Raw genomic sequence first — 72,089 nt, forward strand, 5'->3', positions numbered from 1 at the left:
CGACCGTTCACCGTGACAGCTCGTCAATATATATATATATATATATATATATATATATTTATATATATATATATTTATATATATATATATTTATATATATATATATATTTATATATATATATATTTATATATATATATATTTATATATATATATTTATATATATATTTATATATATATATATAAATTTATATATATATATATATATTTATATATATATATTTATATATATATATTTATATATATATATTTATATATATATATATTTATATATATATATATATTTATATAGAATAGAATAGAATAGAATTTTATTGTTCACCAACACAGTACAAGTTTTGCACCAACAAGTTGGTGAACGTGTATTCAGTCGCATAAAAGAAAAAATTACAAAACAATACAATATAGCGAAATAAATAGCACTGATATTGTCAAATTGGAATATCTATTGTGTCAAGGTTATATAAATAAGACTAAAATACCAAATATAGTATAACCCTTGCGAGTCCTTTTGCATCATAGTCCTTTTTATATAGTAAGGTTGACCGTCGAAATTGATATAAACAATAAACAATTTAAATATAAAGGGGACAGAACATTAAGTTTAAAATTAAATTAAATATAAAACAACTATTAATTATCGACAGTTTTAGAAAGGGCTATATGTTTATTACTAAGTTTAAGTTGGGAGAACAAGTTGACATTTGAACCATGGGTATTAAAGTTATTCATTATACGGTTGATAATTTTACTATTAAATTTAGAAGTGTAGAATAGATTATGCTGTCTGGAAGATCTTTTAGGACAATTAAAATTTATAAACTGTAATATTTCGGAACAATCTATTCTCTGATTTAAAATTCGGTGTAGAAATTTTATATCCATTTTTAATAGCATAGAAGATATAGTTTCAATTTGTAAGGTTTACAGGGGTTTTGTTGAAGGTTTTATAAAAATAAATAAATTTCTTTGTACAGAGTTTAGAAGTGATATAGTAGACGGGCATGCACAGATATAAATTAATGAACCATACAAAATTGTTGGGACTACTAAGCTTTTATATAATTTAAAAAAACATAGTGGATAATTTAATTGCTTAGAAGTGCGATAGGACGCGCATAATAGTTGGTTCCCTTTAATCTTGGATTGCCGGATTTGATTATTGAAAAGCAATTTACTGTCAAAGTGAATACCAAGATCTTTAACATTTGACTCTCTTTTCAGTGTTATACCATTTAGAGTATAAGGAAAAATTATTGGGTTTGTTTTTTGGGTGAAAGTGAGTACTACGGTTTTCTCTTCATTAATTGGTATATTGTTTTCGATACACCAAGAGTTTAAATTTAAGAGGTCATTCTGTTAAGCTAGACAATCGGAAATATATTTAATTTTGTTCGCCAATTTGTGGTCGTCAGCCAATTGAAAGACCTTGGAAAGCTTTATAAGGGGCGGTATATCAGAGGTATATACATTAAACAGTAGTGGACCTAACGAAGATCCCTGGGGAATACCACAGTTCACGCTATATGACACATCCGTAACCTCTCCATTAACTTTAATATAGTTTGTTCTATTAGTTAAATAATCGAGAAACCAATCTATTAGTGAGCCGGAGAGTCCATGTTTTTTTAGTTTATTTATTAGATGAGGGTGAGAAACCCTATCGAAGGCTTTCGATAAGTCTATGTAAATAGTATCCACTTGTCCGCGATTGTTTACCACCGGGTCAATATAGTTCACAAAAGAAACCAGATTAGTGTCGACGGCGCGACCTTTCACGAAACCGTGTTGTGTTTCGGGAATATGTATTTTGTACCAATTATAAAAATATTTTTGGGTAGTAAAATCAAACACCATAGCGCAAGCGTTTAGGACGGTAATGGGATGGTAATGGGACGGTAATGGGACGGTAATGGGACGGTAATTGCTCGGGTCTCCTCCGAAACCCTTTTTATAAATTGGGGAGATAATACCGATTTTCCAATCGTTGGGGAATATTCCATATTTTAAAGATATGTTAAAAATATACTTTAAAGGTGCTATGAGTAGGTCTTTACAGCCCTTGAGTAAAAAGTTCGGTATACCGTCGCTTCCTGACGTTGTCGTCGGCTTCAGTTTCCTTATAGCTTCGGGTATATCGTCCTCAGTAGTTACCAATTTAAAAAAATTGTTGATCAACGCGCTTTCTTGTTTGACCGTAACTGTAGGATCCGAATTGTCGCTAGCAACGTTAGAAAAATGAGTAGAGAATTCTTGCGCAATCGCTCTACTTTCGGTGATAAAATTGTTATTATTTACAAGAGTAATCGAAGTACGCTTTCCCTATTGTTTCTCGTTAACGAAGGACCAGAATTTTTTACTATCGCTACATATAGACGAGCTAATTGATTTCGTGTAAGCTGCCTTATCTCTTCTAAGCAAACTTTTAGTAAAGGTACGCTGAGCATTGTAGTTATCGTAATTTAATGGAGAAGGAATTCTCTTATATTTTCGATATAGATATTTCTTGCGTTTAAGCGCTTCCTGTGCTCAAGAGCAAACCAATTTGGATGCTTTGCTTTGTTACAGTAACTATTTCTCTTATTCTGAGGTCTCTTCGGTATAGCCAACTCCATAGCGTTCTTAATGCAATCGGTAAAATATTGTACGGCGGTATTGACGTCATCTATTTCGTAAAGCCTGGTCCAGTCGCAAGACTCGATATGACGATAGAGAGATAAAAAATCGCCTTCCTTATACAAATAGGTATTTTTCACGTTCCTTGTAATATATTCCAGCGAACCAAGATAAGTAACGGTGAAAGCAGGGTGGAACGGATCTATTTCGACCACTGGGGAGTGATTATTTACCATGACGTTTTGGCAGTTCGTAAGACACAAGTCTAAAGTATTACCTTGATGATTTGGGATATTATTCCTCTGAGAAAAATTGCACAAGTTTGCCAAATCGAAAATAATTTCACTTTTTTTTATTACGTAGTAAGAGCAGTTCGCAACATCCCAATTAGACCAAGATACTTTGGGAAGGTTGAAATCTCCAAGAAAGATTATATCTCCTTGGTAAGATAAAAGAGTGTCTTTAATAAGACTAAAGAGATGGGAGTATCGCTCGACCGACAATGAAGGCGGCAAATAAATATTACCAATTAATAATTTGCGTTTGTTTACAATGCTTGTATCTAGCCAGACAGCTTCAAAACCTAACTCCAGGTCTGGTCTACGAATACAGTGGATATCTTCCGATATCGCTATAAGCGCTCCGCCACCGTGAGTAACACGATCTGATCTATGGACATCATAGCTTAGGGGAAAAATCGCTGCTAGATCTATCAGGCAATAAAAAGGTTTCAGTCAAACAGTAAATTGGTAGATTGTCGGAAACAACGTTTTCAAAAATTTCGTCGGCCTTTGTCAATAGCCCCTGTACATTTTGATATAAAATTGTTAGAGTGTCGCTATTCATACTCCATTTGCATCAGAATTTTTCGAATCTTTAACGGCTAGTTCTTTAGATGCGTTAACATCAGTTGCATAGTCAAATTTCCGATCATTTTTTAAATCGCCAAAAAATTCGGTTATTAGACAATTAAGAGGGAAATTATCTTGGTTGATAAGTTTATCGAATTCGTCGCTGTTGCATGTAACATAAAAAGAGGAGTAGGCGGGGTATTTGGTTTTTAACCGTATACAGTTCACCGTTGTCATTTCGCTATCTGACTGAATATAGTTTTTTAAATCAACGTCAGTTATAGTAGGAGGTAATCTTGTAACGAAGAGGGCTTTTTTTCTCAATTTGGCTTGTTTTGGTTGCCTTTCAACTGCTTTTATAGCATCCGACGATTTCCCACCAGTCAAAAATATCTTTTTCCTCCCTTTTATTTCTACTGGTTGATCTTGCTTCGACTTTGGCTGTGAATGTCGCAGGAATCTCCGGCTAGAGGACTGCGCAGTGGTATTCTGAGATAAAGCGTTTGCAAACGAGCTTGATTTAGTATGACTCTTAACCTTGAAATTATTGTTGGTCCCTACATTAGGAAGCGTATCGATTTTAGCTAATTCGTCCACGTTCTCATCATTAAACATACTGACATTTATAGGTATATCACTTCCCCCTTGTTTAACAAGAGTAGCTACGTCACATTTTAAAGCAATATTTTGACGGCTTATTTCTTCGACTTGGGTTTTCAGTTCATTATTTTCAGTTTTATAATCACATAGTTCCATTTATATAGCTTTAAGCATATCAGTAATTGATTGGAGGGTAATGTACAACTTGTCAATGAGGCTATCGTTTGAGCGAACGTTACTATTAGGCATAAAAAATGAATTTAAGATATCAGGCAAATTTAAACAAGATGAGTGGTTCTGGGTAGACGACGCCTCATTTGCATATTCAGTATCCTCCACGTCTGAGCTGTCGTCGTAAGCCAAGGCTTTAATGTCTTTTAAGCGAAGCCTATTCATTCCGGGCGTATTTATGAGTGAATCGTCAGCCTTCTTTAATTTACAGAGGTCACACTTAAATATTGACTCACCGTTATCATTGAAATAAATCGTATAGTCATCGTTCAAAATATCGTAGCACGAAGCGTGAGAATGAAGTCCACATGCCTTGCAAGGCAAAAATTTTTGACTACCATAAACGCCGAAATCGCACTTGCTACACAAACCACAAGGGCCAGGAATTCCTTTAGCTTTCGGTTTCTTTTACCAATTCCTTAACTCTGGTGTGGGCAGATTTAGAACTCATAATTGTCAACGGCGTAGGCTTAGGCCTAAGCCTCTGTCGCTATATATATATATCTATAAATAAGAAACTGAACTAGAAAAAGTTATAAATGAAAGATATTAGCAATAATTTTAATCAAGACTGTGTTCAAGTTAAAAAAAAAGAAATTTTGGATGTAATTATAGTTTCTATTTTCACGATCAACAGATGACGTTATCTTCCTATAGAGAGAGCCTGAAGGTGCAAAGAGAGCCCTGTGGCTTAGAAAATATAGTCATGGGTTTTCCTCCAATAACAATACTAATATAAATAAACATGGCGTTTTAAGTCTCTTTTTTACTACCAACGCTTACTCGACTTGTGTGGAGCTTGAGATTTTAATTAGGCATGATATGTGTAATTCTATCATGGATTAATGAGGTTAATTATTTAATGATTCTACTTAAATTGAAAAGTTTATTGACTTATATAACATCAATTAAATTCATATAATTAGCTTACATAGAACGTTGCCAGCTCCTTTAACCACTTAATTTCTTTTATAATCATACAACATTTTTAATTTAACATCAAAAAATCAAATTAATTAGGTTATAACTCATTTCGATTACTAATGTGCAAAATAAATATGTACGTAGTTATTTTATCTTTGCAACAACGAAGCTGACGTCTATCGGATTGAAAATCAACGCCAGAAGCCTAAAATAAGCTTTTCATTTGAAAAATATTGTGCCGTATCAAGCAATGAAGGCTACCTCTCTTTCTAGATTTTGATCATACCACCCTATTAATTTATCCCTGGCTAACTACCCGAGATTTCAAAAATTGGTTTAAATATTTCGATTAGAATAGTAATAATTCAGAACTAAACACGCGTACTCATTTACAATTTAAAATTTTCTTAGTTTACTGTTACAGTTTTAAGGCTGAAATTTAAGGGAAGAGTTTATAATATATAAAAGGTGAGGAAAACCGATTTAAATTATTTTAAAAATATATTTCGCTTTTAAAAATTCCAAAAACAAGTCTTTCAACCTTAAACATTTTCAATATCTGCGCCTTCATAAATCTCAACTACTCCCCCTTTATTCAACCTTTCAATTGCTTTTTTTTAAATTCTTATTGGCCTGAAAGCCATATTTGTTTTTGATATAATTTTATATTTTTCTAAAAAATGCTATAATCCTATTTCATAGCTTTTTCAAACAATTTTGAAAAATGGCTGAGTAATGAAGTCGGTCTGTAAGTCGACATTTTTTAAATGTTTCTGGAAAAATACCCGTCTGGAAACTCAAGTAATAATATGAGTTAATGGTTTAGTTATAAAGGCATTAACTGCTTTTAATGTTTGAACGTTCAGTTCGCTGTCTCCCGACGAAGAATGTTTTAGGCTGTTTATGCAATTTAAGATTTCATTTTCACTCACTGGTTTAAGGTAGTCACTATTTGTTTTAGAATTTAGGGGTGCATCAAATGTAACAGAGTTTTGGTGTACTATTCTTTCTATAGTCTCGGCTATTTGGTCGCAAATTTCTGAGAAATACTCGTTTAAAGCATCCGACACTGCTTGAGGTTAACTTTTCGAATTCAGTAAATTGGTTTTTTATTTTTATCTCAAATTCATCACTGACTGTTTTACTTTTTTATCAGGACATATTTCTTTTATTACTTGGCATATTTTTAATGGGTCATTTTTGCGTTATCTATTTTAATTTTATAGAATTTATCTCTAGTCAAACGGAGGAGTTACAAATTGTAATATCGCATAAAAGGGTTCCTTTTTGGGCATTGTTTTAATTTATCTCGTTTTCGTATACTTATAATTAAACTATTAGTGATCCATTGTTTTAATGGTTTGGTTTAACTCCCTTTATTAATAATCACATTTGGTCTTATTTTGGCTAATCTAACATAAAATTTTTATGTATCAATAAAAAGATAAGTCTTGATTTTTATAATTTTAAGAGGGATATACGTTTTTGCCTTTTTAATATTTAAATTCAATAGTACCATTCGGTGATCAGTGAGACAGATATCGTTAATTAATGAGGAGGAATCATTATCAGCCTTAGACACGTTAGATTTAATGAAATAATGGTCTATACACGTATAAGTATTACTTGTAGAGCTTGTATAGTTAGACACATAAGACAAGAAGCCATTTGAATTAAACATTTCTAAATACTCCTCGTTAATTGAACCCACAACCGTATCCATGATATATTATGTTTATAGTTATAATTTTGTAACTCGGCTTCTAAATCAGTTATGAAATTATTGATATTAGAATTTGGGGATCTATAAATGGCTAAAATTCTACATTCTACAATATCGGGAGGGTAATTTTTATAGTTGCTTATTAATTTCTTCTTTAATGTACGCTACTATACCATCATTTTGATTGTAGAATGTAGTTGTTGGAATAGTTTTATAGCCCTTAATCTTATAGAGCTTATTTGGAACATTACTAAGCCAAAACTCGGGTAGAATTCATTTATATACACACAAAATTCATCAAAATTTTTTTCTTAACTTTTAATATTTTGCTGAATAATTTTCAACCCATTTTTCAAAAGAAATGTATTACAAGTATTTAGGTCATTAGCAGTTGAATTAGTATAACTTAAATTATGAAGGTTTAGTTCCATTTTTTTGTTAATAACATATAAAGTTAAATAAATAGAATAAATCAGTGCAAGTCGTTGTGGTTTTTAATACGGGATATTTTTGTACTTTCATCTTTGTGCATGAATATATCTCCTGCTGAGGCCCAGACATTCTTATGGCCATTAACTTTAGCATGTTGTTTGGTGTCGTATAACAATTTTTTATTGTAAGCTGTTAATTGATCAATTAAATAAACTGGGTTATTTGGGAGATTTATTTAGCAGAAAAACCCTCTTTCCTTTTTCCTTTATACACTTTCATCTAGGTTTTTTTAATTTTATCATTTGCGGACTCAAAAATTATTGTCGTTGGTATTATTTTACCTTGGCTTATTTTTATTTTCGGGAGTCTATAACAAACGATAATGTCGTCGGTATCGCATTCGTTTTTAGTTTCATCAATGCCTATAATTTCAAAGTTCCGACGCATCAAAAACCTATGAAGACTGAATTCTTGACTGTCTGGTTGTGATACGTGACGCTCAACAGTGATATGTTGAATAGTTAGTAATTCCTCCCGAAATGATGTCCATTTGCTTTCCAGACTGCTGCATGATACGGGTCCATCCCAATCCAGAGTTGCTGTAGGACTACGACAATAGGTGCTAAAATTCCTAGTGGGTCAACAACCTTTGCTGTGTCTGATAGAATAGTTCTCCTCGTCACAATTCTTCAAGACTTGTGTAGTGTTACCCTGAATATGAATTGATCTGCAGCTGGTTGCCAAGAGTCCCAATGTTTTAATTGCTTCATCGTTATCGATTCGAAGAGGACTTTGAATTTCCCTCAACTTGGAAGGTATCGAATGTAGGAAAACCGGGTTGTTTGCGGCCCACTTTCTCAACACAAATCCTCCATTTTTGTTAAGTTCATCAGCTCCGTTTAAATTTGGAATAGTTTTGACAGGGACTCCCCTTTAGTCATAAGATTGTCTACGTAGAAATCTTTGGCGAGTACCGAGAAAGCCATCGGAAAGTTTTCCTTTTCGTCGAGTGCTACTTCTTTGTGTACCTTAACTGCAAGGTATGGTGCTGATGCTGTACCATATGTCACAGTAAGCGGGCGGTAGTCTTCAATGGGTACCCGTTTATTTGGTGTCCAAACGATTCGTTGAAAATAGATATCTTCGCGATGTATCAAGAACTGTCTAAACATTTTTGCTACGTATGAAACCATCACGAAGGTGTGGAAACGATATCGTAAAATTTGGTTTACGAGATCAGCTTGGATCTTAGGGTTTAACCAGGAGAATGTCATTTAGTATTTAAAATGATGTAGAATAAATTATAGTACCTAACGTTATAGCTTTGTAAAGGACATTCGCCAAAACTGTTTTTTTTTAGAAAAACACCGTTAATTAACAAGCGTTGGTGACTGAGTAGTTAGAGTACATGTCCTGCACGAGGCAGACCGTGGATCGATTCCCGGTCGGCACCAAAAAATCGCAAATTGATAGTAAGACGAATACCGTGTACAATTGGTGGAAAACCTGCCATTGGACGTTGAGAGGTTGCATAAAACTCAGCACTCGGTCCGTCCCAAAGTTATTAAGAAGGAGAGAAAACGCCCATACAAACACAACAGATTCAACATCCACAACAATATGTTTGATCAAAGTCTATTTTGACTCGTTACCTTTATGGAGTATTCATCTTCACTCTCACTGAATGGTGGACTTATAGCTCAAATGTGTTCCGTGAATAATTTAGTGAATTTGTATTTCCAAAAGTACGATTTGCGTTGAATTCTCCGAAAGTTCAGGAAGTTTCGCTGTTTTTAAAGTTCATTTTGGACCTGTACATGTTTCAATTTAACTTTTTAAGTTTATTATTCATTACTCTCACTGAACGGTTCACCTAAAGCTTTATTTCATACTGTTATATGTTATATATTGAATTTGGAATTCCAAAAGTAAGATTTGCGTTGAATTCTCCGAAAGTTAGGGAAGGTTCGCTGTTTTTAAAGTTTTGGACCTGTACATGTTTCAATTTAACTTTTTAAGTTTATTATTCATTACTCTCACTGAACGGTTCTCCTAAAGCTTTATTTCATACTGTTATATTTTATATATTGAATTTGGAATTCCAAAAGTACGATTTGCGTTGAATTCTCCGAAAGTTAAGGAAGGTTCGCTGTTTTTAAAGTTCATTTTGGACCTGTACATGTTTCAATTTAACTTTTTAAGTTGATTATTAATTACTGTAACTGAACGGTTCGGCTAAAGCTTTATTTCTTACTGTTATATTTATATAGTGAATTTATTATTCCAAAACTAAGATTTGGAGTGGATTCTCTTTTTAATTTTATTATTCAATACTGTCACTGAACGGTTCGCTTAAAGCTTTATGGGGTAGATTTTAAAATGAAGCTTCGAGAAACAGCAATTTCTAGAGTAAATTTCCATCCGATAGTCTAAATTATTTACTTTTAAGGAAAAGTATTAAATGGCTAAGTTTTATTTTGTTTCTAAATTAAAAATTAATTTTATTGAACTTATACATTTTTATAGTTTAGTTCTAAGTTTTGTAATTTATATGTTAACTACTAATACTTTTCCATCTTTCGAAAACTTATCGTAAAAGTTTAATAACCTAATATAATAAATTAAATTTTTTAAATTTTAATACAGTGTTCGTGTTATTTCAATCAAATTGTACACTTGTTGCTAGATTTTTCCATTATCTTGTATTATTAACGTTTTAAAAGAAATTTTAACATAAAGTTTGGCTTTTTGTATATTTGTTCATAATACGATATCCAATGAACGTCCTAGTTTCATCCTTATTGAGCCATGATTGAACCAAATTAAAGGCCCAAAGACATATCTAGGTTTATAGAAAGACATCCAGGGGACGACCGCAGTCAGACGTCCGAAAACTCGTCCCCGGAATGTACTACGGCTCTAGACAAACCGGACATTTGGTCGTCCTTTAACGTCCAACCGACGTCAACCCCGGATTTTGGGATGTCTTACGGACTAAGGCAAGATCCGAGTGTGACGTCGATCGGATGTCCAAAGGAAGTTTTTGTGTTTGCTGGGATAGGGTATTATTCTTTGGGAACCAAATCCCTCTGGACGAGACAATGAAAGCCCATGTAGTTACTTTCTTGTTAGGAAAAGCTAATTAATTTTTCTATTAACTTTGCGCGAGACTAGATTTGGACTTTGTGGTCTTACGCAGCAACTAATGACCTCGGGTTCTCCCAGGGGACAGCAACATCGCAAATCACAACATAATCAGTCTTCGAAGATTAAATCTGGCTTGTATAGCCTACCATCGCGGTCCGTGATCCACGGTTCCACCATTGCTTTTGTCTGCTTATACCCTTTAGTTGTGACCAATAGGTCGACTACCTTATGGCGTTTAATTATAGCAGCTTTAGCAATGGTACAATCATTTAAAATATGGGATAGAAACTCAATTCTGTTTGGACAGAAGTGGCAGTGGCGGTCCACTCTGTAACTAGGGGCACCTTTGAAAGGCAGCAAGTTCAGACGGGTCTTGATCTTCCGAATTAATTATCTTGAATTAATTGATTAATCAAGGTTTGTAAACATACCGTTAGATTTGTTTCAATTATTGCCTTAATCCAGTCCTGCACCATACGCGGTATTTAATAATCATTCGCTCCAGTAAAATTTGACCGCCGACTTAGTCCATTCGATTAGACCTAATATGTTTTAGTATTGATTTATCAATTTAGAAAAGTATGGCGTGGTAATAACCTCAAGGATTACTGGATCAGAATTTGTGTCTATCAATGCCATAGACTGGTATATTAGTTCGGAAGGAAATCAGACCAAGTCCGCCATCCGGGGCTGGTGCATAAAATAAGGTCATTTCAACACACGCCTAGTAACGCCTTTAATTTTATTATCCTGAGTAGTTAAGTCCCAGAAGGAAGAGGTTAGTACGGCGTGCCAATTTCCCCGAAAGGAAAGGTTGGTCACGTTTTATCGTAATTAACATTCAACCGTTAGGTCTTTGCTTCGTAGGGAACATTAGCCCGTAGAACCCAATCATATATTCTAGGTAAAAAAACGTATTTAGGTAATTTAGTAGTACCACAAAGAATTTTGTGGGAAATGAAATTTAATTTAAATTAATTTTGTTTTATATCTTCCATAATTTTTTAAACAAGCCAATTTTTTACAGAGTTAAAAAAATTAATCTATGAATTTTAATTTAGGTGTATCCATCTAGCATTGTGTAGATAATTTTGGGAATTATATTTACAGTAATAAAGTATGGTAAATGTTTAAATAATTGGCATAAAAATAAACATTCTGAGCATTCAAACTTAATCCTCTATATAAAGGCGTCTTAATTATTCAAAAGCTTAACAAGTGAGTAGACTGAAATTATTTTTATTTAAGGATCAGTTATCATCAGTACTGAACGAGTCATACAGCCAGCATAGGGCTGGAGACCCACCATTCAAGTACTGTTGATTAATGTTTGCCTTTGTTTCTTTAAATTACACTTTGCCTCGGTGAATAAAAATAACAAATGGTTGGTTTTTAATTTGAAAGCTCGGCAGAGTTGAAAACTCTTGATACATGATTGAGATAAAAGTAAACGATGAAAAGCTCTTCACAAAGTATGCTATTCTTCCCCATAAACACTCAAAGGTCTGTGTTTTACTGAAAGTTTTACCAGAATTAGCATATTTCTTTTTCTAACTAAAACCAGTTGAATACCTTTTATCTTGTTATCTAAGAACTTAATTTGACCAAACCAATGTTAAGTAAAATATTTAACATAACATTCAATATGTTTAATATATTAAATTACATTCAATAATATAAAAACTTCTGTTCAAAATATTTAAAATGAAACCTATTAGTTTTAGGAAAAATATGCCCTGTGAGGCAGAACAAAGGGACAGCTATTAAATAAAAAATGCTTTATTCAAAGCAGTTGGAAGGTTGATTTAAGGGGTAGTTGGGATCTATGAAGGCACAGATATTGGGAATGTTTCAGAATTAAAGAGATATTTTCTTGAAATTATTTTAAAAAGCAAAGTACAGGGTGTCTCAATTTGCTCGATCAGGCCATTTTCCTCAAAATGTAATTATTCTAGGCTTCTGAAAATTTCAGGGTTTATTTGCTAGGTATGAAAGGCTTGGGTTACTTAATTTCAGAAAAATCGAATTATTTTGTGCCGTTTGGGAAAATTTATTTTTTTCACCGGTAGGTGTCACGCAAAATGTTTCAATAGAAAACTTGTAGGGTATAGTCGAAAGTGTAAAAATAATTTTGGTTCGGTTGAAAAAGACCTATTTTTCACTGAGTTTGGAGGTCTGGGGAAAAACAAGGTGTACTGGCAGGCAATAGCCTTTAACGAATTGTAGGTTTCAATTATAAGATTTCGAAAAATAAACAAATACTAATTAGCCCAAGTGACAAATGTTTTTTAATGACTTCTACAAAATGTTTTCAAAAATGCCACCTTCTGATGCAATGCACAAATATGCACGATGTTGCACATTGCGAAATGCTCCCCGAACCATTTCTGGAGTCACCCGGAGACATTCTTCGATGATTCTTTGACGTAAATCTTCAACGCTCGTCACAGGTGTTTGGTATACTAAGTCCTTTACGAATCGCAAAAGAAAAAAGTCGAGAGGTGTTAGATCAGGGGATCTTGCAGGCCAACGAACAGGACCAGTTCTTCCGATCCATCTTCCAGGAAACTCGTCGGTTAGATATGCAACCACGTCACGATAATTGTGAGGTGGCGCCCCATCTTGCTGGAACCAGATGCGTCTGTACTCGGCCAGAGAAATGTCGTCCAACACGTTGGATATTTCATTTTGAAGGAGCTCCAAGTAGTTTTGACCGTTCAGACTATTTGGCAGGAAGAACGGGCCAATAATTCTGTCACCTAACAGACCAGCCCACAAATTTAAGTGAAACTTTACTTGGTGGCGGTGAGGAAATCCCCAGTGTGGATTCTCGTAGTCCCACATATGTTGGTTTTGACAGTTGAAAGGCCCATCTCTTCCGAATGAACATTCGTCGGACATCAGTAGTTGATCGTGAAAATCCTGGTGTGCGTCAGCCATGAGACAAAACCAATTGCAGAAGTTGAGTCGGCGTTGTCTATCACCGTCATGCAGTCCTTGGTGAAGTGTCGCTCGATAAGGATGAAAATGGTGTCTTTTGAGTGTTCTCCAAACGTAGGTTCGATCCAACCCTAAGTCAAAGCTGGCAGTCCTGACGCCCGCTCGAGGATAGGCGACGAAGTAGGCAAGTATGGTATTTTCCATGTCGATGTCCTGGAGACCACGACCCCGAAAACTCGGATTGATATTACCCCAGTTGTCAAAGTCGCGGACCACTCTAAGAACCGTTGTATGACTTGGTCTGCAATTGGGAAATCTTCGTCTAAATAACTGACTTACTAGAGTAGCATTACGACGACCTTCTCCGTAAAATAATTCTAGCATGTGGGCGCGCTGATCTCGAGTGTAAAAAGGCATACTGGACAACAATCGGCCAAGCTGAGATAATGTTCAACTTTGAAATGTAAACGCTTTAAATACTACTCGGACAATTGACATTTCACTTTAAAAAACAAAAATTAAAAATAAACGTAATTTTTGGTCTACAAATCTTTGTTTGATGATCTTACTCGTAAACACGTCAAGATGGATAACGTGGTCTTTGTCTACTTTGTCTAATTAGGTGTTGAACGTAATAATTCTCTTTAACAATAACTTTTTGCAGATCTGATTATTAACTACATAGCTGACAGCATAAGTTCCCTAAAATAAATGTACATATGTGTTGTGATTATGTACGATTGTTTACGTTGAAGGCTATTCCCTGCTAGTACAACTTGTTTTGTCCCCCGTACTCCAAACTCAGTGAAAAATAGGTCTTTTTCAACCGAACCAAAATTATTTTTACACTTTCGACTATGCCCTACAATTTTTCTATTGAAACATTTTGCATGACACCTACCGGTGACAAAATAAATATACCAAAACGGCACACAATCTTTCGATTTAGAGTTTTTTAAAGTCTTTTTGCCCCGCTTTATACGTGGGGGATAGGCAGCGGTGGGGGCTCATCGGTGGCGATTGTTCCGCCGTCGGCGGGATGACGTCCACATCGTCGTCGTCGACGTCTTCCCGACTTTTTTCTACCTCCGCTGTGGCGCTGCTGCTGCTGCTGCTGGTGGTGGTGGTGGCGGCGGCGCTGGTGGTGGCGGCAAGTGCGGGACTAGCATTTGGCGAAAATGGGTCGAAAGAGACGAGCACGTCCACCCCTCCAGCCACCCTCGTCCGCCGGCCCTCAATGGGTCGGAGTGTGCAATAACTGGTGGCTTTACCGGGGAGTCGGGGTCTGGCTCTTGTAACCCGTAAGGGCGGTGGCGCACTGGGAGATGTTAGCTCCGTCCAAAGGGTCCTATCTCCAATCTCTGACTTCGGTAAGGTGTGGGCTGGATACTGGGCTTCGGCCCAGGCTAATGGAGAGGGGCCGGGAAAACTGGCCACCTTGGCGGATTGGGTTGCCTGCTGTGGGGCGGCGGGCCTCCGTACGAGGGCATGGCGGTCCCATCTCCCGGCCTTTTGGATCACACCGGGATCTCCGGTGCCAGCTGTGCCGGGTTATGCGGACTGCTGTGTGCCTGTCATTCCCCTTTAGGCGCTCTCTCCAAAGGGCTTGGCTCCCTGCCTCTATAGGTGGGGTGTCGGCCGGAGTTGCTAGAGCATCCGTTATCTATCCCACTGCTGTGTGCGAAGTGGTAGGCTGGTCGTCCCATTGTTGCACCTTTTGCTGGTATTAAGCGGGGCAAAAAACTTTTAAAAAACTCTAAAAACTTTATTAATAATTATTATTATTTTCATCATCATAAATTTTTTTTTGTTTTTTCCCTCTCTCTTTTTGGTGTTTTTGCGCGAAACTTGGCCCGCGAACAGAAAACACTTTTTGTGTTTTTTTTTGATTTTTTAGGGCTTGCGCTCTCCATTTTTTATTTTGTTGGATTTTGGTGGCGCAATAAAAACCGTCATTTTGGAAAAACATTGTTATTCGTAATTCGTCGTCGAAACAGTCCTGGGGCGAGCAAATATTTATTTTGCGCGGGGGTTTTGTTTTTGGTCACGTTGGACCGTGGATGTTTCTGAGCCTTGTTCTCTCTCTCTTTTGCTGTCTTGGTCGCTCTTTAGTTCTATTCTCGCCGCTCCCGCCGTTTACATGCGCTTGCACTCCCGAGTCGTTTAGTCGCGCTCTTTTAGTACCGCCGTTTACGCGCGCTTGTACTCACGAGACGTTTAACACCTTAAATGGCTTGTTTCTTGCAATATCTCAGTCCCTTAATTGGGCTTATTACCTCTAGTATTTTCCCCCACCCTAAACCCCAACTTTCCCACCTTGGTCCCGAAAGTATCTTTGATAGACCTTAAATGGCTTGTCTTAAGAGGGTTTTAACACCTTAAATGGCTCGGTTCTCGGTGATATTGGCCCTTTTTTGGGCTAATTACCTCTAGTATATTCCCCCACCCTAAACCCCAACTTTCCCACCTTAGTCCCGAAAGTAACTATGTTGGAATCAAACTATTTCGGAACAAACTATGTTGGAATAAAAATTTGTTGCTAATATTGCGTCGCATGTAATTACCCACGGCCGTTGCTTCCCTAATCCTAACCTAACCTAACCTGGTTGTTATTGTTGCCGCGGGCGTGCCAGCAGCTCCACCACATTCCTCCCTTTGGACCATCCGTGGTACGTTTTTGCTCTCGCTAACTTGGGGTTTTGCGGGGGGGGGGTTTCGTGTTCATCAACCCGTTTTTAATTTTGTCTCTGCCGTCTCGCAGCTTCGACCTCAACCTGGGTACAGGCTTAGCGCCGGCCGGCATCCTCGACACCTCTTTACCTTCCGCTTCTCCTGCCACCCGCCGTCAATCCTGTTGCCGTTTCTCCTGATCCAGCGGCGCACCTTTTCGACGATTTGTTGGGACGACGACTGTTGCTTTTCACCACCGCCGCCTCAAGAATTTAGAGGATGATGATTATGAACTTAATAAGAATTTAGAGGATAACGATTGACGACGGGAGGACATTGATGATAACGCGAAATATTTTATATATTAACGTAACTCGTACAGTCTCGCACGTATGCCAAATATAGAGTTATAAGCGTAACTCGTCTCTTTGCCAAGAAACAGCGCTCACGGCCGAAAACCTGTAACGTCGGGGGTTGCGGGAACGCCTGAGAGCGGGGAATAACGAGATTAGGAGAGGATTTACCATAAGCCAGAATCCCCCAGGAGAGGATTTACCGTTAGGCGCAAGAAACCCCAGAAGAGATGCGGACGCAGATAAAAAACAAAATATATGTTACACGAAATTTATCAAGACGACGTTATTAATACGGACATTGATCAGTCGTGCCAAAAAAAACCATCAATCATCTGGGAAAAGGGGCGGAGACATCTCCGGGTCGGCGGAAACGACGACGACGGCAGGCGGAGCAACGGGATCGTCGGCGACATATTATTATTTATTTATATTCCCCCGTTCCGCTAGGCACTACGGGGGATTTTACTTAATTATACAAATTATTTTGTAAAGATAGAGATGTAAGAAATGTCAGAAAAGTCCCACTTTTTTGTCTTCATATAGTTAAAACCTTAACAGGGCAAGCCTCGACAAGACTTTTAAAAGCCCGATGAAAGGGAAAAAGAAAGGCGATAAAACGGACAAGGTGTAGAATTAAAAGACAATAAAAATCAGCCATCAACCAGGACATAAGTCTCCGAAGTGACTGATTATGAAACGCATTAGTTTATCGAAAACAATCATCTTGTCTATGAGTTCCATATCTCCGAAGTTGGCTCTAGGGACCAGATGGAGAGTGAGAGGACAATTAACTAAGAAGTGCTCAGAATCACCTGTGTCTGACCCACAAACACAGGCAGGACTGAGCACATGACCTAAACTATGCAGGTAGCTAGGGAACTTACCGTGACCACTGAGAACCTGCGTTGAGAAGTGGTTAGGGTTGACCCTATCGTCGCCTACCCTAGAAATGAAATTCCTAGTAATAATACACTTAGTGCTGTCGCTCCAACTGCTCTGTCAATACCTCTTGGTAATGCCCCTTAAAATAATTTTAATACTACCCTTTTCGGGTTTATTCGAGTGGACCACCTGATTTAGTAATGCACCCTTGGCTAAAGCATCCGCTCTCTCGTTACCCAAAATACCACTGTGTGCTTTAACCCAGTTAAGGGTGATTTTGGCACCATGATTAAGAATCAAATCCCTTTTGTTTGCACACATACCATTAGGGTTGGAAGAATTTCCAATGGCCCGTAGAGAAGATAGACTATCAGAAAAGATAACTACCTCTTCATCATGGGGTCGCTCCCTAGCGAACCACTGAATGCTCTCCAAAATGGAGTAAAGTTCAATATAGAAGATACTAGGTTTATAACAAGTGTCTAGACGAAAAGTCTTCGACACCAGTTCCAAACCATTAAAGAAGCCAACGAATGCCGCTGCTGTGGCATTTTCCGATAGCGAACCATCGGAAAAGATATCTAAGCCTGCATTAGTGGGAATAGCGTCTCCATGTGAAATCTCTACACGAGAGGCCGGATGGCGAAGCCAAGGGTCATTCGGGTAAAGAAAATTTCCACCTACCACATCGTAATCACAGTGTTTAGCTGCCATCTGTTGGTGAAAAGACCTAAAGATGGTTGCTTCCTCACTTACAATGTATTCTATCGGGGTTAAGTTGGTAATTACCAATAACGCATCAGTAGAGATAGTACGATAAACACAGCAGACTCTTAGAGCTGCTATTCGTTGGATTGACCTGAGCTTTCGAATCATTAATGAATTATCCGTCTCGCGCCAGCACCGTAGGTGACAATACGCTCAATACAACCTTTATATACCACCCTCAAGGCTCTATAATCCAGACCCCACTCGACCTTAGCAAAGCAGGCAATGAACTGAACGAGACGAGTGACCTTATTCTTAACCTCCTCCAAGTGAGGCAAGAAACACAAAGTTTGATCCAAGGTAACGCCCAGGACTCTAACAGTCTTGACATTAAGGATCCTCTCGTTGTTGAGAGAAAAAATTGGAAGCCGATTCATCACCTTTGATTTAGCAAAGGTGATTGCAACGGTCTTCTTTGCACAAAACTTCAACTTGTAAAGTGTACTCCAACTATTGAGAGTATCCAGAACTTCGTTACCAAGGACCTTAAGACCCCGTCTCGAAGAACTCCAGACCATCGCCTGTAGGTCATCTGCAAAGGCCTGGATAGCACTCGCAGTCGGGTAAACCCGACTCAGAGCACCATCCATCACTATATTAAAAAGTAGAGGTCCGCTACAGGAACCCTGTGGGCACCCCTTGGTGAGTGACTTACGAAGAACACTACCGCCTATATCAATGGAAGCTACTCTGTTGCTGAGAAAACTCTTGTACAAATAGTACAAGTTTCTAGGACAAGCAACCTGCTGAAGTCTCGACAGAACACCGGGTACCCAGACATTGTCAAAGGCCCCTTCTATGTCAAGGGAGATAAGACTGGTGTGCAGACCACTCTCTTTATTATGCCTAACGTTCTCGACGATGTTATATAAAGCATGCGTCGTAGAGCGGGCACGTTTAAACCCATATTGGGCTGGGTTCATAAGACCTCTATTATAAAGAGAGTAGTACAGTATTCTTGATAAAAGCTTATCAAGAACCTTGCCCACTACTGATAGTAGAGATATCGGACGGTATGATCTAGCATTCCGCCTATCTCTCCCTTCCTTATATATCAATGCAATCCTAGCCACCTTCCAAATTTTTGGGAAGTGACCAAGAGTCACACATGCATTGTAGAGGCGCACGAAAACCAAGGGACAGACCAAGAACATAATCTTAAAAAATTCGATAGTGATGCCATCGAAACCCGGAGCTTTGCCCCTTTTGAAGGAATCGATGACATCTAGTACTTCCTCTTCTTTAAACTCTACATCGTCCGACTCGATGTAAGGAGTTTGGACTGACTCTCGGATTCCCTTGTGTACTTCAAGGTCATCCTCCTGCGAGTCGTCCTTAAAAAGATAATTAAGAATAGTTTCATATGTTTCGGTGAGTCCCTCTGTCAGCGTGCCATCCTCTCTTTCCACAGTGGAGACATCATTTTTACGTTTGGCCTTGCCAGTTGCCAATTTATAAGGAAGATAATAGGGATCTTCCCGAGACACAGAAGAGCAAAAGTTCCGCCAAGACTCCAACTTAGAGGAACTGATAAGGCACCTGTACTCTCGCTGAAGAGCCAAGTAGACTTGTTTGTAGCGTTCCCTCACCAAGGGATCCATAGCCACCTGCATACGTTTTCGCGCAGTACGTACTAATTTTCGCGTATTACCAAGACCTTCGATCCACCAGGGAGCCGAGTTATACGTCTTAGCAGCAGCATTACGTTTTAAGCTAAGCTTACTAGCATCGTGAAAAATGTCCTCAATAGAGGATGCTACACTATCAATCTGATCCCTAGAGTCAAGTGCTACCCTACTTAGAGCACCAGAGGCAAATTAATCCGGTCGCGAAAGCGGTCCAGATCCAGATCTCTCAAATTAACGGGTCTATTATTCTGGATGATTCTTCCCAAAGTAATGTTAAATAGAATGTAATTATGTCGATTTGGTTAGTCCAACCCTATGCATTAAAATATCTGATAAGAAGAATTTAAAACCACTTTTGCATAGTAAAAACCGTATTTATATTACAATAAACATAAAATAAAATGTTTATTCTAAAATAAATACCGTTTTTACTGTGCAAAAATGGTTTTAATTCTTCTAATCAGAATGTAATTATGATCACTGTTCGTAATATCATCAGAGACATACCAATAAGTGATCACATCAAAAACATTCATGGAAGAGTGCGTAAGATCGATCCAACTAGATCCATTGGAACTAGAGAAAGTAGGATCTGAACCCGGATCATTCAACAGGACCAGATCAAGAGACTCCACAAAATCAACACAGGCAGCACCTCTAGGACAATTATCCCTCGAGCCCCAGAGAGTATGGTGAGAATTGAAATCACCGCCAATTATCATTTTACGGCCTGATAATTTATTAATTTGCGTGGAGATACTATTTAAGTGCTCATCCAAGACCTCCGCCGGAGGAGGAGGTATATAGATGGAGAACACTACGAATGAAAAATCTCCCGCCTTAAAACCAACGACTGTTAAATAATCCTCGTTGAAAAGGCTTATGACCTGAAACTTCGCATTAAAGATGACAACTGCGGTTTTCGGGTTCACGTCAGAGCAAACCACCCTGGAAGAGAGCGGTAAACCAGAAAACCGCTTGTCCACCACATGAGGCTCCTGAAAAAGTGCGATATCGATGTTGTCTTCTTAACAGGACTGCCTTAGGGTTGAGGTTGCGACCTTCCCTTTGCCTAGATTAATCTGGATAAATTTAATTTTACTTTCCATTAGGCTTGATACTGAAGTCAGTGCTCGATCGCAAATATTGCAGCTCCCTCATGTAAAGTGGACAAAGGTTGAAATTTGTCTTCTTATCCCTATTGCTTCGGACACAATTTACACACCCTCTAATGGCATTGTCACAGTCAGTGAAATTGTTCTTCTGACCCACAAAGAGAACAAATTTGCTTAGCGACTTGATCGCAATTTGCCATTACGTGTCATATATTCATACAATTGAAGCATCTAGGGATAAAAAGATACTCCCTCCAACTGTGAATTTGCCATCCAATACGAAGTTTCTTTTTACCTTGTTTGAGATTATTAAAGACGGCATTAGGGATCTCAAGAACCCAATTTTTGCCAGCTTCCCTTTCTGCCATCTTTTTAGTGTTAAAACAAAATTTGGCAGCGATTTCATTCTCCTCACACTCAGGACGATTGCATTCAATTAACTTGCGAACGAGATCCTCCTTAGAGGTCTCGGAATCCACACCAAAAACAATGATCCGTGGTCTACCAAGCGACAAAGAATCATCGAAGCATGCCGCCGGGTGACACCAGAAATGGTTCGGGGAGCATTTCGCAATATGCAACATCGTGCATAATTGTGCATAGAATCAGAAGGTGGCATTTTTGAAAACATTTTGTAGAAGTCATTAAAAAACATTTGTCGCTTGGGCTAATTATTATATGTTTATTTTTCGAAATCTTATAACTGAAATGCATGTTACCTACAATTCGTTAAAGGCTATTGCCTGCTAGTACAACTTGTTTTTCCCCCGATCTCCAAACTCAGTGAAAAATAGGTCTTTTTCAACCGAACCAAAATTATTTTTACACTTTCGACTATGCCCTACAACTTTTCTATTGAAACATTTTGATTGACACCTACCGGTGAAAAAATAAATTTTCCAAAACGGCACAAAATCGTTCGATTTTTCTGAAATTTAGTAACCAAAGCCTTCCATACCTAACAAATAAACCCTGAAATTTTCAGAACCCTTGCATAAATACATTGTGACAAAAATGGCCTGATCGAGCTTATTGAGACACCCTGTATAGGGCTTATTTTTTCCCTTTTTTGGTGTGCGTTCCTGATGAGGAACTCTGAGATCTTTTCCGGCGGCTTTGTAGAACATTACGCGCCGTGGTTAATGAATATTCATGTCATTTTTGCAGTTCTGGTAACGTCGCGAGTATATCCTGAGCCCGTCGGCAAAAAATCTTCTATTTCTGAGTCGGACATGCTGAAAAAGTTCCACGGTTCCTTTCGCTCGTAGATCGGGCATTCTTTAACGGGGTGTTGCGAATTTGGAGAAGACTTCGAGTCAGGTTCATGACGAGGCGGAGTTTTCATTACCGAGGCGTAGCTCCCGCAAATTTTTGGTGATTCCAGAGTCTTGTGGGAAGATCCAGACAAAGAGAGGCCCCAGCCATCTTCGCCCTCAACGAAGTTTCATGCTTCTTGTTCTTCTTCGTCCGTTTTTTCGAGATTGTCACTTGCGTCAGTGACCGCTGACATATCCGTTACTTCTGGTGTTACAACACTTCCTGGGTTGTCCGAGCTTTTGGGTGCCGGGATCTGGTCTTGAATATCCGTGCCTTGTTTTTCTTTTTCGGGCAATCCCAAACCTGATGACTGTCTTTACGAGAGTAAAAACACATGCGCTGAACCCCTTGGTATACGATTTGAATGCGATGACCGCTAATTGTCATCAGATTGGGGATCGGGCTCTTGATCTTGACTTCAAGGCGTCGGTTCCCATTCCGGATGTCTTGAAGTGGGCCCTTCTGGAACGTTTCGCACGACTCCGAGAGCACCTCACAATAATTCTTCAACGAAGATTTCAAAAATGGTAACTCCCACCAACATGGAGCATCTTTGATTGTGATCTGAGTGACCGGATCGGCCACTCCTATGATATCCAAGTGTTTATCACCGACAATGATGCCAGCATCGACGGCCTTCTGGTAGCAGACGGCATCTTTGAATGTTATTTGACATTCGGACTTGGCGAGCATCTGGAAAACGGTGATGCTCTTAGGGCCAATGCAGTCGAAAAGAGCAATTGCCAAGTCTTCTACATTGACCCCGTCGAATTTTATTCTTGCAGTGGCCTTTTTCGAGGTCAACGGCAAGGACTGCGAAGTGGATGGCTTCGACGTCACGGCAGGCATGGCGACGATGGTGGCGACCGCCGAAGCGGAGACCGGAACTCAGGAACCGCTGAGGATCGACAGACGGCAACTGGAAGGCAGGAACAGCAACTGGAACTGGCACTGGACTGGCAAAACGAACGGCAACTTCTGGCGAGGCAGGGTGGAAAGCAAAACGAGCAGGAACACTCGCCTTTAAGGCGTAGAAAACACTTCTCGCCCCTCGACTAAGATATTGGTATAATTCTGCAGAACAGATATTACACGTTGATCTTAGCCAAAAGGCGGAGAAGCGATAACCGGCAAAGGGGCCGTTGATGGTTGAAATCGTAAAGGAGTGAGATCGACCATTCTTTATATTTCATAATTACGTCTAAGCTGATTGTTCGTGGCTGGAGATGACAGCGTGTGTAACCTTCACGACTGACTGAAGAGAGCAACTTCTTGATTACAAACAAACAGATCCACGGCCATCCAGAGTTGTCAGCCGTCAACGGTAATATCAAGCTGAAAACATTGGTTCTCGACCCATAAGCGAAGGTTAGCAGCGTCGATTGCGGTCATTTTTTTGGAGGGAGACCACCGGGGAACACGGCGTGCCGGAGAATGCTCTCTGTCTCTCATTAACGCGGTATTTGAGACTTTAAAAAAAAATTATTTTTAATTATTTTCTTGTCCACCACATGAGGCTCCTGAAAAAGTGCGATATCGATGTTGTCTTCTTAACAGGACTGCCTTAGGGTTGAGGTTGCGACCTTCCCTTTGCCTAGATTAATCTGGATAAATTTAATTTTACTTTCCATTAGGCTTGATACTGAAGTCAGTGCTCGATCGCAAATATTGCAGCTCCCTCATGTAAAGTGGACAAAGGTTGAAATTTGTCTTCTTATCCCTATTGCTTCGGACACAATTTACACACCCTCTAATGGCATTGTCACAGTCAGTGAAATTATGTTCTTCTGACCCACAAAGAGAACAAATTTGCTTAGCGACTTGATCGCAATTTGCCATTACGTGTCATATATTCATACAATTGAAGCATCTAGGGATAAAAAGATACTCCCTCCAACTGTGAATTTGCCATCCAATACGAAGTTTCTTTTTACCTTGTTTGAGATTATTAAAGACGGCATTAGGGATCTCAAGAACCCAATTTTTGCCAGCTTCCCTTTCTGCCATCTTTTTAGTGTTAAAACAAAATTTGGCAGCGATTTCATTCTCCTCACACTCAGGACGATTGCATTCAATTAACTTGCGAACGAGATCCTCCTTAGAGGTCTCGGAATCCACACCAAAAACAATGATCCGTGGTCTACCAAGCGACAAAGAATCATCGAAGCATGCCGCCGGGTGACACCAGAAATGGTTCGGGGAGCATTTCGCAATATGCAACATCGTGCATAATTGTGCATAGAATCAGAAGGTGGCATTTTTGAAAACATTTTGTAGAAGTCATTAAAAAACATTTGTCGCTTGGGCTAATTATTATATGTTTATTTTTCGAAATCTTATAACTGAAATGCATGTTACCTACAATTCGTTAAAGGCTATTGCCTGCTAGTACAACTTGTTTTTCCCCCGATCTCCAAACTCAGTGAAAAATAGGTCTTTTTCAACCGAACCAAAATTATTTTTACACTTTCGACTATGCCCTACAACTTTTCTATTGAAACATTTTGATTGACACCTACCGGTGAAAAAATAAATTTTCCAAAACGGCACAAAATCGTTCGATTTTTCTGAAATTTAGTAACCAAAGCCTTCCATACCTAACAAATAAACCCTGAAATTTTCAGAACCCTTGCATAAATACATTGTGACAAAAATGGCCTGATCGAGCTTATTGAGACACCCTGTATAGGGCTTATTTTTTCCCTTTTTTGGTGTGCGTTCCTGATGAGGAACTCTGAGATCTTTTCCGGCGGCTTTGTAGAACATTACGCGCCGTGGTTAATGAATATTCATGTCATTTTTGCAGTTCTGGTAACGTCGCGAGTATATCCTGAGCCCGTCGGCAAAAAATCTTCTATTTCTGAGTCGGACATGCTGAAAAAGTTCCACGGTTCCTTTCGCTCGTAGATCGGGCATTCTTTAACGGGGTGTTGCGAATTTGGAGAAGACTTCGAGTCAGGTTCATGACGAGGCGGAGTTTTCATTACCGAGGCGTAGCTCCCGCAAATTTTTGGTGATTCCAGAGTCTTGTGGGAAGATCCAGACAAAGAGAGGCCCCAGCCATCTTCGCCCTCAACGAAGTTTCATGCTTCTTGTTCTTCTTCGTCCGTTTTTTCGAGATTGTCACTTGCGTCAGTGACCGCTGACATATCCGTTACTTCTGGTGTTACAACACTTCCTGGGTTGTCCGAGCTTTTGGGTGCCGGGATCTGGTCTTGAATATCCGTGCCTTGTTTTTCTTTTTCGGGCAATCCCAAACCTGATGACTGTCTTTACGAGAGTAAAAACACATGCGCTGAACCCCTTGGTATACGATTTGAATGCGATGACCGCTAATTGTCATCAGATTGGGGATCGGGCTCTTGATCTTGACTTCAAGGCGTCGGTTCCCATTCCGGATGTCTTGAAGTGGGCCCTTCTGGAACGTTTCGCACGACTCCGAGAGCACCTCACAATAATTCTTCAACGAAGATTTCAAAAATGGTAACTCCCACCAACATGGAGCATCTTTGATTGTGATCTGAGTGACCGGATCGGCCACTCCTATGATATCCAAGTGTTTATCACCGACAATGATGCCAGCATCGACGGCCTTCTGGTAGCAGACGGCATCTTTGAATGTTATTTGACATTCGGACTTGGCGAGCATCTGGAAAACGGTGATGCTCTTAGGGCCAATGCAGTCGAAAAGAGCAATTGCCAAGTCTTCTACATTGACCCCGTCGAATTTTATTCTTGCAGTGGCCTTTTTCGAGGTCAACGGCAAGGACTGCGAAGTGGATGGCTTCGACGTCACGGCAGGCATGGCGACGATGGTGGCGACCGCCGAAGCGGAGACCGGAACTCAGGAACCGCTGAGGATCGACAGACGGCAACTGGAACTGGCACTGGACTGGCAAAACGAACGGCAACTTCTGGCGAGGCAGGGTGGAAAGCAAAACGAGCAGGAACACTCGCCTTTAAGGCGTAGAAAACACTTCTCGCCCCTCGACTAAGATATTGGTATAATTCTGCAGAACAGATATTACACGTTGATCTTAGCCAAAAGGCGGAGAAGCGATAACCGGCAAAGGGGCCGTTGATGGTTGAAATCGTAAAGGAGTGAGATCGACCATTCTTTATATTTCATAATTACGTCTAAGCTGATTGTTCGTGGCTGGAGATGACAGCGTGTGTAACCTTCACGACTGACTGAAGAGAGCAACTTCTTGATTACAAACAAACAGATCCACGGCCATCCAGAGTTGTCAGCCGTCAACGGTAATATCAAGCTGAAAACATTGGTTCTCGACCCATAAGCGAAGGTTAGCAGCGTCGATTGCGGTCATTTTTTTGGAGGGAGACCACCGGGGAACACGGCGTGCCGGAGAATGCTCTCTGTCTCTCATTAACGCGGTATTTGAGACTTTAAAAAAAAATTATTTTTAATTATTTTCTTGTCCACCACATGAGGCTCCTGAAAAAGTGCGATATCGATGTTGTCTTCTTAACAGGACTGCCTTAGGGTTGAGGTTGCGACCTTCCCTTTGCCTAGATTAATCTGGATAAATTTAATTTTACTTTCCATTAGGCTTGATACTGAAGTCAGTGCTCGATCGCAAATATTGCAGCTCCCTCATGTAAAGTGGACAAAGGTTGAAATTTGTCTTCTTATCCCTATTGCTTCGGACACAATTTACACACCCTCTAATGGCATTGTCACAGTCAGTGAAATTATGTTCTTCTGACCCACAAAGAGAACAAATTTGCTTAGCGACTTGATCGCAATTTGCCATTACGTGTCATATATTCATACAATTGAAGCATCTAGGGATAAAAAGATACTCCCTCCAACTGTGAATTTGCCATCCAATACGAAGTTTCTTTTTACCTTGTTTGAGATTATTAAAGACGGCATTAGGGATCTCAAGAACCCAATTTTTGCCAGCTTCCCTTTCTGCCATCTTTTTAGTGTTAAAACAAAATTTGGCAGCGATTTCATTCTCCTCACACTCAGGACGATTGCATTCAATTAACTTGCGAACGAGATCCTCCTTAGAGGTCTCGGAATCCACACCAAAAACAATGATCCGTGGTCTACCAAGCGACAAAGAATCATCGAAGCATGCCGCCGGGTGACACCAGAAATGGTTCGGGGAGCATTTCGCAATATGCAACATCGTGCATAATTGTGCATAGAATCAGAAGGTGGCATTTTTGAAAACATTTTGTAGAAGTCATTAAAAAACATTTGTCGCTTGGGCTAATTATTATATGTTTATTTTTCGAAATCTTATAACTGAAATGCATGTTACCTACAATTCGTTAAAGGCTATTGCCTGCTAGTACAACTTGTTTTTCCCCCGATCTCCAAACTCAGTGAAAAATAGGTCTTTTTCAACCGAACCAAAATTATTTTTACACTTTCGACTATGCCCTACAACTTTTCTATTGAAACATTTTGATTGACACCTACGGGTGAAAAAATAAATTTTCCAAAACGGCACAAAATCGTTCGATTTTTCTGAAATTTAGTAACCAAAGCCTTCCATACCTAACAAATAAACCCTGAAATTTTCAGAACCCTTGCATAAATACATTGTGACAAAAATGGCCTGATCGAGCTTATTGAGACACCCTGTATAGGGCTTATTTTTTCCCTTTTTTGGTGTGCGTTCCTGATGAGGAACTCTGAGATCTTTTCCAGCGGCTTTGTAGAACATTACGCGCCGTGGTTAATGAATATTCATGTCATTTTTGCAGTTCTGGTAACGTCGCGAGTATATCCTGAGCCCGTCGGCAAAAAATCTTCTATTTCTGAGTCGGACATGCTGAAAAAGTTCCACGGTTCCTTTCGCTCGTAGATCGGGCATTCTTTAACGGGGTGTTGCGAATTTGGAGAAGACTTCGAGTCAGGTTCATGACGAGGCGGAGTTTTCATTACCGAGGCGTAGCTCCCGCAAATTTTTGGTGATTCCAGAGTCTTGTGGGAAGATCCAGACAAAGAGAGGCCCCAGCCATCTTCGCCCTCAACGAAGTTTCATGCTTCTTGTTCTTCTTCGTCCGTTTTTTCGAGATTGTCACTTGCGTCAGTGACCGCTGACATATCCGTTACTTCTGGTGTTACAACACTTCCTGGGTTGTCCGAGCTTTTGGGTGCCGGGATCTGGTCTTGAATATCCGTGCCTTGTTTTTCTTTTTCGGGCAATCCCAAACCTGATGACTGTCTTTACGAGAGTAAAAACACATGCGCTGAACCCCTTGGTATACGATTTGAATGCGATGACCGCTAATTGTCATCAGATTGGGGATCGGGCTCTTGATCTTGACTTCAAGGCGTCGGTTCCCATTCCGGATGTCTTGAAGTGGGCCCTTCTGGAACGTTTCGCACGACTCCGAGAGCACCTCACAATAATTCTTCAACGAAGATTTCAAAAATGGTAACTCCCACCAACATGGAGCATCTTTGATTGTGATCTGAGTGACCGGATCGGCCACTCCTATGATATCCAAGTGTTTATCACCGACAATGATGCCAGCATCGACGGCCTTCTGGTAGCAGACGGCATCTTTGAATGTTATTTGACATTCGGACTTGGCGAGCATCTGGAAAACGGTGATGCTCTTAGGGCCAATGCAGTCGAAAAGAGCAATTGCCAAGTCTTCTACATTGACCCCGTCGAATTTTATTCTTGCAGTGGCCTTTTTCGAGGTCAACGGCAAGGACTGCGAAGTGGATGGCTTCGACGTCACGGCAGGCATGGCGACGATGGTGGCGACCGCCGAAGCGGAGACCGGAACTCAGGAACCGCTGAGGATCGACAGACGGCAACTGGAAGGCAGGAACAGCAACTGGAACTGGCACTGGACTGGCAAAACGAACGGCAACTTCTGGCGAGGCAGGGTGGAAAGCAAAACGAGCAGGAACACTCGCCTTTAAGGCGTAGAAAACACTTCTCGCCCCTCGACTAAGATATTGGTATAATTCTGCAGAACAGATATTACACGTTGATCTTAGCCAAAAGGCGGAGAAGCGATAACCGGCAAAGGGGCCGTTGATGGTTGAAATCGTAAAGGAGTGAGATCGACCATTCTTTATATTTCATAATTACGTCTAAGCTGATTGTTCGTGGCTGGAGATGACAGCGTGTGTAACCTTCACGACTGACTGAAGAGAGCAACTTCTTGATTACAAACAAACAGATCCACGGCCATCCAGAGTTGTCAGCCGTCAACGGTAATATCAAGCTGAAAACATTGGTTCTCGACCCATAAGCGAAGGTTAGCAGCGTCGATTGCGGTCATTTTTTTGGAGGGAGACCACCGGGGAACACGGCGTGCCGGAGGCTGCTCTCTGTCTCTCATTAACGCGGTATTTGAGACTTTAAAAAAAAATTATTTTTAATTATTTTCTTTATACGCTGTTTCTATATAGTTCGCCACGACGATAATTTATTTTCGGTTTTCTCTCGGTCTATTTTAAAAAAGTGGCAACATGGTCCCGTGCTTAATAGATAATTAGAAAAAGTAAGACCTTGATCATAAGGAGTTTCCTCCAGCAAGCCTCCGAGCGACGCAACACCTGCACGCTTAACAGAACAGCTGTAGAGAAGTGTCAGGAGATATGGCACTACGAGTTGACAGTGGTGGCCCCGTAGTACGCGCCCCGGCATAGGCAACACAAAAACTCGTTTTTTCCAATTTCTCCCGCTTTTAAACGTCCCTTCAAAATTGAAAATGGCCACCGCGTAAGATACAAACTACTATCGACATTGCGCCCTCTGGAAGCGAGATATGTATAACAAAACATTCGCGAGATCTTTGACTTTCTTAAGAGACTTGTCATATTAGTTTTCTCTATTTTAAACAAATTTGTGAGAGCTTCAATTATCCTTTACGATTTATCGCCAAACTTACTGTTTTTCTATAAACCATTTTCTAAAATATGAAATTAATTTGCAATAATAGAGTCGAGGGGATTTTAATTTCTAATATTTTGTATTTATATTAACCGTGAACGTATACGCACTTGGAGAAGAGGAAAAACGAACCTCGCGGTACCATCCTGCTTATACTTGGCATCTAGAACTCGAGCCACGATTCACTCTTCCACATACTTCACCGTAAGGGAAAACCCGCTTTCACCATACTTCTTTCTAAAAAACAACCATTCTCGCTCCAGGGTTTCTCTACAACCAAGTACGAACCGGTTATTACTACAGCGATAGTACCCCAATCCTCGCTAGGTAGCACGTTGTAAATAACTTATATGGTGTCCGTTTCGAGAACGGAGTTACCACGTTTCGGGAGGTGGTAAATTTTTTTGTTGCCAACGCGAATGTCGAAAAGCGGCCGGCTGTGAACTCCTAGTCATGTCTCCTGTTAGTATCGAAAGTGACTTCAAAATATCATATCGTTGGTAACGTACGAAAATTCCGTAAAAAAATTACAAAACAAATCTGCCCGAAACTTCAAAATGATCTACTAGCCAATGACGACTTTTCCTCTTATTACGTCAGAAAGGGTATATATATATATATATATATATATAAATACATATTTCTTAAAACAAATTGATGTTTAATTTTTGATTCATTGGGAGGGGTGGGCCCATCATGGAAGAACTGCAATACCAGGCCAACCCGTGGTGGAGGTGGAGCAAGCTCCGACTTCTCCGCCTAGGTTAGGTTAGGTTAGGTTTTAACACTAGGTTTAGTCATGTTAATTTATGGTAAGGTTATGGTAAGGTTAGGTCAGGTTAGATTATGGTATGTTCCGTGGTGGTTATGTTTTCTTTTACTTTAAGCGCGAGTTTGAATAGTGCGTTCTGTTCTTCGAACGTTACTACGTTGACGTTTATCACCCCGCCGTAGAAATGCGCGAGTCGGACGATGAAAGATCCGACCACGAAATGCCCGTTTTAACCGATTCCGAAGAGGAAGTGGCCGGCTTAACCTGGTGGACTGAATCGGATACCTCTGAAACGGCCAGTAGTGGTGAGAACAACTAATATTTTGTTTTTGCTTGAACTCTTTTATATATAATTAATTAAAAACAAAAATTAACCCAAAAATGTGTAAACAAATAACACAAAACAACTAATCAAAATCAATGGTGGGAAAAGAAACCCCCGTTGAGCTTGATTCTAGTTTGTTTCCGTTAAACGACTCGGAAATAAATCCTCGTCTATACCAGCGTCTCTTTAATTCAATTCAAATAAAACATGTTAGTACCACACTTTTAAAATTTATACAGAGTTGGTTAGTTTTTTATATTAAAAAATTAATAAATAATCATACAATAACGGTAAGGAAAGGATCGATACGTTTAAATCCACTTCTTGTGGCTCTTTGGTATGAAATTCAATGAAATTATTAATCTCGAAGATAAAACAGCGAAAGAATGAAAAATTTCTTATCTTACCTTAAGGAGGATCGTAGAAATGGTGGAGCTTACCTAACCAACGTTCCCCATTTTAAACCGCAATTCTACGGAGTAATCAGCTACATAATATATACCCCGGTTTTACAATATTACCTTCCACTTATTAACCCCATCTAAATTTTCCAAATTTATAGGGTTACCAACCACGATTTAAACTCCCCCAATTCAACAGGGTTACCAATCACTAACTTAACTTGTCCAATTATGCTAAAGAAATTATGGAACCATCTACAGTCCGTATTGTAGCGTATGTCTTTAGTGTCAGTTTGACTTCAAAAAAATTGCTAGTTATTTCCAAGTATTGGCTCCGGACGGCGCCTCCCCAGCCTCATACTAAAAAAGCGATGGGCCGTCTATAACCGGACCTATAGGACAGTACCGAGCCTTACGCACCGAGCATAGTCGGGCGTGGAATGTTTTCTTTAAGTATTGGCGCCTTCTATTTAAGTTCAAAGAAAGAACTATATACCGTAATCTATAATTGGTATTGTAGCGTATAATATAATCCGTCTATAGTGGCAGTGTGTCGTAAGGCTAATTTTTCCCAAGTATTGGCGCCTGACGGCACCGCGCACTCAATTCGCTCGAGCGCTGGGGGCGCGCGACGCCTCCCCAGCCCCGTACTAAAAAAAGCGATGGGCCGTCTATAACGCGACCTAGAGGGCAGCTCCGAGCCTAACGCACCAAGCCTTACGCACCGGGTATACTCGGTCGTTGAATGATTTCTTTAAGTATTGACGCACCCCAAAACTAAACCGGCTCGAAAATTAACGCGGTTGACAAACTCGAGAAGCGCTAATACGTTTAGCGGCATCGACGAGACTTTATACAAAAAAAACAACGACTTTCACGTAACTAGCGGGATTAAATAAATACGCGGTTGTATAACGATGATACTTCATTAATTTGAATAAATACCTTCGTTAAACGAGTTAAGGCAACGTTTTTGCCGGACAGGCCGTCAATAAACGTCACGATTGCCAAAGCCACAGCGCCAGGAAGCGTAAAAGAAGAGATAACCATCGGAAAAACCTTCGTCCAACGGGAAACCCATTCAAATAGGATAAAGGCGACACCCGTCGACCAAACCCGTTATTAAGATAAGTCATTACGAGTTTAAAACGGTTCGCTCGTGTAGTCCGTATTTAACGTATTCATCATCCATCAGAGAAAGCGCCACGTAACGCGATCAACCGCAGCCGTCTTCTACAAAGTAAATAAGTACTTTCAGATAACGATAAGACGCCGTACCTTAAATCTTTTATCCTTCTCAGATAGCATATTAATAATATTTCGAAAAAATTACGTGCATGTCAATAGAAGTTCTACGAACTGAGGAACTTCCTACCTATATGTTGGTTAAAAACAGTTTATTTTGCTATTGTCCAATCGATAATTTCCTATGGTATGGTTGGATGGGCTGGAACGTATAAGGCTACTCTGGAACCCTTAGGAGTTATCCAGAGAAACATTATAAGAATTTGTTTGAAGAGAAATCGCTACGAACAGAATGTTAACCTATATAGAGACGTCTCAGTCTATACTATTAATCAACTGTACGCTAAAATCATTTTAATCTATACTTACAAAAATCGAGAATCATTAGCTTCTCAAACGATTTATAGTACCCGTGGTATTACGAAGAAAAATTTACCAATTGAGAAACTGTTTAAATCAATTGGCCAGAATCATATTACTTATCTAGGGCCAAAATTATATAACTTATTGAACTCTGAAATTAAAAACTGTACTAATATAAAACTATTTAAACGCAAAATTTGTCAATGGATCTTAAATCTTAAGTAGAATGTAACTCGATTGTTTTTCAAAGCCTTGATTTGATTTAAAAATTTTGTTATCCCCACCACGCACAAGTTTCCCTCATGTGGTTGGGGTGATGAATTAAACAACTTTAAACATATTTTTGTAATGTCAACATCAATAAATTATTATTATTATTATTATTATTATTATTATTATTATTTTTTTTTGGTTAAGACGTCTTTTATTTTACAATGAAGTTTTACAAATGGTGGAAGAAAGAAACATTATTATACGTGTGTGGTTTTTTTTAAGGAATTTGAATCCGAATCTTTGGGTCATTTTTGACAATGGTAGCTTTTGGAAGCGGGGAAATTAACATTTTACAAGTTCAGAGCAGTGTAAGATTTTACCTTGGAAATAGCTTGTTGCAATCTGGAATTTTTTTGAGTAAATTAGTATTCATATGGGTTATCAGCCTGGGTCAATATCACAGATGTTTACTTTATTCAGGGTATGCGCTATGTTTTTTAGGTTTAAGCCCTGTTTGCAGTTTTCAGTTAAGACAAATTGTTTGATTTTTTCATTGAATCGTTTTTTCAAAAAATTTAGAGGGTGTTGCAAAGCGTCGTGACACACAGAGAGAGAATAAATTGATAATTTTGCTGTAGTTAGAATTAAACATTTGACAAAATAGAAATCATCTTTAGTTAGGTATAGAACCCAATAATTTTTTTATATTTAATGAGAAGGTTTTATCAAAGTCTCGAATAGTTTTTTCAATGAAATTTAGAAAAAGAATGACAGTGGGGCACGTGAAGTATATGTGGGAAAAGTCTGCTTGGGAGGCATTACACAGGGGACAGTTTTTATTAAAATTTGGAAAAGCGTGGGAGGCCGAAACTGGAGTTACTATTTTACCGAAAAATAATCTATAAATTAAGTTGTTTTCCTGGGCGTTGAAGGTACTCGACCAGCAAAAGTTCCAATTTATACCGGACGAGTCCTCACATTGAATAATTTGAGGGATATTCTCGAGTGGGTTTACGCTCTTTGGGAATAACTTCGAAATTACATTTTTGGAGATGGTTTTTATTGGGACGATTTTTTATTTTGAGTGTAGAATAGACGGTCTGTCATGTTAAAGGGGTTTGGGATAAGGGGGTGTCGTTTAAACAGCGTTCGAATATTGGGAAAAATTTTGGAGATTTGAGTAATGATATTATCTAATTGGTTTTTAGCGTGTCTGATTCTGGGTGCGTTTTTAGGAAAGATTTCTTCTATTGTCTTAAAGTTTCGGTCAGTAGTGTTGATGATGTCTTTGACATATCGGAAATCCGCCAATTTCCAATACGGTTCAAGGTGGGTGTTAATGAAGGGGTTGTCAAATAATGGTTCACTTAGTAGGTCTTTAAATGAGGACGGGGGCTCCATCTTGTGATCTAGAGAGTTCCAGGTCTCGAGAATGGAGCAATAAAATTGTTGCGTGTTAAGTTTGGTGTAGTTCATTTTATACGCGAGGGCCTCTTATCCGTAACAGTACGGGTTCGATCGTTTTATATTGTGAAGAAAGAATTCGGTTTCAGTTAAATTTTGGATGTTAGTAATTCTTTTGATGGTTTGAATGTGAAATTTTTTAAATTGAATGAGTGGATCGTATAGACCGATACCGCCGTTCTTACACGAATTGAAAAGAATATCAAGTGGGAGCCAATGCTTTTTACTATTCCAAATGAATCGACTGCAGGTGGATTTAATTTTTTTAATGTAGTGGTCTGGTAAAGGTATGCATGGTAAGAAATACCACAATTTTGATAATTCATTGTTGCATAGTAACGCTCTGCTCTTGTACGAAAGGGTCTCCAGGAAACTAGTCTTGGACGATAGAGTGATTTGGAAATTGTTTAAGAAAGTGTCCAATAAGCGAGATTGCCAGTTCTCGTTAGGGGTGAAGTCGATGCCTAAAATTTTGATGCCGTCGCTTGACCATGACAGACCCAGAGGGGTGTCCGTTCTACCGGACCAAGCTCCAAGCCACAGCCCATTACTCTTGCCCATGTTGAATCGCGCGTTACTGACTTCGCAATAACGAGCTATTTCTACGGCAAGCAGCTCAAAGCCCTCGTTCGCCGACAGAAAGATGTTGAGATCGTCGGCAAAACAGAGGTAAATCAGAGCAGCGGTAAGTAGCGATGGCCTGAAGCTAACGTCCGTCAGGGCCACTCGACAGTGGCGAAGAAAGGGTTCTAAAGAAAGGATGAACAAAAGGCTGGATAAGGGGTCTCCCTGTCTTATCCCAGAGTTAACGGTAAATTTCGCGGAAAGGGTACCATTAATTTTAAGTCGAGCAGCGGCGTTATTGTAACTTAATTGAATGTACTGGAAAAGCTGACCTGATATACCGATATGTCGAAGTATATCAAGGAGGTAGCCATGGTCCACGCGATCGAAAGCTTTGGCCTGATCAAGCGATACTATCGCCAGCTCCTGGTCAGGGTGGTCCGATACGTAATCAAGGATGTCTCTTAGGGTGTTAATGTTGCTATGGATCGTTCTGCCCGGTAGGGAGTAAGTCTGGTTCTAATCAATTATAGATTGCAAAGCTGGGGATAATTTTAACGCGAAGCATTAAGATAGAAGTTTAGAGTCATTATTTTGTAGATAAATTGGACGAAAGTTTTGCAGGCAATGCGGATCGCCTTTCTTATAAATTAAAGTAATGATAGAAGTGGTGAAGCTATCGGGCAATTTATTGAACTTTATAGAGGATTTGTAGACAGTAAAGAAGAAAGTACGAATTTTGGGCCACATAAACTTTAGTAACTCGTTAGTTATACCGTCTGATCCGGGAGACTTATTGTTCTCCAGAGAAGCTATTACCTTGTCGATATCGGCTAACGTTAGGTCGCTGTTGCAAATGCTGTTGTTTGAGTTGTCTAATGTTGGTAAGATTTTGATGTATTCGGTTATCTTTTCCGGACTCTGTTTAGATGTTTTAAAGAGGTCACTATAGAATTTTGAAGCTTCGCGTAAAATTTCTAAATGATTCGATGTTAATTCACCGTCAGATTTTCTAATAGTTTTAATGCAGTTAATGCTTTTTCTAGCGTATTCTAAATTAAATAGGTAGTGTGATGGAGTATTAACGAGAGTTTGGTGATTAATTTTGCTACGCAGAAGAGCGGCTTCTGATTTTTTGATCTCCAGGGAGTTTAGATGCGTCTTTATGGTGGAACGCTCTTCCTCGGTCTTATCGTGGTTTAATAGTTCGTTTTGTAGTTTGATAATTTCGTCATCATTTTTGCTATTTTTAAATGAGAACTCTTTGACGAAGGTTTTAATTTTGGTTTTAAAAACGTCCCACCATTTGATGCTCTTCTCGCTTAAGCCAGGAAAGTCGCTCAACTGTGAAACTAAGAACTGGTTAAATAGATTATGAAAAGTTTTGTCAGCTAATAATGAATTGTTAAAAGCCCATAAGTGTCTATGGTCAGAACTGGACCCACCGTCTAAGGTCCTCAGCCCATGTACGAGAGGTACAAGAGATGAAGACACATAGATACGGTCGAGCCGCGCCTGTTGGGACGCATTTGAGGAGCTTGTCCACGTCATATCCGACACCCCCTGTACGACCGAAGCGTCAAACAAGTTGAGGGCCATTAATAAGCTCTCCAATTCGCAAACAAGAGACGGACGGTGTTCTCTAGTGTTCTTCCGGTCATGTATGGGTAGCAACACGCAGTTAAAATCACCCAAAATCATAAAATCGCGGGTTTTGTTGGCCAAAACGTCAGATTTTATAGCGTATAGCGCATCTATGGCTCGTGAGTTAGACTGACTTACGTAAATGTTGAAAATGGTTAGAGATAAATTTGAATTTAAAAAAGATATTACTGATTTTTGAACATAACCACAGATTAAGTCGAGAACGGCTTTCACGGTGTATTGCTCGCTTCGCGTGGTATTAACGAAAGTCGAAACTCCAGCTTGGTGGTTGGAATTACAAGAATAGAAAGGGGTGAATGGGTGACTTAGATCCCTTAGGTTTTTACAGTTATTTGTTAAGTACGTTTCCTGGCACATGGCGATGTTAATTTTGTTTAATTTTAGGAAATTTATTTCTTTTATGTATTCGATCGGGGTACGCAATCCCCGTACGTTATGTGTGCAGAGACTTAAATTCATAATTCATTAAAATTTAGAAAGGGGGTAGAAAGAGGGAAAGTTTAATATTTACGTTTAATATTGTAGATCAGAGTAGTAAGTCGTCTCGACTCATAAGAATTGACAACCTTTTGGCGCTCCATGATCTGGTTGACTAATCCAGGAATGTTCTGAGTGTAAGAGAGCGCAAAGTCGCGTATGTATTTTTTTCGCCTTTTCACAGACTCGAGGAAGTCCTCAAAGACGTCGTCTTCAAGGGCGTTCTTTTTTGATGGTGAGTTTTTCAGTGGTGATCCAATTTGCGTACCAACAGTGGGCTCTTCGGTAGGAGACACAGTTGTCTGTGGCTCGGGGAGTTGATTGTCAGTTGGTCGTGGCAAATTGGACGGCGAAGGATGCGGCGGGGATAGAGGGTTAGGCGTTGTTTCCTTTACGGAGGATAGGATCTCGTCGGAGGGCTTCGTAATAAGATCCCTCTTTCCTGTGATGCAATCCCCTGGCGGTAAAGTTTTACACGAAGGGTTCACAGGGGGGGCGGTTGACTGCGGTGGTGAAAGGCGGAGCTGGTTATTATCGTTAGAAGAAGTAGTGACTTGTTGATGAGAGTCCACTTGTAGGTTAGGTTTTTTGGCAGGTGAGCGAAGTGGTGTCGTCGCAGTAGAGATTAGTAAAGTATTCGGGGGGGGGCAGAGTTGCTAGTTGGCGCCGGTAGAACAAGTATAGTTTCTTGGTGGTTGTCTTCCAAGTTAGAGAGCGGGCCAAAGGGGTTAAACATTGGTTCATGTACGATAGTAGATTTGGTTGAGGATCGTGGGCTTTCACGCAGCGGAACAGTTATCCAGTCGGAACTGTCGCTAGTTTCATTATTGTGAGACTGTTGTTGTGTTTGGTCGGTGAAAGTTCCTGTTGAAGTGGTGAGAGGGATTTTAACATGGGTGGTATCGTCCTGGTGTTTTTCGTTATTTGAAGGTTGGGCATAGCAACGATCCGAGGTGTGGCCTTTTTGCTTACAGTTTTCGCATACTTCGTCTCCCACGAGAAGGAACATAGTATACGGGTTGTTGTCAAAGTCGAAGGATATTTGTGCAGGTAAAGGGTTGTCTTGATCCTGTATGAAGTAGGTTTGTCTCTTTCCATTGAAAAAATAGGAGCCTGACGTCTTGGATGTTATTGGAATGTAGGTAATATCTGAAGTTAGTTTACCATGGTTTTCTAGCATTGGCTTAATGAAGCTGTGCGGAACTTCGGGACAGAGACCCGAGATGGTAAGTTTCTCTGATGATCGAATTAGACTCCGACACGATGTGTGGATGCCGTTGATATCGAAACCGGCGGTTGTGAGATCATCAACCAGGCATTCACTAGATAAATAGGCCCAGATTTTGTTATGCGATTTTTTGTGAACGAAAACAGCGGCTCTATCTTGATGTAGGGCAGCGTCAATAGCACACCCGTAGTCCAAGCTGCTAATACCGGGAATCCCTTCAAAGACGACTGCTTGACGACGAGATACTGGTTCTGGTTGGGGAATTTTAGGTCTTGGGTTGATAATCTTGTTTACATATTTATTTGTGTTGCGTTGTTGGGGTTGTGGACCCTTTGATTTATGTTGAAATTTGATGGAACCTGGTGGTGTTGGTTGCTGAAGTTTGGTGGAACTTGATGATGGTAGTTGTTGAAGTATGGCGGAACATTTTGGTTATGGTTGTTGAAGTGTGATGGAACTTTCTTGTTTATGATGGAGTGCGGAGAAATAGTAGGATTAAGTTGACAAAGTTGCGGTTGAGTTGATTCGGGGATAATACCCGATGATTGAGCAGCGTCGGAATACGTAGCCCATGATTGGAACGATTCGCAGCACTTCAGACTTGATATTGTTGTTGAGAATGAAGCATTTTAAGGTAGAGATATACGCCGTCGCGTATCCAGTAACACTTTTAAGATTTTAAGACGCGGACTTTGAGAATAAAACGACGTTTAGCGCGAGAATTTTAAAAAAAAGAGAGAGAGAGAAACAGTTCTAAGCGCCCGCGCGCTCGCGAGATAAAAAGAAAACCCGACTTTTCAAAAGCCGTCGGGCCTAAATACCCGAAAAAAATTAAAAACTAATAACTTGATGATACTCGCTCAAGAACCAATGCACACGAAGTAAAATGCACTCTCCGAAAGCACGGAAGTTTCCTCTTTCGAAAGATAAAAAATTCAGTACTGTACACAGGAAAAATGCTAGGTAAAAGTGCAAGAAACGCGGAGCGAAGAAGCGACTTTATTATGCCACTTATATTATTATTGTTATTGTTATTATTATTATTCTCGGAGCTGCTATCGAAGAGACGCGTGTTGAATTCGCGATAGAATACGTAAAAGACTTCCTACGAGAAGACCGGCGACTAAAATGATAATAATCAACGAGAATTCATTCCTTTTATAGTCGAAAAAGCGGTGCGAAGATCATCCGCGTGTAGCCGCTTGAACCGCGTGATCTGTCGCGAAAGCCGTCGAGAATATTCCCGTAATTCAACATGCCACGTATTAACTATTTCTGTATTTCCGCAATTTTGCGGAACTACTATCCATAAGCGACATTCCCAAATGCTTCGAACAACCAACCCCTTACTATATTCCCCTTTTTACCGCGTTACCAAACGATACGTTACTCACTCAACATTAAGCGGTGTAACCCACCTCTTTGTATATTCCACATATTGCGACGCTTCTATTTAAATTACCCATCCCTCATTATAAAGCGTTACCCACCCCTTAGTATAATACTACCTATTCCTATTTACGCAATGTTACCAGATAACAACTAAACTTTCTCAATTTCGCGATTTAAAAAATAGAGCAATATTATATAATTAAGAAAATTATTTAATATATCATTAAAATTGGAAATACGAAAAACAAACAAATTTAAAAACGGCAGCCAAAAAATATCACGATAATTTTTAATAATTATTTTGTTTCCGCAGCGTCGCGACGTTCCGCTTCGTCTTTCGTCAAAATTTCTAATTCCCGCGAATAAAACCGTTAATACTATCTATACTATTTTATCGTTATTTAAAAAATTACTTACCCCGCGCCTAAAAGGGAGGAGAATAGTTTTCGGGTAATGACCCTTCAAACTGGCTATTGTTCGATCTTTAAAATAACCCTTTTTGTGCGCCGCTTTCAAAATTTTTGTCCACAAAGGTTTCCCATGTATGCCAGGCATGTCAAACCCTCCCGCACATTTTTTAACGAGTTTCGTTAAGACGGCGTTGTCTCCCGCCGTGTATAGACAGCGTTTCCCCCTAAGCGGTAAACGATATTAGCCTTCTCCGTTTCAAACGCTACTTAAATTTACGTACTTCAGATAACGAACTTCTTTCGACCCCTTACGAAATATAGCGTAGGTATCGTTTTCGTTTTTGACGGGTTTCTGGGGAACGGCGGTCGAAACGGCAGCCGCTGAAGAACACCCTGGCCACGCCGAGTCGCGCGTCGGTTTTTTTACGGAGGAAACCACCTCGGTTTCGGGATCCGTTCTTTAAGCGCATTCCCCGAAGAACCGCTTTTGCCGCACGATAAATAATCATAAAATAACGATGACGAAGAGATCGAGTCGTAACATTCCATTTTTTCTCTTTGGAACTAAAATTCGATGAAATTGTTAATCGCAAAGATAAACCAGCGAGAGAATGAAACGTTACCGAACTTACCTAAAGGAGGATCGTAGAAGAATTGAAGCTAACCTTACCAACGCACCCCCTTTTAAACCGTATTTCGACGTAGTTACTAACCGCTAAATAAATTCCCCAGTTTTGCAATGCTACCAGCCACTAATTAATATAACCCCGTATTACGACTCTACTAGCCAAACACGGTTTTAACAGTTTGCGGTATCACCGAAATATTTTAGTTCAATCGCCTTAATACGGCGCTGCCTATTACAAAATCTTACGAATGACGCTACCGAAAATGTATGTTATACCGTAAGCGGTGCGTTTGGAAACCATAAGCAACGCCCTCTACTCGTGATAAAATTAAAACCGCCCAATAACCAAATCCTGACAGGTATTGTATACGTTATTACCTCCCCGAACCTTTCGCCCGTCATCATCAACACGCGCTTTAAAACAACTATTACCTTTTATTTAAATTAACTACTATTTAAAATATACAAAGTCAATAATAAACATTTTAACAACTTTTTCTAATGTTTATTTTTCGTTTTCGTCACTCGAAATATATATTAGTAGAGAATAACTAAATATGAACCATTTTTTCCAAGATGGCCGCCAAGATGGCCGCCATAACCCCCCTTCCCCCCAAAACAACCCCAAAATATTTTCCAAAAACAAAATTTTTAACCTTGGAAAAATCGAAAAACATATTTTTGTTTTCAATCTCAAATTTCACCTTGAAGATGATCCTTGACCTCGACGCTCGAGCACTGTCCACCACCCCTAAGCCTCGGTCTATCACCCCAACAAGTTGGGACACGATCGGACAAGGTCGGCCCGAGATATCGGCGGTTATATGTGAGACCCCGTTAACAACTTATTTACTTTTGGTGTCACTTTTTTCGTTTTTTCGTTTTTTAACCATTTAAAAATGCTAATTTGTTAATTGCGAGATGGGGAAACGAATTCGCGACCTTCGCTTTACAGGCTTGACAAGTTTGTCTGTCACGTGCTATCCAACTTACCCTGTCGAAGTAAAATACATATTTTAAAACACAACAAATTGCAATAGGCCTGATTGGTCAATATTCGCCCAGTAACTTATGTTTTACCCCTGTTGAAATGAAACTTTATTTACTTTTGGAGATAAATAAATAATACAATAACGACATAATAAACAATCAATACATATTTTAAAAACACAACAAATTACAATGAATAAAAGCGGTATTTATTTAAGTAATTGTTTGTTTTTATTTAAATAATAGGCTTATTCACTTTCAATTATTTAAACATTTTGCAATTTTTATTAAACTATTAGTTATTTAAATAAATATTGAAATATAGCCGAGCTTATTTTATTCATGGAAAAAAATTAATCGACTGCCGAGCACTAACTTTTGCAACTCGAAAGACTATAATTTTACACAAATGGATGGCTGGTTAATTTTTAATAGTAAAATAATATATTCTAAAGTTGGAAAATAATTTTAAGTTACATAATCAATAAAAATTCCAAAAACCATTTATTGAAAATAAATAAAAAATAATTAACTTTTTTAAATTAAAAATAGCAACATTGTAAATAGAATTTTCTCTGACTATACGCAGTGAACGAACGAGTGTTTAACGGTGGCTAAATTAAAACAACATTAAGTTTAATAATTTTAATTATTTTTCAAATAAAATAATACTTACTTTAATTGATTTATAAGTTTATTTTTCTGATGAACAACGTTACCAGAAACACGCAAAGCCATCGTACAAGACACGGTATATGAAATTCTGCCGGATTGCGAGCTATATCTTTAAATTCATAAATTATAATTACCTCTAGGATATAACTGGTTCAACATTCTATTGTATTAGCCTCGTAAAACTGATTTTATAACCACACCCTAATTATCGTCATGCGTAGAATTTATAAACTCATTACAACCTTGTAAAACTAGTTTGGATTTTATAACCATTGACTGTCACACTTTCAAACGCAAAAATCTTCATAAAAATGGATTTTACCCTTATCTTGTCAAATACATTGTAACACATCTCCGCGGTAAAACGATAAAATTATAAACCCAGATCACGTTTCGCCAGGAGAGATTCAACAGAGCCAGTGAGAAGAAAAAACTGGTTTTTACAAACAACCGCTAGATAATTAATAAATCCTCTAATTTTAAAAAAAATTGTAAATAAAAATGAATGGTTTTTAAAAACAAAGCTTATTGACAATTTACTTTTTGAAGATACAATCGTTTATAATACTTAACAACTATTGATAATAATAGTATTAATAATAATAATACTTCGTTCGCAAAAGACTAAATGTATTGGTTACCAGGAAATTGCAATAAATAAGATAAAATAATTTACACCAATAACATTATTTTTTAAACAATTGCAAATTAAATTATATAAACAATAAAGATTAACAAAACAATCTCAAAATATGTACAAAATAGCCTATTTAATTAAGAGATAATTAGTAATATGAAAAAAATTAAAGGTTGTAAATATAGAAATATAAAAAACAAATTATAAGGACACACATAAATATAGTTATATTTACCTGAATTCGTAGTAGATATTTCTTTACTACGAAATTAGGTATCAGGTTTGAAATTCGGGCTAAAACTTGTAATTGTTAATTAGTATATTAACTAACAAATTATTTGATTTTAAGCTGTTGTAATGTGTTTACGTTGTTAAAAGAGCGGTTTTTATGCTGAATTCCCCTACACATTTGAACAACAGCATCATTGCTAATAATGGAATGGATTTGGTTTTGAATATAAAAATGTTTTTAAATTTAATTATTAAAAAACGTAAATAAATAAAAAACAGAATCATTTTTGTATTTTTATATTGTAAGCGTAGTTTCTATAAATCAATTATCTGTAAAAGCTTTTATTATAAATTAAGATAAAAATATAAGAATCATTATTAAGATTTCACTAGAATAAAGTGAATTTTCTCAAAAATACTTTTATCTTATATTAATAAATAATAAGTGTAACCTGGTACACTATCGAATGTTAATTATAAAACAATTTAATTTTATCGTATATGTTTTTATATAGAGGGAATTATTTACGTGTTTAAACAGGCAACGTAATTTGTTGAACTTGTGTGCTTTTTCTAACGTACGGTCGCAACGGTCTTAGATTTTGTTATTCTAATAAAAAGAAAAAACTAAACATTAATTAACACTAATTATATTCAGTTTTCAATCCAAGGTATCAGATTATGAACAATTTAGCTTAAATTATTATTTACTAATTATACGACATGTTCTACAAACTGTATCATATAACCGTTTTATTTGTGGATTTCAGTTTAAACAGCAGACCAGTTATCGTATTCACAATCACAAAGACATTTCAACTGTTAAGTACACGTTTTTTAATTTTACATTAACTGTGGAATTCAAAATATAAATATTAATTGCAGAAACATGATCCTAAAAAGGGAAGATATTTAAGTCGATTATTTTTTAATTTTAAACCGTTATTAACGTTTCATTATTAATTCTGTTAAATTCACAATGCGCTTCTGATTTCATCTGTTAGTTATTAAAATTTAAATATTCGGTTTTTATGTTTGCAGAGCGAATTTTACATTTGCAACTTATGTTAAATATGTTAGGAATTCTATTTATAAAAATATTTAAAAAAAATTAATTTAAATTTTATTTTTAATATTTGTAAAAAAAATTCAAAACAACCATTTACTTTCATTGAAGATATTCAAAAATAATTATAATTTATATTAACCAAAACGAACTTTGCAGATAAAAAAGGATGTTTATATATGTTGGTAAACAAGACAGCACAAACAAATATACTAAATTAATATTGATTTAATTAAAAAATAAAATTAAATTAAACCAAAAACAAAAATAAGAATAAGAATAATAATTTAATAGAAAAAATAATCAAAAGATTCATTAAAAATAAGTTTGAGCTCTATTAAAAGAAAAATTAATTAGTTTATAACAATTCCTCTATCCGTAAATAATATTTGTATCTGTTGTCAAATAGTTGAGATTTAAATTTAAAAAAAATAAGTTTGATATTTTGAAACAAATGTTAGGTTGATGTTCTAAATAAAATAGCCTTTGTTGAATATTTCAATTTGAATTGATTATGATTTTGTTGTTTTTGATGTATAAAAATCATTGAACAATCGCTTATAAACCCAATATCATTTTTCTTTATATATGTGCACGGTAACTTTCCACCAACTATTTTAATTTCTATTACAAACATTGAAGATTTAGGGCCCGGTGCAGAGACGTTTTTAAGAATCGCCAAATTGCGATTCATCGCCAAATTAACAGAAAACGCGCGTGCTATCGAACTTCGCGCCAAATCGGTGTGCAGAGACATCTCGCTCGCAAAAATAACAGGAAGTCGCTCTGTTTATTTTGCGAGTGGTCTTTGGCACTCGCTAAGCGCGAAAAGACGCAAAAATGGCAGAGTTTGTTGCTCTAATTGCCTTGCAGAGAGCCCAAGAAATAAATCGAGGAATAGACATTGAACGCGATTTAAATAGAGAAAGAGTATATCATGAAAGACCAGATCCTTTGGAATTATCTGAACGTGAGTTTTTAGCTCATTATCGCCTTCCAAGAACAGTGTTTATTAAACTTTTGGAAGAGCTAAGGCCCGACCTTGACCATGAAACACTACGAGGCCGGCCTGTATCTGCAGCATCTCAGGTAGGAATAAATTATCATAAGTAATCAATTGTTTTTCCTAGATTTTAATGCTTTGTTTTATAGATACTCATATGCTTGCATTTTTTTGCTACTGGAAGTATTCAGTGGGTGACGGCTAATGATCATCGCCACATGGTTGACAGATCAACAGTTTCTAGAATCATTAGCCGTGTTACAAATTCCATCAACCAGCGTATGCACCGATTTATTCAATTTCCATCTACCCAGGAAGAACTGAACCAAATATCTGTAGATTTCTACAAGAAATCTAATCTTCCTGGGGTAATCGGTTGTATCGACTGCACCCACATACCTATCCAGAAGCCATCTGGTCCCCGAGCCGATGTATATTTGAACCGAAAAAATAGATACTCAATCAACGTCCAGTTAGTAAGTTTTTAGAATTGCCAAATATTTAATGGTATAATTTTTTTGAAATGCTGAAATGATTATTCAGGTATGCGATTCCAACACCCGTATCCTGGACGTGGTTGCAGACTGGCCGGGGAGCACACACGATGCAAGCATCTGGGCAAACTGCGGCCTCAGGTCCCACCTCTCTTCTGCGAATTTGGATGGGTCGTGGCTTATAGGTGATAGTGGCTACCCCCTTGAGCCTTGGCTGATGCGACCCATACCTCATCCTGAAGATCAATCTCAAGAGAGGTTCAATCGCTGCCTCAGGAGAAGTCGAAGTTGCATTGAAAGATGTAATGGACTTTTCAAGTCTCTGTGGCGCGCATTGAGTGATTACGGAGGCAATTTATTGTATTCCCCTGAAAAGGTTTGTAAATTTGTGCACGCTTGTGCCATCTTATATAATTTCTACCTCAACGAGGGTGTGGAAATGCCCGAGCCTGAGGTAGTAGAACAAGATGACACAAGCGAAGTTGAACTCATTCGTGAACCCCCTAACCCTCAGTTGCAAGCTCGTGCAAATCACGTTTTGAATCAATTGGTTGAAAACTTGAGTAGACAAAGAAATTAGTCAATAAGTTTTCTACCAATTGATTTAATGTGATTTGCACTGACCCTTTTTTAAATATAATCCAATTTTTGTTTCAAAAACCAATTTTCTTATTTTAAAATTTAATTCCATTTGGTGATTTAAAAATTTAATCCATCCCTATTTTAAAATTAAACCTTGAATGGGGATACTTATATATCTAATTGCCTACAATTTAATCACGGGACCAGTGTTATGTGATCAAGGTCCGATAATAAGCTGGAAACTCACTTTTATATAATTCCAAGAAAAAATTGTTCTTTCATGATAATACTCTTTTTCGTTTTACTTATTGTTCAATGTTCTATTCCTCAATTTATGTCAAATTGCTCTTTGCAAGGTTTAAATAAAAAAAATTACCAACACAATATATGGTTCATTTTTCTAAGTGTAGAGTAGGTTAAAAATTTGTTACAAAGGTGGAGACATTGGTCAGTTAAGAAATGCATGAAAGAGGAACAATTAGTAAGGCTAGTGATGTAATAGGTAGGGGGGTCGGAATAAAGGTTTACAAGTTTTAGGTGTATATAGCGGGGGCCTTCACACGCAGGCGCGCAATTTAATAGGTAACTATCAACATGTGACTGTGTTGTAAATAAGAAAGTAGAGGTCGCCACGGGCAGGGTAGAGATCGGACTGAAGTGAGTGAGTGAGTGGGAAAAAACAGTTCAATATATGATGTAACTCAATGCAGTTAATAAATGTTTTAATTCTCTTGTATCCAAGCTGAGATTACTAACTTTACAACAGCTTTATGAAAGGATAATATATGGATAATATGGTATTTTAGTACTAGGAAAATGAGGTTGAATACAATAAATGGTAATGAATATTATGTGATTTTATGTGATCGAAAAAGTTGGTTTTGGAAAAATGCAAGCTGAAGACCGAGGCTGAAAGTAAAAAGGTAATAGTTTACATATATAATATTACATATCAGATATATACTAACTTATATATCATTTTGTGCAGGAGACCTCTCTGATGTTTGGGGAATGGTCATCCTGCCTTGGGGGCTGTAACCATCATATTGTGCATGGAAAATAAAATGCCACTAATATTCTGGAAATGATCCGAGAACGACTGAGCAAGGCTGGCCTGTTGCAAATGATCTAATTGCATTTGATGAAGTATGCCTTGCAATAAATCATTTAATTTTTCTTGGTTAGAGACCACAGATTGTGCTGTCTGGTCAAAATTATCTGTTTGGTCAGCTTCAACTAAAGTTGGCTCCTTTGAAGTTTCTCGCCTATGCCTTCGTTTAGTTGGTTTAAGTTTAGGCCTCATACTGTCACCGCTTTCAGAAATTGGAGGTTGAAATTCAACCACTTCGTTGCTGTGAGGTAATATACACTCATCTAATAATTCATAGTAAGCAGTTGTCAAACATTTTAAACTATCATATTTTTATAAACTCTACTTGATAGATTATTCGAAGAACACGCAGGAGGAGAAGAAAAATACTGTTTTTTCTTCAGAGGTTCTTCGTCAAAATTTGAAGCTAAATGAGGTATTTAATTGAGACTAGAGGTTACGATTACGAGGTATGCACCAATAGGAAATTGCAGATTAATTTACCTTTTCTCTTTATAGTTAAATCTACTACATCTAGGGGTAGGGGACTAACTAAAAACCGGCCAGCGTTGGGTGTTCCAACAAAGTTTCTGTTACTTGGCCCAGGCGGAGGGGTACTCCCAAATACATTTGATGTTTGTGGGGCAGAAGCAAGAGTCAAATTTCTCTTATTTGTCTTTAAATATTAGTCATTGTTATTTATTTTGCTATGTATTGAAAAATATTTTGGTGTATTTATAAAAACTAACCTGCTTCCTAATCTCAAAGGAGTCAATTCCACCAGCTCCTCCAGAAATCACATACAACGAAACCTCTCCAATTAAACAAACTACTCTCATTTCAAGATCTGATAGTTCTGGTATTTGGGATTTTCCTCCTCCAGTTTTCTTTTTCTCTCTTTCCAGGGCCTGGGCATTTTTTTTCACCCTACTTTTGAGGTCCTCCCACTTTTTTCGAACCTGTTGGCCTGTTCTGGTAGCCCCTTTCCCAACTGCCATGACCCCCTCCGCTATTTCGTTCCATGCAGCATCAACGTCCGCGTTGGTTTGGTACAATTTACCAATGCCCATTTCTCTTGTTATTAACTCTCGTCTCGCCTCTAAGCCGCTAACAAGGGCTTCAAGCTCCCTTGGAGAGTATTTTGTTTGACGGTCATCTCCTGCTTTAGGCTTTCCCATTTTGTAAATGAATATATAATAAAAAAATGTACTTAACGATATCAATAAAATATGTAAAACTTAACGAAATCAATAAATATATATATAAGAAAACTATCAAGACCAAAGGAGAGGAAAATCACGTTCCTCGCTGAATTTGCGCCAAACGATTCGAAAGAAAAGCAGACGGCTTTTCGCGTCAAAAATCGAGCTCTCTCATTGGCCCTTGACTTTGCGATAGAAAAATCCCAAAATAACAGCGTCGCCGATTAACAGGCATCGCTAAAATGTCTCTGCACCACGATTTAGATTGAGAGGATCGCAAAATAAACAGCTCGCTAAATCCGAATCGCTAAATTGCGATCCTGTTAAAATTAACAGGAATCGCAAAACGTCTCTGCATCAGGCCCTTAAACAACATTAGCAATTGGTGGCTCAAGGTTTTAACATAAATAAATAAATAATAATCAGCTAGGCTAATACCCAAGGCACCACCCTAGGCCTAAGTCGTCGAGCGACTTTTAAAGCCTTTAATTCAGGTGGTCGGGTTACAATGCGTAGGAGGGTGGTGGCCAGCCCTTCACGCGAGCCAACAGCTCCCTACACTAACTATTACCGTTAACCTCAACATTACAACCATTTTTCGTTCCGAATACAAGATCTTTACGACGTTCTAATTCTATAATAAAGAAAATCTACAATTAACGTGGAAATTGTAGATATCCTTTCCAATACCAAGATCCACATTTGGAAAAATTATAATTTTATTTAAAAATCTATTTCCGTCATAGTCCTACAAAACTGTTAAATGTACACATAAGACAAGAAAATTTACACTTATACGAAATGTTTATTATATTTTCTACAAAAGCATGTTTGGATGTATTATGCAATAACCGTATGATTAAATCTTATAAGAATTATCGCGATGTTTAGTGTTATTTAAAACTTTGAATGCTTGAATTAGTAAAATATTTCAAACCAGGCAAGAATAAGTTCCACTTAACCGAGAGAAGAGTATATGAATCGCAAAACACATTCTAGCCGGGGGCCACACTATTAATGGATAGGTAATTAACTTCTAGTCGTTTTACCTGTGGGTAAAAGTGATGAAAATGGAGTCAATCGAACCTCTGGTAATACTGTGATGTTATCATGTTGCCGAGCTTGTTCACCTTGGTATTAGGTATTATTTTTACGGTCTGTTATTGAACGTTCACAATTCACTTCTCTGTGATTCAATAGGATTTATTGACCATCGCCTTGATTAATGTGTATTGTATGTTACAATTATTACAATAAGTTTAATTTATTCCGATAGTTGGATTTACCACATACTATACAAATAATCCTTTAAAGTTGATCATAGCAAATTTAACATATTAATAATGGTGTCCTAGGTAAAATATTTACATGCCAAAAGAACATTATTAGATAAATAGACCAAGCTTAAAGACCATTTTCAATATAATAATATATCAAATGGGCTTTGAATTTTAAAATGTAAAATATATTATAACAGATTTGACATACTATGAATTACATTATTTTTGCGGTATTTATGAAGATTATAGTAGAATATCGCATTAGGAAACATTTCCATAATGTTAGTTTTAATGTAGTATGCAATTGTCAATTTAACAGTCCATCAGTTTGATATTTAGGAGGTGAGATAATATTAAATTATTTTAGAATAAAGTCTTTATCTTTCAAGATTTACTGGTTCTATTAAATAACATGGAACAATGACAACATTTTTATCATCAGAGAAAATCGATCCTATTTCTTTTGAAAGAAATTGTGCACCGTTTTTGCAAAATAGCGCAAATTAATGTATCTTTTGTTGCGATAAATTCTATATTATTAGTAATTTGAAGAAAAAACCCATGGGCAATTTCATATAAAATGGGTAAATTTGAATACATTTCGGCTAAATCAAATTAAATTGGGTAAGTTCTTATATTATTGGATTAACTGAAATTATTATGATTGACTTGATAATAAATTGAAAACTTTCGAATACATTTTGGTAAATTCTTGTATCTTGGGTTAATTGAAATAAATAAATTTAGTAGAAACAACATTGTCTACATTTATATAAATTTTAAGAAATTCAAATGTTATTTTTTATTTGAATAATTTTTGGTAAATTCCAATGATATTGCGTAATTAATATCATTTTGTTTAATTTTTTAATTTTGACTAAGTTCAATTTACAAAGTGTAAGTTCATTTACCATTGGGTGGTGCCTCAGGTATTAACTTAGGTGATTATTATTATTAATGGGAATAATATCGATACATTTATTATCTAATTAAAATAAATATTGGGTAAATTTATGTAATGTTTTTGTAAATAGATGAGTGTTTGCAACGAACAAATAGACCGAATTATTGAAGAATAACTACGGATTTTATCGGAACATGAGGTATTTGGTGGCAGGTGTTTTGAAAACAAATGGCATAATTAAGAACTAGCTCAAAAACAGGTAGCTGATTTAAACAGCCCTATAATATTACAAATCTTTGTAAAACTTTAGTTTTGGGAAATACCGCTAGAAGACGCCAGTCATATTTAACCATCATGTGATACGAGTGACTACAGCAACTTTTTCTTGATTTTTATAATCATCCAGTATTTATCAACGAATCTTTTCCGATGACTGACAGTCAGTAAAATACGTAAAAATGCATTTTGAAAGTAAAAGGATAAAGAGTTTCAACTCAAATTTTAAGGCAACCCTTTTTAAATGTAAACGAGTTGGCAGTTGTAGAAAGGGTGATCATCCTTTACTAATTCATATACAGCGTTATCCGAATTGCAAATTTGTTCAGGTTGAATCTACAGAAAATGTTCCCGTGCTACGCATAACGAACAATCCTTGGAATTTAAGCCCAATGCGATCTGAATTGGTACGAATACAATCGTTTAAAAATTTCCCGATCGATCACATAGACGTAAGAGATTTGGCACAAGCTGGTTTTTACTACACAGATTTCAAAGATTGTGTGAAATGTTTCTCCTGCAATGGAAAGCTGCTATGCTGGAAAAAGAACGATATTCCTTTCGAAGAACATGCAAAATATTACCCGAGATGTAAATTTGTTTTAAAGCAGAACTGTGGTAATATACCGTGCGAGTATCGTTCAAATCAAAAACCCTATTCTAGCTTAAACGATAAGGTTTTGGTCTATTGTTTAATTAATAATTAAATTAACAGTCTAGATCGAAAGAAATCTAAAACATTTTGTAGCATTTTATAATTAATTTTTTACCAAAATATCGGTCGATCGAGTACTATAAAAAATATTATTTAGTTAACATTTAAATTAAAACAAAAGATAAAATAAATATTAAATTGTTTGTAATTTAGACTAAAAATATTACGTTGAATAATAAAAAGGGTAGTATGAGTTTGAAAGACTTTTATTTTTGAACCTGTTTTCAATACTTATAATTGTGTCTAAACGAAAAGTTAACTACCGAAAAACTCCGAAAATGAAACAGTAAAAATGTTTCAAAGTTAAAAAACCAATGTTACAAACTTTAAAAAAATGTGTGTGGAATATATAAACCTTACGAACCACCATACAAGTTACAAGCAAGTGTTTTGATAGGTCACAAAACGTCAAACATCAAAGAAATTGGTAAATTATATAAACGGCAAAACTGACAATCAAATATACAATTATACAAATAATTTCAATCCTTATGTGCAAAGATTTATTGAAAAGTTACTCCATCGGATGATATTACTGAAAGCACCCGAATGCAATTTCTACAGGGTTAACATCCAAGGAAAAATTGAACGAATTTTTTACACAACGCTATCAACATAATGAAAAATTGAAATTATTTAGAAGTTTGTAAACTTTTGAAATTCCTTTGAACAAATTTTTTTAAACCTTATCAAGCTGGCTTATTTCATATTAACTTAACATTTTGGCTGAGGCAAGGAGGTTTGTACTTTTTTACAGACAAAAATACATTTAAAAAATCGAGATTGTTAATTTTGTGCGACATTATCATTCGTCTAACTTGTTTTCCTCGAGAACGGTGTAAATGACTAAAAACTATGCAAAATTGGTAGATTGAAATGTTTTTCGTGACAGTGTGCTCAATTCGTGTAAAACTGTTTTATAAAACTTGAAACTATTGCGAAAATATAAAATTTGTTAAGTAGTAAATTTATGAAATTTTGTTTTAATAAATATTTATTTAAATGTGATGGCAGAGAATACATTATTTATTTACAAACTGAAAACACTTTTTAAATATTGTACGTCATTTAAACAATGATCCATTAATTCCCTTACGTCAAATGGGCAATAACCTATAAATTGACCCAAAAAATTTTCTTCCACTTGATAATCCTGTGAAATACGAAAGGCGGCGTGGATTTCTACGAAATCACAGAGTGCGTCTCGCTTTTCCAGTGGTTTATAAAACTCTTGAAATTTCGAAAAATTATCAACCAATACAGAAAACATTTGGTTTACAGCAAACATGCTATTTCTTAACAGATTTAACTGTTCATCTATTCGCAGTTTAAATTCGTCTAAAGCTAGCACTTGCACTCTACTAAGTGAAAAACTGGTTGAATAGTTCATTTCGTATTCAAGATACTTTTGCGTAAAAGGTAATAATGACCACATAAATTTTCCAACATCGGAAGACACTTCAAAACTGTGATGGAAAGTACAATCGGAATAAGGATCAACGATCGGAATTGGCAGATTAACTTTTTTATTGATGTAAAGCTTGGATTTTCAATAATTGAAGACCATGATTTTGTGAGGGCGTCCCATGTTTGCAAGGAAATGATAGTGCTTTGGTTCCCATTGGAAATGTAAATTCCGGGCTCTTTCCGAAAAATTGATACTGTTACAACTAGTCGACTGTCCGACCTAAATTTTAAAGATACTACAACAACAAAAAAACAATTTTAAAACAATATAAGTTATTTTAAAAATACAAGTTTTAACGTACCCTTTTTAAAAACCATTGTGTGTTTAATGAATTCTTCAAGAGAAATAGTACCAAAAATCCACTTTTTTGGGATCAAAATACACAATTTTTGCCGAGTTACTTAGAAATTCCACGTAACGGCTATAAAACACAGTAAATTTAGTTATAGCTAGATCGAATAAAACGTGCAGGAATGGTTTAATAGAGGGCGTTTCTCACCGTTCTTCCTTATCGTAAGGCTTTTTCTCCCGGTATACCCTGGAGTTGGTGGGCGTAACGTTTTCCCTCACGCTAAGATAGCCCGCCGGCTAAGACAGTTGGGGAAACTCCGCCTCGATGAGGGTTGTTTTATCTGATTGTTTAGTATGTAATAGTATTATGTAAATTTATAACGCTACCAAGTAAAAACGGTTTTAAATGCGCGGTAGATGGCCAAATCAAATAGCGATTTATAATCCTCCTGTATTCATCCATACAACATATTATAAATATAACTATTAAAATATAACTTAACATTTTTAAAGACAATACAAAAGTAAATTAATTAAAATTTAAAAAATGCAGCCGATACATTAAAGCGATCATACAAAATAGTAAGAGATCAATTACACGAAACATCGTTAATTTGTTTGATTTATAATACATTTTAAGACTCGCTTTTACTGTCTGCTACGTTTTACAGTCTGTGAGGTTGATATGTTAATTTTTGGGTTTTAGTTCTTTAACAATTAATCTAGTTTACATCTAAAAAGACTAACTTATACCACCAATGTGTTGCTTATTTGAATAAAATTGATAATAGAACTTTTTTTGCAAAACTTTATTTTTAACATAAAACTGAAAAATGAATAATACAATGTTATAAAATAATTTTCAACTCTGAACCTGAAATTAAATATGTTTGTAAAAAATTGTTATAATTTGTTTTTAAATTATCTTACATCCTTCTAGCTATCACACTCTAAAATAAAAACTCTGATTTAAAATTTAAAACTTTATAAATATTTTACAACATTTTTTGTTGACACAAAGGAACTATCGTTAATAACATTTAACAGGCTATCAATAAAAACCACTAAATGGTCTATCGCCTTTAAGAACCCAGTTTTTGGGGCTCCTTCCAAAAGCATTTCGTGAGAATTATGCTCTTTTTGAAAATATCTCATTCTTTGTGCAATCAAATCCATTTCAAGTCTTCGATTTAGATTTTCCAATTCTTTATTTAAATGTTTAATCAGTTCATAGTCCTTAAACGGTTCCTTATTTTCTTTATAAGTCATTATTCGCCAACAAAAATCAAAGCGAAACTAGTTTGTATAGAAAGCGACGTAGTTTGTTTTTTCTAACAGACCACGTAATATAAACTACATTAACAACCCGATTTTAAACAGGTTACACAAAAATATTTTATCGTTACACCTTGAAATAAAAATTATAAATAAAAAATTTTTAAACTTTTTTTGTGATATTATTTTACATTTCCAATTTTGCAAGAATAAATGGACACAAATGAATCTGATTACCGCGAACTATTAATGGTTCATCACAATCTTTCCGTCTTTCAACAATTAAACCGTAGAAAGGGCGAAAAAAGCCCGAGGTGGATAATTCATCTTAACTCAATAATCTTTTTTCTTCCGAAATCCTTTGCAAATATTCGTTAGATAGGTTCCTTTCGTATGAAAGGTAACAAACTTTCAAGGAGTATTCTCTCTGCTATATATTCCGCTTGAAGTTTTCGTTTCTGTTTTTTCAATTCTATAATTGTATGCTGTAGTGACAACAATTCATTATCCTTACACAATTCTTTATTTTGTTCAGCACTCATTTTTTTCGACTGTCGTCAACAGATTTTATTCTGTTATGTGTCAAAAGTGATGAAATAGGCAAAATCCATAAAAATCAAAATTTTTGGTATTTGTTCATAGAGTGCCGGTTTTAAATAAAATTCTTCTTTTAATTTCGTTTTCCATGAAACCTAACGATCGATTTGTCGTTATAAAATACCAACGAGCTTGTGAAAATGATAAATTGACTAATCTAAGTTATATTTGCTGTTGCCAATAACTAAGTTTTTAAACCAATCTTGTGACGTATACGCTAAAATGTAAAATAATAATAGATGGCTGTATGTATTAAAAATGCAATATACCTACATACATTTTTGTAACGAAATTTTCCATTATTTAATATTTGTACCCAATTAAATTAATTATAAATATAATTAAAATGAAGCATAAGCAAGCGACAATAAAAACCATTGACTGTACGCTTAATAAAGAAACCATTCAAATTAAAAATACAGCCCTCTAGAAATTATAATAAATGTAATTATAAATGTATTTCATAGTTTACACATAATATAGGTTGTTTACATTAAAAGACGGGAGATAAATAACTCCATATGTCATCTTCAAAACTTATTGTAGCCTATTGAACCAGAAAACGTACAAATACAATAAACAGACTAAGATACGATAAGGACGATTTATTCTTAATTTGTTACGTTTATTCAATACACGAAGAGAAACGTTCACGAATGCAATTTTTTTCACGCGGACAAATACATGAAATTAAGTTTTAATACGCTTATAGTAGTTAAGATGCCTAAAAATTCCAGATAATAAGACGTACGTAAATTCTGGTACCTTACAATATTCATTTACCCAATTTTAAGTTTAATTTACGCTTAGATTTATCTTTGTTGTCAACTTATTTCAGAAAATTCAAACTGATCCCAGTTTTTTACAAACTCAGTGAAATATTTCATGCTTCACATTTATAATTTTTAAAGCTTTTAAATAATCGTTAATTTGTTTGATTTATAATACATTTTAAGACTCGCTTTTACTGTCTGCTACGTTTTACAGTCTGTGAGGTTGATATGTTAATTTTTGGGTTTTAGTTCTTTAACAATTAATCTAGTTTACATCTAAAAAGACTAACTTATACCACCAATGTGTTGCTTATTTGAATAAAATTGATAATAGAACTTTTTTTGCAAAACTTTATTTTTAACATAAAACTGAAAAATGAATAATACAATGTTATAAAATAATTTTCAACTCTGAACCTGAAATTAAATATGTTTGTAAAAAATTGTTATAATTTGTTTTTAAATTATCTTACATCCTTCTAGCTATCACACTCTAAAATAAAAACTCTGATTTAAAATTTAAAACTTTATAAATATTTTACAACATTTTTTGTTGACACAAAGGAACTATCGTTAATAACATTTAACAGGCTATCAATAAAAACCACTAAATGGTCTATCGCCTTTAAGAACCCAGTTTTTGGGGCTCCTTCCAAAAGCATTTCGTGAGAATTATGCTCTTTTTGAAAATATCTCATTCTTTGTGCAATCAAATCCATTTCAAGTCTTCGATTTAGATTTTCCAATTCTTTATTTAAATGTTTAATCAGTTCATAGTCCTTAAACGGTTCCTTATTTTCTTTATAAGTCATTATTCGCCAACAAAAATCAAAGCGAAACTAGTTTGTATAGAAAGCGACGTAGTTTGTTTTTTCTAACAGACCACGTAATATAAACTACATTAACAACCCGATTTTAAACAGGTTACACAAAAATATTTTATCGTTACACCTTGAAATAAAAATTATAAATAAAAAATTTTTAAACTTTTTTTGTGATATTATTTTACATTTCCAATTTTGCAAGAATAAATGGACACAAATGAATCTGATTACCGCGAACTATTAATGGTTCATCACAATCTTTCCGTCTTTCAACAATTAAACCGTAGAAAGGGCGAAAAAAGCCCGAGGTGGATAATTCATCTTAACTCAATAATCTTTTTTCTTCCGAAATCCTTTGCAAATATTCGTTAGATAGGTTCCTTTCGTATGAAAGGTAACAAACTTTCAAGGAGTATTCTCTCTGCTATATATTCCGCTTGAAGTTTTCGTTTCTGTTTTTTCAATTCTATAATTGTATGCTGTAGTGACAACAATTCATTATCCTTACACAATTCTTTATTTTGTTCAGCACTCATTTTTTTCGACTGTCGTCAACAGATTTTATTCTGTTATGTGTCAAAAGTGATGAAATAGGCAAAATCCATAAAAATCAAAATTTTTGGTATTTGTTCATAGAGTGCCGGTTTTAAATAAAATTCTTCTTTTAATTTCGTTTTCCATGAAACCTAACGATCGATTTGTCGTTATAAAATACCAACGAGCTTGTGAAAATGATAAATTGACTAATCTAAGTTATATTTGCTGTTGCCAATAACTAAGTTTTTAAACCAATCTTGTGACGTATACGCTAAAATGTAAAATAATAATAGATGGCTGTATGTATTAAAAATGCAATATACCTACATACATTTTTGTAACGAAATTTTCCATTATTTAATATTTGTACCCAATTAAATTAATTATAAATATAATTAAAATGAAGCATAAGCAAGCGACAATAAAAACCATTGACTGTACGCTTAATAAAGAAACCATTCAAATTAAAAATACAGCCCTCTAGAAATTATAATAAATGTAATTATAAATGTATTTCATAGTTTACACATAATATAGGTTGTTTACATTAAAAGACGGGAGATAAATAACTCCATATGTCATCTTCAAAACTTATTGTAGCCTATTGAACCAGAAAACGTACAAATACAATAAACAGACTAAGATACGATAAGGACGATTTATTCTTAATTTGTTACGTTTATTCAATACACGAAGAGAAACGTTCACGAATGCAATTTTTTTCACGCGGACAAATACATGAAATTAAGTTTTAATACGCTTATAGTAGTTAAGATGCCTAAAAATTCCAGATAATAAGACGTACGTAAATTCTGGTACCTTACAATATTCATTTACCCAATTTTAAGTTTAATTTACGCTTAGATTTATCTTTGTTGTCAACTTATTTCAGAAAATTCAAACTGATCCCAGTTTTTTACAAACTCAGTGAAATATTTCATGCTTCACATTTATAATTTTTAAAGCTTTTAAATAATTTTGTGTGGCAATATAAATTTAGTTTGAGGTCGATGCTATCAATTGTTAATAAAAATTATGCGTTATTGAGTTTTTATTACTAAACTTGGAGAGACTTATTTTATCAATAATTATATTCATCAAACAATCATAGAAGGGATGATCTGATTTAGAAAGAATTGGTCATATATACCCAGTTAATTTTTTAATCGGAATTGTATTTATACATTGTTGTTTTCTTGTAATAAAATTATATTAACTCTATTTTAACAAATTCTATATATAATCATATATACCAATATTTGTTTATATAAAAATTAAATAAAACATTTTTTAACTGTTGGTTTAATAGTTATTTAATTATTTTACATAAATTAAATTATAAACATTAAGTTGTGTTAGTTGGTTGAACCGAACCCATGACATCCTCTTTCCGTTTCTTTAAATTTCTGTTTAATAACAAGAAATAGTATATTATGTCAAAACTTTAGGTAAAGTCTTGGTTAAACATACTTCACACTCTACTACTGATGGATAAAATATTCTCTCACAAATCAATTGCGCTATTTTATCACCTCTTAAAATTTTATAATCAACTTTCCCATGATTGATTAAAACAATACCAATTGGTCCAGTATAGTCTATGTCAATAACTCCGGCTAAAACATCAATTCCGTAATGAAGGGCAAAACCACTGCGAGGAGCTTTTTAAACATGGTAAATTAAGAACTGATTTCTTAAATTTTTACAACATTATGAAAAATTTTACCAATACGACCATAGGTGTTTTCGGGAAGTAAAATTTTTAAATCTGTTTCTATTAACAATCTGGCTGCAGAAACCAATATATAATCATATGCAGATTTTAAATCTAAGCCTGCTGAAAATTTGGTTGCGCGAACTGGATCGAAAGCATTCTTTGATATTTTTACAAATTTTATTTCCATTTAAATCTAGTTCACTTTTATGTAAGAAAAATGTTCAAACACTTGTCTTATTTGAACTACGTCCCCGGAACGAAACAAATTTGTCAGTCAGTGTGCTTTCCTACCATGGAAATGTCACCTTTTTATACAGAATGTGACTGTATGTGTAATACTATTAACCGTAATTTTTTTAATCTGACAACGCCCTATTTTTATACAAAAGAATACGCATATCTAAAAAATATAATTAACATTTAACTATACTTAATGTATAATATATCCAAGGTTAGGTTTATAATTTAAAAAATAAGTATAGTTCATTTTTGTTTTAAATTTGAAATCACCCTTTTAATATGTTTAAAGGATATGTATTTACGAGAATGATGTATTATAGTTTACGTTTGATATTAAGTTAGAAGGTTACACCTATTATTTATAATTATAAGAAATTAATTATTTTTTAGACATAGTTATTTGATTAATCATTTCTAGAAATGTTTTTTTAAATATGTGACAGTATTAAAAAACTGCACCTTGACACAAATTTGATCAATATTTTTAACTCTCAGCATTCTAATTTAAATTCTTTACTAATTTATATATTTATATTTATCTTACAAAATAAATAAAAACTTGAGAATTTATCTTCAATTAGTTAATAGCAAGATATTTTTGTTTAAAACAATTATAAGTAAATAGATATATTAAGATATGTAGTATATAAAAAAATACAACTTGTGTAGAAGTCGAATTAAGCTCGGTATGTAATCATCCTTGATCTCAAAACACTGTGCATAAATTTTAATAAAAGGATCTATAGATATTTAATGTATAAGAACTAGAGAGAGAGTATAAAATTAAATAATTTTTTAGGTTTATATTTTACAATATATTCTTATAATTATACTAATTAACTATTACAAATTTTAGCCTAAAACATAATACCTCATTTTTTAGTTAAGAAGAAAAACTTCTACGAAATAATCTAATTATAAATATTTTTAATTATATCGTTATAATATTTCTAGTTTTTTACAACCATTATTTTTTTCATATTCCTAATAATATCTTTATTCGATGGTTTATTTTTTACAGATTTTTGGAATTGATTTATTTTTTAAAATCTTTATAAATCGTATAATTTATTTTGTAATTCTTCGCAAAAAATGATTTTATTCGAGTAAAATTTTATTTATTTTAATCTTATTGAGTGGTTTGTACTAGGATGGTATTCGTTACCTTTAGACTTTCTGTGGTCGCCTACAAATTTTGTCTTTGGCAAAATAAATATTATTAAATATTATAAAAAATTGTATCTTCAAAAGTAAATTGTTATTGAATTTTGTTTGAAAGAAATCTTACGTAGGAAAATAATAACAGTGGATTTTATAGAAAAAAGATTTATTTACATGTTTTAAATCATTTTACAAGTTTTTTCAAGATTTTGCAATACTTCAATAGAAGTTTCCGCATTGTTGGGGATTAAAATTTGTTTATTTTTACAATATTCTTCAAAATAAATAAGTGCTTCCAGCTGATTATCGCTCGGCATTTTCAAATCGTTTGTAAGCACAGGGTTAGACTCCATTAAAGAATTCAACGTTTCTTCAGCCATGTTAAGAATATTCGAATCTATACTTTCTTCTTTACTAGTTGGTTCAACATTTGAGTTCGAAGGTTGAATCTTACCGTCGATTACTAAATCATCGTACCATTCTTGATTTTTTACGTTAAACTCGTTCAAATAATCAATAATTTGATCGTCTAATAGTTCATCTCCGAGTGTGTATTTCTGGTGTTTTGAACTTAAACAATCACACACTTTTATTAGTGAGTGTTTTATTCGAAAAACTATATGTTGAATGGTTCATTAAATGTTGCTTAAAAATTATCCTGTCTAGAAATAGATCTTTGCAAATCCAACATTTTTCCTTAAAGGTAAATCCCTCCATACTTATAAACGCGTGTTTTCGACATGTCATGTCAAAATAACACAAATTATCAACGAGTGAATCGCATTTAAATTCTGGTTTCCCCATGAATAACTTCATTTTTTTAACTTTTAAAGAGGGCGATTTTTGAGACATCTTGCGTTTTCCCATTTCAATTGTGATATAATAAAAAAAAATTACTCGCAATTAGGTTTTACAGTGATATTATACAACTCAACAAATAACTTAAATTTTGAAAAATATTAAATTCCTCAAGGTTAGCAGGTTTGTGTATTGATGGGGGAAAGCACATTCCAACAATACGAACACCCCTTTTAATATATAAAAAGTACATGTATTTACGATAAATTTGTATTATAATTAACGTTTAATAAGGTTGAAAATAATTACAAAATATAAATTATTTTTGAAACATAATTATTTGATTAATTATTTCTAAAGGTTATTTTAAATATACTATATTATGAAAAAAGATTTTACCTTGACTTATTTTTATATAACTTAAAATATTCGGGTTTTTTAATTTATGATAATACTAATATCTACACATACAGCATTTGTATAAAAACTTGAATTACACCTTTAATCATTAGAAATATATTCGCCGTGTAAACGAGCGAGTTGAATATTAAGAAATACAGTTTTTCTTCAATTTTGGAGATAAAAGTATGTTATTTAGTAATTTTAATATTCTTTAATTATATTTTTTAATTATATCTTCTTTTTATTTAGTGGACGAGAGTTCTTGCAAAAATTTGTTAGAAAGAGGTTCTGTTAAAGTACAAAAAGATGGTTTTATTTGTTGTCCTTATTGTTTTGGATATACTGAGTCGTTAGAAACCTATGGTGGACTCCTATATTATTGTTGGAATAAACAATGTCGATTTTACTACCAACATGTTGTGTTTAGACAAGGCAATTGTTTATCAATGAGAATTCCATCGGATGCATTATTAATCTTTCCTCAACATTTAATTTGTATAATATGTGGTGTAAGAGGAAATAGAAGACGTTCGAGAGATACAGATTGTATAGAATCCGAATATAGTTCGGTATGTATTTATCCTCAATCTAAAAAAACACTGTGTATAAAATGCAATAAATCTTTTTTTTATAAATATTTCTTGTATTATATAGAGAAAAGTTACATAAACAACAGAGCAATACAAAATAATATTGAATGTTTTGAAAAAAAACCGTTTTTTAATTCACATTAAATATATACAACGTTTGTTAGAGCAACCAGTTTTTTTTCTCTTTATAACGGGGCTCTGTGGAATGTCTCCTGGCAAAACGTGATCTGCGTTTATAATTTTATTGTTTAATTCAATCTGGCGCGGAGAAAAATAGAGTAGGATCAATGATGCCAGATGTTAATAAACATTTTTGCGTTTAATTGATATAATTAGTCAATTGTTGAAAAATCCAAACTAGTTTTACAAGGCTGTAACTGTAGTTGATAACGTTTACACGTGACGATAATTAAGGGTGGGTATCAAATTACTTCTACAAGGCTAATGCAATTGAACCTGTTCTATCCTAGAGGTAATTATAATTTATGAATTTAAAGATATAGCTCGCAATGCTGATCAACAGAAAGTTAAAAAATTATAAATCAATGTAAGTAATGTTTAATTTTGAATATAATTCAAATTAATAAACTTAATTTTGTTTTAATATAGTCACCAATAATCGGCCGTTCGTTCACTGTGTATAGTCAGAGAAAATTATATCTACGTGTATTCACAATGTTGCTATTTTTGATCTTAAAAATGTTTTTCCAATTTTAGAATATATTATTTTACTATTAAAAATTAACCAGACATCCATTTGCGTAAAATTATAGTCTTTTGGGTTGCAAAAGTTAGTGCTCAGCAGTCGATTAATTTTTATCCATGAATAAAATAAGCTCGGCTATATTTAAATATTTATTTAAATAACCAATAGTTTAATAAAAATTGCAAAATGTTTAAATAATTGAAAGTGAATAAGCCTATTATTTAAATAAAAACAAACAATTACTTAAATAAATACCGCTTTTATTCAAATAAATGCATGGTTGCGTAAAAAACATAAATAAGTTAAAATAATATTCTTTTTCCCATCTTTTTTTAAAATAAATCGGAAAATTTGTGGATAATGAATAAACAATTGCGAACACTAGCAAAAGTATCAATAAAAACAACATTGTATCTTCAAAAATGTAAGAATTATTTTTATATTGGTAAAGTAATACGTTTTATTGTAGGTGGATAACATTATACTTTTGAATTGCTTAAAAAGTAAATAAATTGAATTTTTTCATAATACATTAGTGACTATATCTCTGGCGGATATCGCCCGATTAAGTTCATTGTAATGTTTTTAAAATGTTTGTTGATTGTTTATGTAATTAATTTATTATTTTAAAATAATTGTTTTTCGAATTTTTATTTGATTATATTATTTTAGAATGTATTAGTGTACTATTGAAAACCAATTTCCCTGATAAAATTACACCTTTGTATTGCAAATGTTAAAAACAGTGTTTCTTCAAATGTAAATAAATTGTATTTTATTTCGACCGGGCTTTAGCAACTCCAGTCGACACCCTACCTATGAAGGTAAGGAGCCAAACCCGTTGGAGAGAGCTCTTAAAGGGGAACGACAAGCACACAGCCGAGGCGACCAGTTTGCCTGGACCCTTTACGTTAGCCTGAACCGAAGTTCAGTATCCAGCCCAAACTTGACCGAAGTCGGAGGTGGAGATAGGACCGTTTGATCAGAGCTAACCTAACCCAGTGCGCCACCGGGCTTATGGGTTACAAGAGCCGGACCCCGACTCCCCGGTAAGCCACACTCTAACCCATTTAGGGCCCGTACTCTATAGTTAGTAATAATACGCTCAACGGTTTTGTCAACACCGAGATGCCCGGCTAGGGGATGATCATGAACCTGACGTAACACAACCTTCTGCATACTTGATGGAACAACTATCCTATGGCCACCCCGCGACACCTTGCTCCGCAGAATCCGATCAATCACGATATAGTACCTGGCCTCTCTACTAACACAGGGGTCGACCCTAGACACTACAATATCATAGAGTCGCTTGATCTCAGTATCAGTTGCCTGTGCCCTCCGGAGTAGAGAAGGACTAAAACTTAACATGTAAATCAAAGATGGCCGCCAAGATGGCCACCATAACCCCCCCCCCCAAAATATTTTCCAAAAACAAAATTTTTGTCCTTGGAAAAATCGAAAAACATATTTTCAATCTCAAATTTCACCTTGAAGATGATCCTTGACCTCGACGCTCGAGCAATGTTCACAACCTCTAAGCCTCGGTCTATCACCCCAACAAGTTTGGTCACGATCGAACAAGGTCGGACCGAGATATCGGCGGTAATATGTGACCCCCCGATTACGTCAACTTATTTACTTTTGGTGTCACTTTTTTCGTTTTTTCGACATTTAAAATGCTAATTAGTTATTTGCGAGATGGGGAAACGAATTCGCGACCTTCGTTTTATATCCTTGGCGGTTTTGGCCCCACCCAAAATACTTTAAACAACTAATAAACGTGTCTAAACTTGCGATAATAACTATTTCTATAAATAATAATTGTTTTTACATTTAAAAGTCAAAGGATATGTGTAAGTGTAAGACGTCTCAAAAATCGAGCTCTTTAAAGGTTAAAAAAATTAAGTTATTTATGGGGAAACTAGAAATTAAATGCAAATCGCCTAACGAGAATCCTTGTTATTATAATGAGCCATGTCGCAAACACGCTTTTAATTTCTTTGATAATTTAAACTTTAGTGTTAAATGCTGGATTTGTCAAGAACAATATCTTGACAAGACAATTTTTAAGCAACACTTAATGAATCACTTATCGAGTAGTTATAAAAATCAAATTCGTATTGATGTTTGCGATTGTCTTCATTCAAAGAAACCAGAATATACAACCAAAGAAGAAATATTAGACGACCAAATTATTGATTATTTGAACGAGTTTAACGTAAAACATCAAGAATGGTTAAACGAGTTTGTTAATGGTAATGGAACTCCAAAGAAAATTCATCGTAAAAAAAACAACTGGTATTAAGAGTGAAGAAACTTTAAATTCAACAATGAAATCAAATATTGTATTTCCACCGGACTTTGTCATGCCATCTGATGAGCAGATGGAAGCTATTATTTTTTTTTTCAAGAATATTGTAAAAATAATCAAATTTTTACTCTTAATCAAGTTGAAACGACCATTGAGGTTTTAGAAAATCTTGAACAAACTTGTCAAATGATTGAAAATATGTGATTAAATATGTTTTCTAATAAATATATTGTGCTTATTTTTTTCCTACGTAAAAATAGATAATTTAACTCTTTCGTGTTAAGGTTTAGCGTGGTAGATCGGTAGCGTTGCAGGACGTTATTCAAACAGTCTCAAGTTCAACTCCCAATCCTTTCGATCTATCACGCTAAATCTTTTATTAATATAAAACGAGATGTCGCCCAACTAAAACTGTCATTATAAAGATGTCAAGTTTCGTAGTATTTCTACCTTCGAACGCATCACCCGATATTTACCCGGAAAATACGCCTTCTAACTTTAAAGTACAGTTATCAAAACCCTTAAATTTTAACAATGAAAAATGGGCTTGCTCATTAGCAGAAATAATTCTTCCTGAAACTTATTCGAATATAACAAATGAGTATTCGCATTTCCAAGTAGGGCACGTGTCAGATGTTATTTCACCCGAAGAAAATCAATGGGATTATATTAAAATTTAAATTCCACCCAAACGTTACGAGGGTGATCTAGACAGAAATAAGAATACTATTCCAACATCTCTTCAAAATAATATACTCAACGAGTTTGCTAAAACTATTGAGGCCAATCAAACACTTAAAGGAAAAATACAAATAAATACGGTAAAAGCAGATGAAAACGAAGACAGTTCAAAATTAAAAATACAGTTACAAAAAGATGTGCAAGTAAGAATACCTCAAGCATCGCCCCTAGCGTCTGTTCTGGAATTTAGAGAAAATGATTTTGTCGACAGTGATTATCTTTCTAATTATCCACTCTCGAATCACGCCAAAACTATTTCTTTAACTTACGCAACAAATTTTATCGAAGTACGAATTAAAAAAGCGTTAGTTGTGAATAAATATCAACAAAAATATTTACCACGACAAATTCCCGTGGAAGAAATACAATCACAACCCAGGAGGAAAAAACAGAAAATTAACAAGAAACCGAAACTAAAACTAAAAGTGAAACAAGAAGAAAAACCAAAACTTGAACCAAAAACAAATTTAGAAGAAAAGCCAAATTTGAAACCAGAAGAAAATCTAAACAACATTTTACCAACAGAACCTTTAATTCCAAATATTAATGGAGACGTCAACCAACCAAAAGTTTTAAAGCCTTCCGAAGAAAATAATCTACCAAGTTCTCTTCCAATACCAGTTAATCTACCATCTCAGCCTGTTATTAAACAAATACAATGGAATAATTACGCAATTGTGTTTGAGGCGGGCAGATATGAGGGAGAAAGACAATATAATGATGAAATTCAACCATTCACATTACACTTAATTATACGCGATTTATTAGAACGATGTAAACCAAGACAGTTTGATGGATTAAAAACCTCGATATCGTCCGATGATGAAGATAATTTATATTTTAATTTAGAAATACCGGTAGGGATGGAAATTAAATTTCAAAATCCATTAGCAGATCTTTTTAAAATCCCACCAGGCACTTATTTTACAGGTATTCAAAAATTTGGCCCGTTAAATAATTTAAATAATATTACTTTTAATTCGCGTAACAATTTTATCGACATACGTATTGAGACTACAAAAATACCGCAATTTGAGCAGGAAGATTGGGCTTTTTACTCCGTATCAATTATCCAACCTTTTTTATTTGAAGGTCAGAGAGATGATTTTGGAAATATTATCCCATTATCTTTGCATAGGCAATTAAAAAACGAGATTCAACAAGCTACAAACTACCCCCCTTTAAATCGGTACGAAATTAGTTACGCAATAGAAGAATAAATCGAGGTCATTACTTAAGAATTTCATTCCCTCAAGATCTACAGATGGCCTTCACTGGAAGATTAGCAAATATTTTTAATATAAACGCGCCAGAATTTCAAAATGGTGTAATTAGCAGTCAAAATCCTTTAAAAGTGTATGAGGAAAAATTTATGTCAGATGAGGAATCGGTTATAGATTTTAGATATAATAAAAATTTTCCAATTGAAGCCCCTAACTGGGAAAATGACAGTTATACGTTTGAACGTAATTATTACGAATCTGATAAGGATTTAAGTGGGAATTTTATACCGTTATCTCTTCATTTCAAAATTTTAAATGAACTTCAAAGATATTTTGATTCGCATATCTCACTTAAGGCTGGATTTTTTTATTTTCAAAGAAAATGGAAATTATTATTTTCAAATTGAGTTAATGAGTGGGTTGGAAATTAAAATATTCGGACCTCTAGCAGACCTCTTACAAATTGAGTACAAAGTAGATTATATCTCCTCAGTTTATAAAAGCATAGCATTAGACCCACTTCAAATTAGATTAGAATTAGATAATACGGTTAATTTTATAAATTTTCGAAACGATTTAAACAGAGTTGAGAATAGTTGACGACAAAAACGTTATATTGATTTCAACAATTACGAACATGGTAAAAATAATAAACTAAATGTTGTAGACAAATTCCATTGTCGAATTCCAAGAGGCGTTTACCACACTATTGATGATGTTTTAATTGCGATGAAACATTCATTACCACATCAGAGTTGGGCTAAATTCGAGTTTCATTTAAATTCAGATTCGACAGTTTCAGTTAAAGGTGTGGGTGAAAAGAGTTTTTTAACCTTTCCAATAGATAACCCCAAACTCGGGCAAATGTTAGGTTTTTCAAACAATCAAATTGAAAGACCTCTTTTAACGAAATAGGTATGTACCCCGCAGATCTCAACCACGGAATATCTGGAATTTATGTCTATACAAACATTATACAACCTGTAATTACAGGCCACACTAATACGCCCCTGCTGAGAATTATCAAATTAAACGAAAATAAAAATCGAGCACAAGTTGAAAGATTTCATTTTTTAGACTATTTTCCAGTTCTCTACGATCAAATACAAACTATAGAAATTTCTTTAAGGTCGGATTACGGTGAACTCCTGCCATATAAAACAGGCAAGACTATTATAAAATTAATATTTAAAAGATTGGATTCTTAGTCTAGAGTACACTTAAAACAAGCTCATCATGGAGAGATATTATCATCATTATGTACAAACAGGACGCGGATATAACGTCTTTCGAGGAAGCCAATATCAAACTGGTCGTGGATTTGGGTCAATTTTTAAAAGTTTAGCAAGATTCGTAACACCTCTTTTTCGACCCGTAGCTAAATCACTCGGTATTCAAGGGTTGGTTATGGGGAAGAGAATTATGGATGATGTCGTTGCGGGTCAAAATTTTAAGGAGTCTTTTAAAAAAAATAGTAAAATTGCCGGAACAAATCTTTTAAATAGTCTCGGTGATTCCATATTAAATACACAGAAAGGCTCTGGAGTTCGGAGAGTAAAGAAGCGCAAATCAAAATTACGCGATAATCAAAGAAAACGCAAGAGAACAAAAACCGATTTTCTTGACTAAACATTATGCCTCAATTTGAATCTATGTGTTCGGAGTTGGAGCTTTTTAACGAACCCCTGATTAATTCCAATATTGAGGGGAATAAATTTGTAGATTATTTCCCTATAGCTCCCTTGTCTAATGCTACACAGATTAATTTTTCTATCCCCGGGGGAGATTATTATATTGACATGTCAAACTTGATGCTTAAAATTCGAATTCGTGTTAAAAAAGAACAAAACGGGATTTTAATAGATATTCCTGCAGCCGAAAAAAAAGTATCCCTATGCAACCTTCCATTGCATTCTATTTTTAGCCAAATAGACGTGTTTATGAATGAGACTTTAGTACAATCTAGCAACAACTGCTACCCATACTTAGCATATTTAGCAACAGTTTTAAATTTTGATAAGGGAGCCAAACAATCTTACAAAACCGCCGAGGGCTATTACGAAGACGGGTTTTGCGACCCAACGCTAGCGTTTGACGATGTTAATAAGGATATAAAAAATAATGGAATTTTAAAAAGAAGTAAAGATATTGCGGGATCGAAAGTTTGTGAATATATGGGTATAATATATATAATATTATATAATATTAATATTAATATTATATATTATATTATATAATATAATATAATTTATAATTATTTCCCATGAAGATGTTAATAAGACATTTAAATTGATTATCGAAGATGCTGTTCTTACGGCTAAGCATATTCTCGTTAATCCAGATCTCCAGCTGGCACATAATGCGATATTGCACAAACAGAGAGCTTTGTACGATCTAACACAAACTGTTGTTAAAACTCTGACAATCTCAGCAGGCGCGAGCGATTTCGTGAAGTCAAATATTTTTTTAGGTAAAATTCCAAATCGGGTAATAATCGGAATGGTAAACAATTCTGCTTACAATGGGTCTAGTCGAGAAAATCCCTTTCAATTTAACCATAATAATCTCTCGTTCTTACAACTTTCATTAGATGACCAGAATATACCAGAAACTGCTCTAACTCCAGATTTTAATAAAAATCTCTACACTAGGTCATATTATTCACTATTCTCGGCAATGGATTTAATTGGAAATAACTCTGGTAATTGTATTGATTACGAAAATTATAAAAACGGTCATACATTATTCGCGTTTGATTTAACTTACGATTCCTCGGCAAACTCTAACAATCTCTCAATTCAACGAAATGGTAGTTTACGGATGGTAATGAAGTTTTCTTCCCCCTTAACTAATATTCAAAACATAATTATTATTGGAGAATACGAAAACCGATTTGTCATTAACCAAGAGCGTCAAGTTACGTATATTACGGAATAAAATCAATCAACGAGGGCAAAGATTGGTTAGTTGTTTCGCGAAATCGTAGTGGTAAAGATGTCTCGAACTCACAGTCTCTCACCTAAACAAGAAGTATCGGTGGTAGGTTATGTTAACCCATCCATCAAAATTTACCGACTAGACACTTGCACCGAATTTGAACTGAATTTGGAAGCCTGGCAATCTCTATTCACATTCGAAAAGGAAATAACTGATTTTTTTGAAGACCAAAATGCTAGTTTTCACACCTGGCTTCCTCTTGAAGGTTCAAAGATAAAAATCGACTGTTTCAAGGGACAAAAGGAAAAACTCGTGGATGTACGCGCTTGTGCCAGAGGAAAAAATCATCTATATCATCTTTTTTATTCAACAAATTATGGTTTTACTCTCAACCAAGCAGGGTCGAAAAGATTAAAACATTGTAAACATACAATCGATCAGGAGATTAATTTAATTTTGTCGGCAAAAAATATTATGCGTGACATAATTGTACATGAGCTCATGGATAAAATGCTTGAAATTACCGAAAATTGTGAGAATCCACATTGTAAATCTTTGATTACTCACGATGTCTCTTGTAAACTAGGATTTAGCACATATTTTGAAGACCGAGTGGAAAATATGATATTAATAGCTATCCCCCAATTAAACTACGATCATATTGTTGTTAGATTCCAAAAGGAATTTGGTCTTGACCCCTTAATAGTAGAAAGTCAATTATATTTTGATATTGTTCAAAATGTGTCAAACTTAAAATGTGATTTAATTTATTAAAATAAAAACTTTTACTATAGTTTGTTTTTATTATTTCTATTCATACATTTAAAGATGTTGATGTCAAAAACAGACAAACAATTAAGTAAAGTTTATTACGATGTTGAAAGCCCATACAGTTATTCTGACAGTGTTACTTTAAGAAAAAAATTTCCCAAAATTTCGGAAAAAGAAATTAATAATTTTCTCAGCAAACAACCAACTTACACACAACACAGAGCTAGGAGGTTAAATTTTAAACGTAACAAATTATATGTAACTACGATTGATGAGACATTTATGGCCGATTTATTAGACCTCCCTATTTTACAAACTTTTAATAAAAATTACCGT

General features: G+C 35.7%; 3 pseudogenes; all 3 read right to left on the reverse strand.

Moving 5' to 3' along the window:
- Positions 1-23,178: 23,178 nt before the first annotated feature.
- LOC149954628 (U2 spliceosomal RNA) lies at positions 23,179-23,323 on the reverse strand (annotated as a pseudogene).
- Positions 23,324-26,114: 2,791 nt separating this feature from the next.
- On the reverse strand, positions 26,115-26,259 carry LOC149954629 (U2 spliceosomal RNA; annotated as a pseudogene).
- A 2,811-nt stretch (positions 26,260-29,070) lies between these two features.
- On the reverse strand, positions 29,071-29,215 carry LOC149954630 (U2 spliceosomal RNA; annotated as a pseudogene).
- Between the last annotated feature and the right edge of the window lie 42,874 nt (positions 29,216-72,089).

The sequence above is a fragment of the Leiobunum rupestre genome, chromosome 3 (assembly GCF_980474605.1).
Source record: "Leiobunum rupestre chromosome 3, qqLeiRupe1.1.hap1, whole genome shotgun sequence".
Lineage (NCBI taxonomy): Eukaryota > Metazoa > Arthropoda > Arachnida > Opiliones > Sclerosomatidae > Leiobunum > Leiobunum rupestre.